This window comes from Salvia splendens, chromosome 1 (genome assembly GCF_004379255.2).
Source record: "Salvia splendens isolate huo1 chromosome 1, SspV2, whole genome shotgun sequence".
Classification (NCBI taxonomy): Eukaryota; Viridiplantae; Streptophyta; class Magnoliopsida; order Lamiales; family Lamiaceae; genus Salvia; species Salvia splendens.
The window spans coordinates 22931044-23003132 of NC_056032.1; the positions used below are offsets into that span (position 1 = coordinate 22931044).

The following is a 72089-nucleotide window of genomic DNA, read 5'->3' on the forward strand; positions in this document are numbered from 1 at the left end:
GAATGGATCTAACAGCAAGACGTGTCTTTATGCTATCTACTGAAAGACGAGGTCTTGATAAATATCTATTTCTTAATCAATGTACGTTAGCATTGAGCATACGATATTGAGTATCTACTACTTTGACTTACCAAAGGTGCGGGTTTTTCGTCACCCAACGATCAAGGTATATTGGGTAGTGGTGATCATTATCTAGCGGTGCTAGGATTGCTATTATGTTGAATCGTGCGCGAGGTGAGTCTCGTTTGATAATGTCCTCAAGAGGAGCTTGAACAAGGTTTTATTATTCGGAAACTGGCCAGTTGGAGTTTTATTACTCTATGAATAATAAATAAGTGTTTCTTGCTAAGTCTACTCTTGGAGTTAATAAGATGTTAATTAATTAAGTCCATAGCAGACTTTAATTAATTAATGGGCATTTATATCTTAAGCGCGGGAAATGAATAATAAATAAAATGGAAACCCGGAATACTTATAATTTCGGATTTGGATGGGGAGTTCAATATTACGTCTGTAGTGGCTGCTCGTAATATTCCAATATAAGCTTGTATTAAATTGTGGGTTTAATTTAATTAGTAAAAAGCTAATTGGGGGAGCCCATATCCAAAACCTTCCATAGATCCCTGACTGGGCCCAATATGAACTATTATAAATAGGAGAATAAAAGAGACAGAAAATGAATTTTTGAGAGTGAAATTTCGTTCCCCTCCTCTCTACAGTAGGGGACGAAAATTTCAAAGGAATTTCTCCTCCGTGAGATTTTCAGCTCCTCCTCCGTGAGAAAGATCTGTCTTCTTTATTCGAGTCCTAGTGTTTCGATAAGATCAGCCCACCCTGATGTCGAGATACAGTTCGGGACACCAGTCAGAAGATCTGTGGTCTAGTATTGAAGATCATCGTGGAGAAGGCGCAAGCAATCGACGATTCTTTGGAGACTCAACGAGGTAAATTGGCTAACTCCGTAGAATTCATGTTTAGGATTTATATTCTATGAGCATGAATTATTTGCGTTCTAGCATGCAATTTCGTATTAACATGTGAATTGATTAATCCCGTAATCTGTTAAATAGATCCTACGTCTGATTTATTTATTTGTACAAGTCTTCCGCTGTGCAAGGGGCTCCAAAACCCCAACAATTGGTATCAGAGCCAATTTTGACTCTGATTATGTGGATTAATTTCATGTGAGTTGCTTGAATGCATGTTGGTTGTTTATATGTTTTGTACATATGAACAAATATTGAATATGTGAAGATATCCTTGTTTTGACCGTTCCCGTTGGCGTGTATTTGAAGGCTTGTGGGTATGCAAACTTATTCCAAATTTGCGATGATTACGTGTCATGATTATAGGATACACATGTTAAGTAATCAATATGTGATTTGATTTTCAATTCGTATTGATTGTTCCGAACAATCAAAACGCGATTCTTTCGCGACGACCGACAGCTGCAGCAATGGCAGGCTTTGCGGCGCTTGTCGCAGTGGCAGCCTGCTGACAGCAGCAGTCCATGTTCGGGGCAGCGATCGGGACATCGACGCAGCAGCGTCGGAGATGTCCAGCAGCAGCTGCAGGCCGGTTATGCTACGAACAGCGGCGGTTCTTGGCTGCCGGAGACGTCGCAGCACCGCGAGACAGCTTTTCGAGTGGGAGCCCTTCTTGGGCAGTTCCCGGGCTCGGAGGAAGCTGTTGTCGCAGCGAACAGCAGCACAGCAGCGACATCGTCGCAGGCTGGCAAAGCTGCGTCAGCAGCCCAGGCTATTGAGCTGGGCAGCTTGCGTGACGCAGAACAGCAGTTGTTCGTGAATCGAGTGGGAGCCCTTCGTGGGCAGATCCCGGACTCGATGGCGACGGAGACGATGCAGAGGCGGGCCGACTCAGTGGCAGTCCAACGCCGTGCTAGATTAGGGTTCGTCCTATGCGCGACGCTCGCGCGGGTCCCACCCGCGCGACGTCGCATTGCCTCGTTCCGTCACTTCGATTTCCAAATTTGATTAGGATTTCTAAATCCTTGGATTCAATTTTGGAAATAATTCAAGATAAATATGAAATTAGATTTGAATATATCTTTTGTGGATTTTATATATTATGTGAGATTTGATTATGAATCAAATCTTGGATTAATTAGATTCTTTCCTTATTTAATGGATTTATATGGATTTTATTCCTAGATTAATCCTAGTTATATTTGGAAAATAATCATCTAATATTTATCTATATCTTATGGATTTATATGGATTTATTCCTAGATGAATCCTAGATGGATTTAGATAATGACAATATTATTTTATTCTTATCCTATGAATTTATATGAATTTATTCATTGATAAATTCTAGATGGATTTGGATAGTGATAATATAATATTTTATTTTATAGATTTATATGGATTTGTTCCTAGATAAATCTTAGATAGATTTGAATAATTATAATATAATATTATCTAATTTTATGGATTTACATGGATTTACTCCAAAATAAATCCTAGATGGATTATGATTAATATTAATATCAATTTATTTTATCCTATGGATTTGAATAGATCTAATTCTATTAAGACAAATCTTAGATGGATTAAAATAAGAATTAATCCAAGTTATCCTTATCTTTTGGATTTATATCCTAGATAGATTAGGATAAAGATAATATATAAGAAAATCCTTATTTAATTGGATTTAGATAAACTTATTTATCTAAGAAATCCTAAGTAATGTATGATATATTCTAGATAACTATTCTAAATAGAATTAAGATTTGTATAAATCTTGGTTGATTGGATTTTATTTATCGTATGGATTATGATGGAAACGTTTCTATCTAGTAATATCCTGATATGATTTAAATAATGATAATCCTAGATCAACGTTATCTTGAATTGAAGGATTTGATTTTATCAAAATAAAATCTAGAATGATCCTAAATGGATTTAGATAGTTAACACTATCTTGATAAATCCTAAATGATTAAGGATAATAATTATCCAAGATAAAACATAATTATTTAATTGATTCTCCCTTGACTAGATTAAATAATTATCATTAATTATCCATTGTGTTTAAATGACATGCATTAAATGGATTTATCTGTTTATTTGGTGTTTATCTTTGTAAGTGGATTATCTGCTTTATCTGCTTATGTGATAATTATGCAAAAACCATATAAAATATCTAAGCGATAATTACAACAAGTGCGTTGTATATGGTCTCCATCAATTGGTCTGCAATTTATTAAGCTTTTTTCTAATATTATCGCCACCTGCTCTGTGGGGACAATAATCCTAAGAAATAGCGAGTTCATGAGGGCGGATTTCGTGAAAATAAATAGTATGAACTAGAATGTGGTTTCCAATATTATCGCCACCTGCTCTGTGGGGACAATAATCCTAAGAAACTGCGAGATTCAGAAGTTCACACAGAATTTATGAGATAGCTTGATCTTGTTAGCAGCACATGAGCATTGTTATGGGAGTGTGTTGTAGAAATGAGACTCTGTAATGCTAAATTCGGTGGTCTTGCTTAGGCAACATTAGGCGGCCATGCCACTCTGTGGTCTCTGTACTATTCGTCGGTGTTGTGACCAGTAAAATTGTAAGATTTTAATGCGTATTGACTTCCTCTGGAGGGTACAAAATTTTAATTTTACAGTTGCAAGATACATAATTGTTTTGTGGTTATTTGCGATTATGTATTGAGCATAAGTATGTGATAATAAGTTTATTTGCCAAATCTTCATTATGTCATTCATATTTTGTCTGCGATCTTAATGGAATGAACTCGAATGCCAAAATTATGTGGACTGGAAATGTAAATGGATAAGATTCTCATCGCTAAAACTGGGAGTTTATACTCAATAATTCATGTCCTCCATTTCCTCGACATAATTCTACGAAGATTGTTTGAGAATGCTTTTTGCATGTACTTGACAAGTTCTTTGAGGAATAAGGTCAAGATATTTTCTTTTAAGTAGCACGACAAGAAGGTTTAACTGAAAAGTAGAAAACCTTCAGAATATTAGTCGTTATATTACTGTTAGAGGAAAGTAACATGATAGATGACGAATTCATGAAGGCTGCATTTTTTTCTTCTAAGTCCTAGTTCATTTGAACAAAAGACTAGATATGGAAATGGGAGAGCCTGAATTGTCATCAAAGTTTGTCTAAAGCGAGTGAAGATGCTTTGTAAGTTGGATTGACCTCTTTTATAGAAGGACAATGACTTACATGACAATGCAACTTCTAAGTAAGAGATCTTGATCCAGTTAGGATTTTGTTGCAGTGGGAGCTCTTAATGCTCAACTATTATTTTATGGTTGATGTTTAAGGCATCATAGTATTGAAACAATATAGATGCAACAAGATTGAGTAATAAACAACACATCGACTTCTTAAACAAGATTGAGTAATAAACAGTTATAGATTCTACTTGATGATGTTTCTGTCTGTGATGATTCTTAATTGATGCAAAGGGTAATGGTCTTACCTCTTGTGGGTGGGTTTCTGCACTGATTAGTACTTGAGATTGCTACTTGTTCCTGTAACTGCTGTGTTGCTGAATTCCTTAAATGGTATGTGGATGGGATTTGGTAAGTATGGAGGGGCTGCCTTTATAGATGAGAGTGTGTACTCGTGAGGTTCTGATTTGGGTTGTTTTTAATCTTGTTTTATCTTGAAGCAACTTTAACTGCATTTGTCTCCTTGTGGTGCTAGTACTTTAGTTAATAATGGCTTGTTTGTTGTGGCAGAAAAGGAGCCCTTGTTTGGTTGTGTAACTGAAAGCTGCAGGGCTGTTGCTTTGTGCCAGGAAAAGAGATCTCTAGTTTGCTTATACATTGGCTGACCTTCTGCAAATTCTGTTGCTTGCTGGTGTTGCAGAGTGTACCGTTAGAGGCTGCAACAATTTGTTAGGGACAGAGGTGCAGGGCTGTTGTGGCCGTGGCCTTTCCTTGGCTCGTAGCCGCTGTACAAGGGCTGGAAATGTAGGTTGCTGCAACCTCTACAGACTGCCCCATTTGGTGAGTCTATCTTACTCTTCCCGAAAGGTCCCGCTGCCTCTTTCCTCTTCCTATGAAGCATGTATTTCTCTTTGACTTTGTTTTGCTAGCTTTCCTACTCATCTTATGCATTCTTTTGGTTATTGTTTCTCCTGAGTTGGTTATCAACAGGTTCGAGGGGCTAACCATCTCCAGCGACCAGCACACTGTCTCGGCCCAACTCCCGTCAGTAGTCGAGCCGACGGCCGGTGCTAAAAGTGCCGGAGCTAGCTCTCTTTCCCCCCTCGTATTGTAATAGAGTAGCTCCATTTGTGAACATTCTTTCTTCCCCATGTAATAGTTAGTTGACGTGTATCTCGCTTGTCTTTATTTTAAATCGTCAAGCATTTTGTAATTCATTAGCTTGAAATTCTTTATACTGTATTTATTTTTATTCAAGAAATAAAAATACTCTTTCATTCTTCATAAATTTCTAGTATTTATTTCTTATTTCTCGAGAATCTAGGTCTCGACTATTACATTCTACCCACCTTAACAAAAATTTCATCCCGAAATTTCGTCTCGGTTGGGTAAAAAGCTCTGGGTATTTCTCTTTCGTCTAGTCCTCAAGCTCTCCCATGTCGCCTCTTCGCGGCCGTGGTGCTTTCATAGGACTTTCACTGTTACAAAGGTTTTATTTCTCAACCCTTTCACTTTTCTGTCCAGAATTGCTTCTAGCTTTTCATCATTGCTCAAATCTGGTTCTAACACCATCTCTTCTTGGTGTACTATGTGTTTGGGGTCAAACACATATTTCCTCAACTGTGATACATGAAACACATTGTGAACATTCCCGAAGCTTGGCGGGAGTGCAAATCTGTACATCACAGGGCCAACTGTTTCTAGGATCTCGTAAGGTCCGATAAAACGCGGTTTTAGCTTGCCCTTGACGCCGAATTTAGTTATCCCTTTCGATGGGGATACTTTCAGAAAGACTTTGTCTCCTGCTTTGAATTGTAGATCGGTTCTGCGAACATCTGCATAGGATTTCTGTCTATCTTGAGCTTCTTTGATTCTCTCTCGGATCTATCGGACAATTTCTATCATTTCCTCAACGGAGTCTGGTCCGAGAATCCTTCTTTCACCAACTTCATCCCAGTAAAGCGGTGATCTACACTTCTTCACATAGAGTGCTTCATATGGGGCCATATTTATAGTTGTCTGGTAACTGTTGTTGTAGGCGAACTCTATAAGTGGAAGTACTGGCTCCCAGCTTACTCCACGGTCGAGCACTACGGCTATCAACATATCTTCTAATGTCCGAATCGTCCTTTCGGACTGTCTGTCCGTTTGTGGATGGAATGTTGTGCTGAAATTCAGCTGAGTGCCTAACTCTCGCTGTAGGCTTATCCACAATCTAGAAGTAAATTTTGAATCTCGATCTGAAGTGATCGTTACTGGTATACCATGTAAGCGTATGATCTCTCGCACATAGATCTGAGCCAACCTGTCGGATCCATATGTGATTCGGATTGGTATAAAATGAGCACTCTTGGTGAGACGATCTATAATCACCCAGATGGCAGTATTTCCTCGCTGGGATTTTGGCAATCCTGTCACAAATTCCATCGCTATATGCTCCCGTTTCCATTCTGGAATCTCGGGAGGTTGCAACTTCCCATAGGGTCGTTGATGTAAAGCCTTCACTTGCTGGCAAGCCAGGCATCTTTCTACAAACGAAGCTATGCTTCTCTTCATGTCATCCCACCAAGATTGCTTCTTTAAGTCCTATCATCTTCGTACTTTCGGGATGGGCAGTGTAGGGCATCTCATGAGCCTCACTCATGATCTCATTCCTAAGTGCCTCATCGTTGGGTACGCATAGTCTTCCTTCGGAAGTGTGAGCATTATTAGGGTTGGGAAAAAATACCAAATTACCGAAATACCGGCCTTATCGTACCGAAAAAATACCAAAAATACCGAATGTTTGGTATACCGTGACTTTCGGTACGGTATGATATCTTACCGAAAGATTTCGGTAAGGTAACGGTATGAAATTTCATATACCGCGGTATACCGTGGCAGACCGATATTCGGTATATACCGTAAATTAAGGTATATACCGTAAAATATAAATATAATTATATATAATATATGTTTTATATATTTTAAAATTATTAAATTATTAAAATCTATTGTGAAATATAGTTATAATTATGAATAAAATATATTTAACATATTTTTAAAATTATAAAATATACATAATATTTTAAAAACTCAAATATTCTATTTTCATTGATGTTGAAAATAAGGTATACCGAACTTCGGTATGGTACACCGAGAATGAGGTATGGTATCGGTATGGAAATTACCTATACCAAAAATAAGGTATACCGAAGTACGGTATACCGAAAATTTTGGTAAGGTAAAGGTATGATTTTTTCATATACCGAATTTACGGTAAGGTATACGGCATGGTGGTTTTGGTAAGGTATACCGTACCTACCCACCCCTAAGCATTATCCGCCTCTTCGCGGTAATTATCTCATGTTCCGGTCCTCACTCTGAGACGAACCTTTTCTAGGGCCTCATCGCGTCTCTGGGTTTCGATGATTTTGGCTCTTAAATCTGGTTCTATGACCAAGGTGGAAATTCCGCTGTCCACTGTCTCAGGGGCTCTTACTATTTCCAGTCGCATCTTGGCGAATTCCAGGATAAGCTCTTCCTCATGTGTGAGGAAAGTAGCCACTGGAGGTGCAGTCTTTCTGCACAAGGCATCTTGTCACGACCGCCCATACCAGGGGTATCACAAACGCGGCGATCGTGACCGACATGCATGGACAACAGTTTAAAAGAACAACTTAAGACTTAAAGAAGAAAAACAACTTAGTTTAAAGAAGTTTAAGGTCATTTATTTTTAAAAGACGTAAAGAAACATACTTTTATAAAGGGCACCGGAAAAATTTGACTTAAGAAATACAACTATATATATAAAAAAACTAAGGTAAAATGAACATTTAACTTAAATCTCGGAAAACACCATTTTCAGAAAGACAACGTAAACACTCGTTTAAACCTAACACCGTCATACATGTTCAAACACAACACGAAAAGATTAAGGTCTTAAGACATAATTTAAAACATATTAGCGGATAAATAAGGTTCAGGGAGAGTCAAGGATCATGCCTATGTATGACGACACAACGTATCCTAGGGTCTTTAGCCAGCTCAACATCCACCGCAACATCCCGCTCAACCTGCACATAAGAAAAAGAATATGCAGGGTTGAGTACTTGTTGTACTCAATGGGCTCATGCCGAAAACATTTTAATAAGTTATGTCATCCATACCAGTGATCTCGAGTTTTATATAGTAAAAAATATCACGAGAACACAAAAAATCCAAGTCTGGCCAGACAATTTATCTTCTCATTTTCCACATTAATCAATCAATCATATCCTCTTACCATAGTGCGACGAAAGTGTGGCCACACTATTCGCCCACGAGACCGGCCGACTAGCAAGGACGGCTCACGATCCCCTCTGTGTACACAGCCTGATAGGGTTTGCGGCCCTACTCAGACCCGAATTCGTTTATCATAGCCCTATAGCCTAATGGAGAGAACTCACAAACTAGACATCAAGCACAATCTCAACATAGCCCTATAGCCTAACGGAGCAAGCTCAAACGAACTAGGCATCAGGCAAAAATCTCAACATCAAAACAATCACGGCATGACATAACACTTTAAACCACCCTTATAACACCACATCATATTTTCGAAAAAATAAAGAGGTTTGAAAAGAAAGCCCACCTCGATCGCTTAACAAATTCACAACCCAACTTATAGCAACTCACGATCCTCGAGTTCACGAGTACACAACACCATTGTCAATGACAACACAAGTCAGCCTTCCACATCAACATTTTACTATGCATGTCCTATCGTTTTCTCTCTCATCGTTTTTCTCACATTCCCCAACCCAATATACGTCAAAAGGGTGTAAAGACACACGTAACACATTCCAACTTATCACAAGTGATTTCAACATTTAAACACGTTCCTTGGACATACATGCATCATATAATACTTTGAAACTTGAAACTAGGTGTCATTTTAACAAGGCAGAAAACTGGCAGAACTGCGCGACCGTTTTGTAAAAATCACTATAAATTCACCCGACCTCATATGAAGCTAAATTTTGGTCACAATACAGAGGGCACATTCAAGTTCATCCATGAAGACTTTCACATCGAAATCACGTCATTTAGTCAGTCATATCACATATTAAACTCTCTGGTCGGAACATATAATTTCTGACAGCACTGCGCAGTTCATTTGAAAAATTTACCATAAATTCATCCAATGCCCAAAAAGGCTGAAAATTTAACACGACTCAGAAGACACTTCATATATTCATTTAGTTCAAGAATCACATCAATCGGAGGTCATTTGGTCAGTCAAACAGAAAACGAAACATTCTTGGCGAGAACACGAGTTTCTGGCAGATTTGCGCAGTCAACTTCAAAAATATATTAAAAATTCATTTTTCGATAAAAAGGGTTGAAATTCACACGAGACACAGGTAACACCTTGAAGTTTACTCAGTAAAATTTTCATATCAAAATTAGGCTGTTTGATAGGTCAATTACTCATCAGAAGCTACTGGTCGAACATCACAGATAACAGATACACAATTTCTAAATTAGGGTTTCCTTCTCAATCATCCAAACACCAATTCTCATGCTTATAACACACAATCATGCTTGATAAGACTCTCTTAATCATGTTTGCACATAAACTTACATCATTCACCAAAGATTCCAATTAAACTTCACACAATTCAATTGAAACGCATATTTATCAAGGTTTTCAAGCAAACTCACTTTCTCTCCCTGATTAAACTTGCGATCTACAATTTCTACACCCACTACATGCATGTAGGATTCAAGAACATGGTTCAAATGAAAAGAATGAGGAAAAGTGAAGCCAATATACCTTCTTTGACAAAACGAATCGGTAGAACCAAGAAACGAGGTGATTCGTCGGAGATTCTTGAAAATAAACTTCAATGGATGCAAGAAACAATGGTGGAAGAAGTTTTTTTGGAGAGAATGTGGAGAGGGAGGAGGGAGGCACGAAAATTGAGGGAGAATGGGGGCTAGGGTTTAGTTTAGGTGTTTTTATAGGATTAGGGTTAGGTTTAAAATCAATTAATTAATTAATTGTGGGGAAAAATACAATTAAATAAATCCCACAATTAAAAGAATAAAATAAGCATGTGGAAAGGGGAGGAAATTTTTTAAAATTCCATGTAGGAATAGCAAGGAATTTATTTGGTATTTACTTGGAGAGAATATATTCACAACTTAGGAAATAAAAGTGAATATTTCATAAACAAGGGAACAAAATAAATTAAATCTCCAAGTATGAAAATAATGGTGGGGGCCGAAAATTTCCATAAGGAATTTGCACAAGGAAATTATTTAAATCCTCAATTAAAAGAATAGGATTTAAATTAGGCAATTTATTTATAGGAAAAAGGCTTCTATAAAATAGGCAACAATTAATTAAATTCCCACAAGGAAAATATTGCATAGGGGGCGTGTGATATGGGAGAAAAGTAGGAGAAAAAAATATTCACATCCCCAATTAATTAGACATAAGAATTTATTTGAATAAAAAGGGATTCCAAAAATTAGGAAACAAATAAAATATCCTCCAAAATTTAGTGGAGGGACCGAAAATTGCTAACCAAGGAATGTCCCAACTCTCTATTTATTTTAGGTGAAGAAATAAATTATAACATGATTTAATTGGATTAAATTCAAAGGAAGAGAGTCAATAAAGCACCAATTAAATCAAATGAAAATAATTCTTTCTCCTATAGGAGATTTTCGAAAACTCCCAATGAAAATAAAAATGGAGTTCGAATTCCATGTAGTACCATTTAGGGTCATTTGGTTTGGATTTAATTTGGATAAGTATCCCAAGACAATTAATTAAATCCAAGAAATGAAATACTATTTCAATAATTAGGAAAGGCCGAAAATTCCAATGAATTGGCTCAAAAAAATGAATGCATGATCCTATTAATTATTTCCCCACATTGGAAAATATAAAACGCCAAGCTCATCATTCCACATTAACCATGAAAATTTATTTCACGCAAAACACTTAATCACATAGAAACGAAAGTTTCATAATTCCAAGAATCCAAAATTCGAATAACATATAAGAAGAGTCACAAAAATTTGGGATGTTACACATCTGCTACCACATTGGCCTTGCCTGGGTGATAATTAATACCACAGTCGTAGTCCTTGACTAATTCTAGCCATCTGCGTTGTCTCATATTCAGATCCTTATGCTCGAAGAAGTATTTGAGGCTCTTATGATCTGTGAAGATCTCACATCGAACTTCATAGAGATGATGCCTCCAGATCTTTAAAGCGTGCACCACTGCTGCCAATTCCAAGTCGTGCGTCGGGTAATTCAACTCGTGCGGTTTGAGCTGGCGTGATGCATATGCAATCACCTTGCCCTTCTGCATCAGCACGCACCTGAATCCGACCTTCGATGCATCTGTATACACCACATAGTCGACTCTCATCTCCGGCACGGCTAGCACTGGTGTTGTGGTCAACTTTTCTTTTAGTAGTTTGAAGCTTGCTTCACATTCTGGGGTCCAATCGACTTTAACTCCTTTGTTGAGCTGTTGAGTCATTGGCCTCGCTATCTTAGAGAATCCTTCAATGAATAGTCGGTAGTATTCTGCCAGTCTTAGGAAACTCCGAATTTCATTGGGCGTCGTTGGTGACTGCCAACGTTGCACGACTTCCACTTTTACAGGGTCCACTCGGATCCCTTCTGCTGTCACTATGTGTTCAAGGAAGTTCACTTCGTTAAGCCAGAACTCACACTTGCTAAACTTAGCATAGAGTTTCTCGACTCTTAACATCTCTAAAGTGGCTCCCAAATTTTCCTCGTGTTCCTTCTCGTTCTTCGAGTAGATGAGCGCGTAATCTATAAAGACTAGGACGAACTTGTCCAAATATGGGCAGAACACGCGGTTCATTAGGTTCATGAACACGGCTGTGGCGTTTGTAAGCCCAAAAGGCATTACAGTAGACTCGTAATGGTCATATCTGGGGCGAAATATAGTCTTAGGTATATCGTCTTGTCGAACTCTCTGTAGATGATAACCCGATCTCAAGTCCATTTTCGAGAAGACCCCAGCTCCTTGCAGCTGGTCGAAGAGGTCGTCAATTCTCGGTAAAGGTACTTGTTCCTGTGGGTTAACTTGTTCGGCTCTCGATAGTCGATACATATTTTCAAAGTTCCACCCTTCTTCTTCACGAAGAGTACTGGTGAGCTCAAAAGCGATACACTGGGTCGGATGAAACCCAAGTCTACTTATTCTCATAACTGGATCTTAGGTTCTTCTTATTTCTTAAGCGCCATTTTGTATGGTGACTGAGATAATATGACTGATTCAAGTCATTCGTTTAGTAATTTATTTCGTCTGGCCGATGAATCCATTTCTAATCTTAGATTTCATCGTCAGATATTTTATTCTCTAACGCTTGCATCGATCGTAATCGTAGTCATTGAGCTGGCATAATGACCTCATAACCTCTCGCTTAGCTGAGGTAGTCTCCTTTCACTACTTTCAAGATGCTTTTGTGCTTACCGCGATTCTTTCGTCATGATTTAGTACAGACTTTGTTCTACTCGCATTAATCCTTGAATACTGGATTAGTGCATGTGGAGGTGTTGGCTTCTTTCTCCCAACGCTACTGTCTCCATGCCCTTTTTGGTTCGACTGAGCGATTCGTGGTGAAATAATCTAGCATGACTTTCCAAAGTGATCTAGATCTCGTGTCTAGATAAACACAAAACTCTATCGACAACTCCTTTCTGGGCCGCTTAATTGGGGTGTGGCATATCGTAGAATACTTCTTTGCGTTTTATTTCCAACGTTTGCCTTTGCTCTATATTATAGGGCTCTAAACCCGTTCTCTTGCGATAACTCTTTAAAGAGGAATTTCGATTCTTCCTTCATAGTAGGGATGGTGAGGGTAACGATGCTATCACGCGTTCCTCCTTCCCGAATGTCTCTCCAGCTTTTGCTTTTCCTAGCCTCCTCTCAGACGAATCCCTCTTGCTGATGGGATTTGTTTCGTCAAACATAAACTACGAACGTACTCGCATTTTCTCCATGGCTTTCATTACATAACCATGATTGAGTCTTTGTTCTTGTGGCTTACTTATACTACTCGGAATAAGCATTTCGATCGATCAAGCAGTTATATAAGTCTTTTACATCATCGGATGTCATTTAATCCACATATATTCCTTGATGTTTCTCTTCTCAAGGCTAGTTACTTCTCTACCTAACATAATATTCGATCTTCTACCAGCTTGTTACAAGCGGTACGTAAACGTGAAATATTTAACGCTTTGTGTCGTCGGTTATGCGACGCTTCTGGCAGGTGCCTTATCCTCTGCACGTGTATCGATAGAGACATATTTGTCATGCGTATCTGAAAGAAACTGAGACCATGCCTTTTCTGATAGTCTCGTATCAATAACTCGATGATTAATCTAATAGTCTTAACTTGGATTATTATTCACACAGGAGAGTATGACTAAAAATTTGAAGGGCTCCTGAATACCCAACTGGACAAGAATAACATCTCTTGTTCAACTCATATGAATTTTCGTCGATAATCGACCTTGAAGGTAAGTACTGAGTTCATTCAAAGAACTACGTAGCTCAACTGGTTTCAGATAAACTCATAGAAGCTGAGGCTTACCCCTGGTGGGAGCTAGAAATAATCATGAGATAGGTCATGAAAACTGGATGGAAATGAATTAACTGTAAATTTCCATAGTGAGCTGCCAAATAGGACAGTACTGTTGTCCAATTAAACTGAAAGGATCTGAGCATCAAGTATAGTGGTTCAAACATGTCACCGCCTAATATGATCAACCGCGGAAATTTAGAAACGTAAGCGATTGCAATGAAGGAACATTGATCATGCTTCAAAGGCATCTTGATATGGAATAACAAAATCACATCAATGATTTCATAGGTTCATTAAGGCAATACACTGAAATGAACTATTCAGAAAATTCAGCTAGGCCAAGCTTGTTAGGGAAAAGTGCAATATGCTTGCCTTAACTTCAAGCTGCAGAAAAATTCCGAGACTAGGAATAATACATGTACTGGAACCGAGATAGAAAAATTTCACCTCTTGTAGGGATAATATTGCTACAACACGGTTTCAAAATAGGGAGGTGAACAAAAGTTCCAACACAATACGAAATTCTCTGAGAAAATATTTAAATGGCGCGACCATTCTGGAGGTCAGAACTGTAAGCATCATAAGAATGAAATTTCATTGCATGAGTCCGAGAAATCAAGATATTGATCTCCTATGTTGTGGTTCAAAGAGACAACAACAATTAACGATGCTTTAAACATAAGAGTATCCCAAATTTAGGAACTGAAACTGAATCACCGCTTTCGTGAAAAAAATGAAAGTGGCGTATTTCTTGTAAAAATTATGAGTCAATCACAAGTCTTAAATAGATGAGAGGACATCGTTGTCCAGGAGGTTCAGAGAATGTCTGAAGAATAAGCTCATTCTGAAGGTCATAGATATAAACAACTTTAGAATTTATGATCGGAGCTTACATAGTTAAAACTTTACTCTTTATGAACGATGAGTCAAAGGACTACAGTCCATAAACTGGAAGTGAGTCAAATCTTGCATAGAAAAAAAGGAATACTGACATGTTACTTGCGAGTCAAACTAAAGTCTGAATAGACGGGGTACTGTCCTTTGGAAGGACACTTAGAAGGAATCTCATGGAAATCCAAGTAAGTACTATTGATTATAATCATCGGTTCTAGTTATGTGTAACACCCGTACTTTATATAGTACTTGGAACAACACCAAGCTACTTCGAGGCAAATAATAATTTGTCTAAACGAAAGAAAACGAACAATAAAATAAATCAAAGTCCAAATGTTTATATAAAATGGTTTTGGGCCACAACAATTAAAAAGTCTAACCAATAAAGAATTATACAAGTGTGGGCCTTACAACTAAATGAGCCCAAAACAAATTTAATTAAATTGTGGGAGCCCAAATTCTTTTCCAAACAAATGGGAGCAAGCCTAAGAATCCTTTATTTTTCTTCCTCTCCCTCATGGCCGACAGTTTCTTCAAGTGGTGACCCTCCATTTCCACCTTCTTCACCTTCCCTCTTCCACCATTAATTCTACCACCCAAGAGTCACACAAGTTAATATATAAGCCCCTTCAATCCTTTTCTCACATTATACTTCACAACAAGAGAGAGAGGAGAGGGAGCCGAGAGAGTTAGGAATGAGAGAAGCGGCGGCGCCGATTGCCGATGAGGTAGGAGGGAGAAGACGAACGACGATGAGCCGGTGGGGAGACTAGCGGCAGCAGCAGCGTGAGCCGCGAAGACTGGGTCACCACCTCTCCAACAGTGATGGCGGGGCAGCGGCGAACAGCAGCCGAAGGCTCTGTGCAGACGGAGCAGCGGCGAACTGCAGCGACGCCTCTTTGCCTGATCACCAGCCTCGCAACCGGCGGCCAGCAGCAGCGCACTGATGAAACTTCGATAGAGCAGCGACGGTGCGATGCTGATCGGGACAGCGATGACACTACTCGTCTGCTCGACGAATTCCGAACAGCAGGGACTGAGCGCACAGCAGCTGCGTGGACGACGGGGCGGCGCTGAAGCCATCGTGTTTCGGGCAGAGGCTGCGGCGGACAGCAGCAGCAGTCACGATTGCTCATGACGGAAGCGGTCGGAGCGAAGGTGGCGACGGGAAGAGCTGTGGAACGATAGAAGAGTGAACAGAGAGAGAAGAAAGACGACATTGTTTTGAATTGAGAAGATGATTTCAATCCCTAGAATTTCAGGTAAGGTAATGAAGATTAAGGATTTGGGCCTTGTTTTATTTAATGTTTTGGGCCAAAGGAATTAATTTAAATTTGTAGGCCCACTATTTTGATAAAGGGGATGGCTTGGAGTTATTTTGGTTTGGTCCAAATTAATTGAATGGAAGATTGAGTCGAAGTGGGTACTTCACGCACGCATTTCGAGAACATAATGGCACACAAGTTAAGGCTTTAAACGAACGAGGTGAGCTCTATTACTTAAACTCTTTTATTTGCAATGATATGTTTATGGAGATATAAGGGTGGTTTGAATGTTATGTCATGCCGTATTTTATGTTTTGAATTGCCTATCTGATTGTCTATTAGGATAATGTCCTACTAGACTTTGATGATTAACGAATTCGGGTCTGATTAGGGAGTGAGTCCCTACTCAGACTAGTGCACTGATGGGGATCGTGAGCCGTCCTTTGGGTCGGCTGGTCCAGTGATCGAGTTTGTGGCCACATTCTCGTTTCACATGATGGTTCAGATATGGTACATGATGGGGGATGACGATTATATTTGCCTGCAGGCACCTTTTTTTTTATTTATGGAAATGATCTTAGTGTTTCTCGGCATTTTAAAATAAAACCCGAGTTTCACTCAATGATGGCTTGACATAACTTTATTGATGAAATGTATTTTGGGCATGAGTTCACTGAGTGCATCAAGTACTCAACTCCTGCATATGTTTTCCCTATGTGCAGGTTGAGCGTGGACGGGAGACGGAGGATGTTGAGCATTGGACCGAGACCATATTCAATAAACGTTCTGGTTGCTATTGTGTCTTCATACATAGTAGTAGCTGACTCTCAAATGCTTCCGCTACGTCAAGTTTTAGAACTCTGATGTTATCTTTATTCTGTTTGACTATTTTTCCTACGAACTTTGTTGCTTCGTTATTTCAGACTATAATTTGGTAATAAAGTTCATTTTTCGATCTACATATCGTACCCCTTGATTGTTTTCCTCTTTCTTCCCCGCTTCTTTATTCCCCCATTAGTCGCGACTCATCGTACTTTCTATCCTTAGGACGTGCGGTCGTGACAGAAGTCTCTTATTCATTCTAGTCTAGACTCATTTCGCTAGACTAAAAGAGTATTCATTGAAGGCTCAACATTCCGTCTCGCCGCGCTCAACAAGAGAGAAGGTAAAATGTTTTGAAATGAGAAATGTTTATGCAATTGATGTTGGACGTGATGATGAATGGAGTATGATTGGGATGTAGACTTCAAAGGCCTTAGATGTAGGCTAGTCATATACGCGCGAACTATGCTTTCTTTTAAGGCAATATATTTATCGATGGAACGAATGAGGCATAAAAAAGAGCGAATTTTCAAGTGGTGATGAGACGACGAGACAATGGCGACCCTGTGAAGCACGACTTGTTCTAGTTCGAAAGATTGACGAGATTGCAAATTACTATGTTTCTTCATTCCAGGGTGAGATGCTTGAACAAAAATAACGCACGAAACATCTATCCTTAGATGATAACTTTAAAAGAAAGGATCATTTGGGGTGAATGCAGAATTGGGACTAATGTATGCTACAAATGTGGTGGAGTTGGACACTTTGCCAAAGAGTGCCCGAGCAACAACAATGCTGGTTATGAGGAGGCTATATGAGAACTCGAGGATAAAAGGAAAAAGAAGTACCCAGAGTTGTTTGTAAGAGATGAGCAAATTTCGGGACGAAATTTCTGTTAAGGTGGGTAGAATGTAACACCCGTACTTTTTATAGTACTTGGAACAACACCAAGCTACTTCGAGGCAAATAATAATTTGTCTAAACGAAAGAAAACGAACAAAAAAATAAATCAAAGTCCAAATGTTTATATAAAATGGCTTTGGGCCACAACATTTAAAAAGTCTAACCAATAAAGAATTATACAAGTGTGGGTCTTACAACTAAATGAGCCCAAAACAAATTTAATTAAATTGTGGGAGCCCAAATTCTTTTCCAAACAAATGGGAGCAAGCCCAAGAATCCTTTCTTCTTCTTCCTCTCCCTCATGGCCGACAGTTTCTTCAAGTAGAGACCCTCCATTTCCACCTTCTTCACCTTCCCTCTTCCACCATTAATTCTACAACCCAAGAGTCAAACAAGTTAATACATTAGCCCCTTTAATCCTTTTCTCACATTATACTTCACAACAAAGAGAGAGAGAGGAGAGAGAGCCGAGTGAGTTAGGAATAAGAGAAGCGGCGGCGCTGATTGTTGATGAGGTAGGAGGGAGAAGGCGAACGACGATGATCCGATGGGGAGACCAGCGGCAGCAGCAGCGTGAGCCGCGACGGCTGGGTCACCACCTCTCCAACAGTGATGGCGGGACAGCGGCGAACAGCAGCCGAAGGCTCTGTGCAGACGGAGCAGCGGCGAACTGCAGGGACGCCTCTTTGCCCGATCAGCAACCTCGCAACCGGCGGCCAGCAGCAGCGCACTGATGAAACTTCGAGAGAGCAGCAGCGGTGCGATGCTGATCGGGACAACGATGACACTATTCGTCTGCTCGACGAATCCCGAACAGTAGGGACTGAGCTGACAGCAGCTGCGTGGACGACGGTGCGGCGCTGAAGCCATCGTGTTTCGGGCAGAGGCTGCGGCGGACATCAGCAGCAGTCTCGGTTGCTCATGACGGAAGCGGCCGGAGCGAAGGTGACGACGGGAAGAGATGTGGAACGGTAGAAGAGTGAACAGAGAGAGAAGAAGACGACAGTGTTTTGAATTGAGAAGAGGATTTCAATCCCTAGAATTTAACGTAAGGTAATGAAGATTAAGGATTTGGGCCGTATTTTATTTAATGTTTTGGGCCAAAGGAATTAATTTAAATTTGTAGGCCTACTGTTTTGATAAAGGGAATGACTTGGAGTTATTTTGGTTTGGTCCAAATTAATTGAATGGAAGATTGAGTCGAAGTGGGTGACTTCACGCACGCTTTTTGAGAACAGAATGGAACACAAGTTAAGGCCTTAAACGAACGAGGTGGGCTCTATTACTTAAACACTTTTATTTGCAATGATATGTTTATGGAGAGATAAGGGTAGTTTGAATGTTATGTCATGCCGTATTTTATGTTTTGAATTGCCTATCTAATTGTCTATTAGGATAATGTCCTACTAGACTTTGATGGTTAACGAATTCGGGTCTGACTAGGGAGTGAGTCCCTACTTAGACTAGTGCACTGATGGGGATCGTGAGCCGTCCTTTGGGTCGGCCGGTCTAGTGATCGAGTTTGTGGCCACATTCTCGTTTCACATGATGGTTCAGATATGGTACATGATGGGGGATGACGATGATATTTGCCTGCAGGCACCTTTTTTTTATTTATGGAAATGATCTTAGTGTTTCTCGGCATTTTAAAGTAAAACCCGAGTTTCACTCAATGATGGCTTGACATAACTTTATTGATGAAATGTATTTTGGGCATGAGTTCACTGAGTGCATCAAGTACTCAGCCCCTGCATATGTTTTCCCTATGTGCAGGTTGAGTGTGGACGGGAGACGGAGGATGTTGAGCATTGGACCGAGATCATATTCAATAAATGTTCCGGTTGCTATTGTGTCTTCATACATAGTAGTAGCTGACTCTCAAATGCTTCCGCTACATCAAGTTTTAGAACTCTGATGTTATCTTTATTCTGTTGGACTATTTTTCCTACGAACTTTGTTGCTTCGTTATTTCAGACTATAATTTGGTAATAAAGTTCATTTTTTGATCTACATATCGTACCCCTTGATTGTTTTCCCCTTTCTTCCCCGCTTCTTTATTCCCCCATTAGTCGCGACTCACCGTACTTTCTATCCTTAGGAAGTGCGGTCGTGACATTATGTGACACTTCTTTGCTGGTTCATTTGGAGCTCGGACATGATAACTATGTTCTAGGAAACCATACATTCCATGTTGGGGTTTCTCGTGCTGTTAAACTGATAATTGTAGCTGGAGGCCATACTTTCATATTGTTCTCGATAACTTAGAACATTGATTCTTTTAAAACATTGCATTCTCCACCGTGCTTCATAGCACGCTATAAGTATCGTTTCTGGGTCACGTAGCCACTTGGACCTGTTAAACTAGCTTAGATCACTTTACTAGATCGCGGGTACGATCTCTTTTCGTGTAGGGATGTATCTCCCGAACAGGATCGAAGGTACACTATTTTCATTATGACTGGGTCTTTTTAAAGACACTGGGAACTTTTTGGTTCATCGTTTAGTATACATGTATATTTATATATACTATCTGTGTGCTCAAAGGAAATGGACTTCCTTTCATTGCTGCCTATAGGTTGTAACGCCCCACTTTTCGAACCCTAATTTTCGAACCCTAAAATTTTCCATTAAATGTTTTAATGTCGTGAAGTATGTGGATTAATTGACGAGTGAATTAATTGCTTGATTTCTATGCGACCTAATTTTGTTTTGGAGTTGAGAGGTGGAATAGTCAATCTTGTCGAATTGATGACGTGGCCTTAATTAATCGATGCGGAATGAAATATAGCCGCAAATTATATTTTTATTTTGGGGAGTGAGATTTTAATAGGATCATCAATAATTGCCTTACCCATTTTATTGGAATTTTTGACCACTATGAATTTATGGAGAGGAAATATTTTCTTGGATTTAATTATTTGCTTGGGATAATTATCCAATTAAATCCAAAGCCTAATTATCCTATTTCTTGATGAAAGAATCGGCCCCTATTATTCCTAAGGGAGATTTCGAAATCTCCTAGCTTGTGGGAGGATTTTTATTAATTTTCTTGCTCCGTATTATTTTATTCTGCTCCGTGAAAATACTAAATTAAATCAATGGCTAATTAAATGGCCATGATTTTCAAAATATTCTCCCTTATTCTCCCTCATTATTCACGCCAATTCCCTTCCCCCAAATCTCTCAAATCTTAATTTAAGTTATTCTCCCAAATCTTCAATTAATTGTGGGATATTCTATTCCTTAAGCCTATAAATAGAGACTAACTAAATCCCTAAACCTAGCACTCAATTTCACACGCCCCCTCTCATCTCACACGCCATTCTCCATTGCTCCACTTCTCCCACACTTGTTCTTCCACTCTACTCAAGATCCTTTCGAATATCCAAGAGATTATTGAAGAATCAAGACTTTTATTCGTTCCTACCGTTTGTTTCGTCCAAGAGAGGTAAAAATCGGACCCTATTCTTCATTCCTCTCCATCTCAACTCTTCTTTTGTTCCCTCATGCATCTAGTGAGTGGAGGGATCTCAAATCTAAGGGATTTAATCGGTGGGAATTTGTGTTTGGATGTGTGATTTGCGTTTTGAATGAATTGTTTGATGATTTAATGAATCTATGGTGAATGATATATGATGTTACGAAAACATGAGTATAAGGACTCTCTCGAGCATGTTTGTGTGTTAAAACCATGAAAAAGTTGATTTTGAATAAATAGGGATAAACCCTAATTCGAATTTTTAAAGGCATGAAAAGCTGTAAGTTCGGACAGTATGTTCCGACATGTATTTGACCGACCAAATGAACTCCGATTTGATCGATTCTTTTTCCTGCGTAAACTTCATGATGTCTTCTGTATTGTGTACGAATTTCAACGTAATTGGACGAAAGATGAATATATGGTGAATTTTTAAAGTTGACTGCGCATTTCAGGCAGAAAGTGTTTTCTCGACCAGTGAGTTACGTTTTCTATTTGACTGACCTAAAAATGTTATTTTAACATAATTTTTAAACTGGAAGTTATTTGATGAGTCCACTACGTTGTGGTAAAATTTTAGCCCCAACGGAAGTCGGGTGAACCTTTAATAATTTTTATAAAATGGTTGCGCAGTGCTGCCAGATTTCTACCTTTACAAAAACACTATGTTGTTATAAGTGATATACATGATTGATATATGTGATGACATGATGTGTTGTTCAAAGATGGGAAAAGGGAAAACGATAGGGACATGCATAATATTAAGTCAATGGTTGTGATTGATAAGATATATACATTATCTAAAGGTGATAACTCGTGTGCGAAGCGTGATAACAAAGGAAAGGCAGTAGTTGGTATCTAAACAGTCGAGGTGGGCTTCTTTTCTACGCTACACTATGTGTGGGCTTTCTTTTACTAAACTCTTTTACGTATGATTGTGGAGCTATAAGGGTGGTTTAAAGTATTTATCATGCCGTGATTTGTTTTAACGTGCCTATCTGATGTGGCTGTTGCCACTGTTATATAAATCGAATTCGGGTCCTCGTAGGGCCGCAAACCCTACTTGGATTAGTGTACACCTATGGTAGATCGTGTGCTAGCGTACGGGCTGGCCGGTCTAGTGACCTGGTTTGCGGCCGCATTCCTTGTCATGTATTGGCAGATATGACTATTGTCTATGGGAAAATGACTGATAGTCGAATTTTACAATGGGAAATGATTTGAGTGCCTCGGGCCTTTCTAAAGCTAAACCCCGATGGTTACTTACGTATGGCATGATAAACTATATCTTTATTAAAAATGTTTTCGGCATAAGTCCACTGAGTATTTTATAAGTACTCAGCCCTGCATATGTTTTCCTTATGTTCAGGTTGAGCGGCGACGAGCGGTTGGCCGTGTTGAGCAAATTAAACGAAATGATAATATTGTCTTGAAACCCCGAGTGTCGTCGTGTCTTCACACATGACTTCACTCTTTCTCTTGGTCATTTTCCGCTGCGATATTTCTTTTACTTATTAGCAATTGGGCTTGAACTTGAATATGTTCCGTTATTGGATATTTTAAATTCTTGCTGGATAATGTCAAACTCTTAATCTTTTCCATTAACATTAATGTCTGGCCCAACTCATTATTTAAACCCGAGCCCTCATCTTGTTTTATACTTAATTGCTCGTTTAATATGTTGGTCAAGCCTTAATGATGAAACCCTAGTCTATTTTTCTTGTTATATTTAAGTCTGTTTAAGTCGCGATCGCCCGCATTTATTATACCCTAGAAGGGCGGTCGTGACAGTTTGGTATCAGAGCCTCAGTTCTTTCCGCTCTGGACCCAAGAGTCTTGTTGAGTCAAAGTCTATTCATGTGTAATTTGACTAAATGATAATTGTCGAAGGCTCAACACCACGACTCGTCTCTGCCCAACCACGAAGAATGAGGTAACAAGTATCTCAATTTATATTGATCCGAACCTGTGAAATGTTGGAAATTTCGATGGGAATATTATTCTTGTGATAATGAAATTATTTCGATGGAAATCGAAGATAATATGACGTCTTCGAAAATGTTGTTTGAAGTGTGGGATGATGAAAATACATGTATATGAAATTGTTTAATACTACTATGCCAAAAAAATGATGAATATTGTTGTGCACACCCCGATGAGGAAATTCTAAATGATTGAAATCACATGAATTGTGAAACGTAAAGTATGCGTGTGATTACTCGATTATACTATGAAACAACACCTATGGAAAATAAGTAAATACCATGGCTTTTGGAAAATGTTGTGAAGATATGAACCGTGAGACACTATGAGATTATACAATTGCTTTTGTTTAACAGTGAGGCATGATGGCTTTGAATATGCTGGATATTGAAGTATGATTGTGAACTTGTATTCATTGATGTTGAGATTTGCTATTACGTCCACGAAACTGCAAATTTTTACTTGAAGAAAATATATGCTGCTTCCATGAACGACAAAACTTTTATGCCTAGGCGGTTACAATTTCATGACTATGAAACTGTGAAATGCAAAGCATGATACACGTGTAGTTGCGAGTTTTTATTGTGATACAGATGAACATGAACTGCATGATTTATGAAATGCGATTCCATAGATGATTGATTGACTGAGTGTTACTATTCACATATATTAATGTACGATGTTTGTTATGCTATGGAACACCAAATGATTTATACGAATAAATGTGTTGATTGTGCAATATATGCATGACGTTTATGTGGTGAAAATTCATGACCGGTGAAGTACGAGGTATCGTATAGAACCACTATTAAAGTGGAATGTGGAACTTTTGAACTTAGCTGCAAACGTAGGAGCCAGATGAAGCTTAAGTTAGGTAATGATCAGATAGACGTTGAAGTACGAGGCTTCAAGCTATGCTTGAAATTATAACTGTAAGTTGACAACTGCAATATCACTTTCCTGAGTGGTAAAACCAACGAAAATATATATTTCGAACTTTGGTGTATCCTCACAATGGCGAGATCATACCTAAGATCTAATAAAACCATGCAGTCTTGCATAGCATGCCAAAGTGGCGATGCGACACAAATACGATGACGTTTACGACACCTTAAGACCATGTGTAAAATGGCAATGCTTTTCGAAAACTACGTGGCATGGCAAGAAGACTTTGAAGATGCGACTAAAAAAATGTTATTAATTTCGACAATACGATGAATCTCAACTTGGAATCCACGATTTCATAGAACGATGTTACCATGTTCGGGCTCGTGAAAAATGTGCGAGGGAGTGCGACCCTTATAGCTTGAATGAACGATTTTTAAATCAACAGTACTTACTTGGATTATAAATTCTTTTCGGGACGTTTTGAATAAACATGAGCCCTTATCTATTTAAACACCTTGGTTGACTCCCAATTTGCAAGTAATGTCCATTATCGAGTCATGACTCGCTTTCAGTTCTTGAAAATTTGTACTTGCCTTCGTGACCTTGGACATCTTGATTAGTCGTCTTCTTTGATTCATCTTTCGTAAGGACAATATCTTGACCTTGTGAACTTCCGTCGTTGAACTTCATTCCTAAGGTTGTTTGCATTTATTACCTTCAGTATAATCACACCTCCATACATGTTGTCTTCAAAGGATGGAATATTCTTCTTGGAACTACTAGCTCACCTCTTTATTCGGTAACCATGTATGTGGCAAGTTCTTTCTTGCAGAAGTGAAATTCTTTTTAACTCGGTTTCACTACATATATTGCTTCATACTCAATGATTTTTCTTTCTGCAACACCTAGTTAAGACTATCTTGTTCTCTTCTTCCTTAATGGTTGATCTTGTTAAATTTCTGAAAAATTCCATTCACTTTGAGTTGTCTTTAACAAACCCGCGAACCCATTGATGTGAGTTCATGTTTTTCCAATACCATGATGTTGTTGAACCATTATTTGTACTACTTCATGACATTTGTCTATGTTTCTAAATCCTGCCGCGACTGATTATTTTAGGCCTTGACCCGTTTGAACGATATCATTCATTGCTGTCCGAAATTTTTGCAAATTGTGATCTAGCAGCCGGCTATGGAATTTGAGAATTTTTGCAGTTTCATCCTGTTTCCATGACCTATCTCATGTTCTTTCGAGCTTTCATCAGAAGTAAATTCTTAAATCTCTATGGGTTTTATTTGATACCTCTAAACCATTTGATTCTCAGAATGGACGGGTTGAGTCCAATGGAACTCAATCATTGCATTGTTGTTCTTGTTTCCTTGATTAATTTTGGAGCCTTCCCGACTAAAAACATCCTTAGCAATGTTGCAACAATTTGAAATCTGTTCATATCCAAGTAAGACTGTTGGGTCAAATTTCGGATCCTTGTTACTAGACAGTAGGGAAATGCAGTAGTCGACTCGGATATATGCAAGGAATAAGTTTCTATGGTCGGACAGGCTAAAAAATGACACACCTACCAGAAGCATCGACATAACCGACGAGATACATATATGAGTGAACGATCGATCGAACGATAAGCGAATAAAGAATATGAGAAGATGTATTTACCGTCACCATCGTGCGAGGAAATTATAGAGGAAGTACCAGCCCCTTCATAGAGTTTATTGCACAAAATAAATATCGTCGGCAAGAAAGAACCTATGAAAGGTGACGAGAAAGAGCCACGGGACGGCGATACGATCGAGAAAAGAAATGTGTGATAATACCATGAATATTAGAAAAAAATCGTGTGGAAGTTAGAAGACAAAACGAGAAGAGTTAATAGAAATTTTCATGGGAGAACTTAAGTTAGTCGCTCACGATTTGCAAGTTATGGCGATGAGGGATATCGACGTAATTCTAGGAATGGTTTGATTAACCATGAATTTTTGCGATGATTCGTTGTAAGGAGAGACAGATATCTCTACAAGCCCAGGGCAAGGAACCCACCTTATGCTATGGAATCTTGATGAACCGGCGAGCATCTATCATCTCCGCGCTCCAAGCTAGTACGATGGTAAGAAAGGGGTGTCCTGCCTATCTTGCCTAACTACAGGGAGAAGAGGTAGGAGAAAGTAAAGTGGGGAATGTTGCCGTTGAATGAGAATTTCCCGACGTTTTCCCCAAAACTTTACCTTGACCTACAACTGGAGTTCACAATCGACCTAGAGCAAGGGTCGGCACCTGTGTCCAAGGCATCATACAGAATGGCGCCTAAGGAGTTAGAGGAACTCAAGATACAGCTCCAAGAGCTTATGGACCTGGGTCTTATTAGACCCAGTGTTTCACCGTGGGGCGCACCGGTGCTTTTTGTGAAAAAGAAGGATGGATCGATGAGAATGTGTATCGATTATAGGGAACAAGATGACCCTCAAGAAAAAATATCCACTGTTGAGGATAGATGACCTATTCGATCAACTTCGAGGAGCCGGTGTATTCTCTAAGATGGACTTGAGGTCCGGGTACCATCAGTTGAGAGTCCGAAGAGAGGATATACCAAAGACGGCTTTTCATACGAGATATGGTCACTATGAGTTTGTCGTAATGCCGTGTGGATTGACGAATGCACCTGCGGTATTCATGGACTTGATGAATCGAGTGTTTCATCCGTACTTGGATAAGTTCATTTTGGTGTTCATCGATAACGTGCTTGTCTACTCGAAGAATGAGAGAGAGCACGAGGGACATCTACGAATCACCTTGGAGACGTTGAGGACCGAGAAGCTATACGCTAAATTCAGCAAGTGTGAGTTTTGGCTGGAAGAAGTCAACTTTCTTGGTTACATCATGTCGGCAGAAGGAATCCGAGTGAATCCTGCCAAAGTTGAGGCTGTACAACAATGGAAGTCACGATCGTCACCGAACGAGACTCGGAGTTTCCTAGGTTTGGCAGGATACTACCGAAGGTTCATAGAAGGATTCACCAAGATAGCGAGACCAATGACCCAACAACTCAAGAAAGGAGTCAAAGTCAATTGGACCCCGGAGTTTGAAGCGAGCTTTCAACCCTTGAAGGAGAAATTGACCACCGCGCCAGTGTTAGCTGTGCCGGAGCCTGGAGTGAACTACGTAGTCTACACCGACGCTTCGAATGTGGGACTAGGATGCGTGTTGATGTAGAACAACAAAGTTATCACATACGCGCCACGACAATTGAGACCGCACAAGTTGAGCTACCCAACCCAAGACTTGGGTCTAGGTGCAGTAGTACATGCCCTAAAGATTTGGGGGCATCATCTCTACGGAGTTCGATGTGAAATCATTACGGACCACAAGAGCCTGAAATATTTCTTCGAGCAAAAGAGATTTAAACATGCGACAACGAAGATGGCTCGAATTGGTGAAGGACTACGATTATGGCATCAACTACCACCCTGGCAAGGCAAATGTAGTGGCAGATGCCTTGAGCCGGAAGGGTCATTCCCAACTAGCCACCTTTCTCACCATAGAAGAAATCCTGGTTCGCGAGTTTAGTAAGATGCGCTTGGAAGTGGTGAGAGCACCGGAAACAGTGGAAGCGCGAATCGCCACTTTAATGGTTGAACCTAATCTAAGAACAAGAATCGTTGCAGCACAACGAATGGATACGAAAGTTGGAAAATTTCGAACTAAAGTGAGAACTGGAAAATCGGGAAGTTTTAGTGAGGAATCCGACAACGCTCTCACTTTTGAAGAGAGACTGTGCGTACCAAACAACGTGGAACTCAAGAACGAGATCATGAGTGAAGCTCATGAGACTCCATACACCGCTCACCTGGGAAGCATGAAGATGTATCAAGACTTGAAAGAGTCATTTCGGTGGAATTGTATGGAGAGTGACATAGCGACATTTATGGAACGCTGCTTAGCCTGCCAGCAAGTGAAGGCTCTACATCAACGACCATATGAAAAGTTACAACCACTAGAAATTCTCGAGTGGAAATGGGAGCACATTGTCATAGACTTTATGACAGCTTTGCCAAAGACGCAAAAAGGGAATACTGCCATATGGGTAAGTATAGACCGACTCACCTACCGATTCCCGCAACGCCTGGATCGAGCAAGCTAGCTCAGATCTACATATAGGAAATAGTGCGACTGCATGGAGTCCCAGTGACGATCACGTCTGACCGTGACTCGAAACTCACATCAAGATTTTGGATGAGTCTGCAACACGAGCTTGGAACTCGATTGAATTTTAGCACGACTTTTCACCCACCGACCGATGGACAATCCGAGAGGGCGATCCAAACTCTCGAGGTCATGTTGAGAACCGTGGTGTTCGACCGCGGAGGAAGTTGGGAATCAATGCTACCGCTGATCGAATTAGCTTACAACAACAGTTTCCAAACAACAATAAACATGGCGCCGTACAAAGCCTTGTATAGGAGAAAGTGTAGATCGCCGCTCTCTTGGGACGAAGTTGGCGAATGAGGAGTACTTGGACCTGATGCAGTTAAAGAAATGATTAAAATTGTTCGACAAGTTCGTGAAAAGATCAAAGAAGCTCAGGACAGACAAAAGTCGTACGCGGATGTCCAACGAACCTACTTGCATTTTCAAACTGGCAACAAAGCTTTCCTCAAAGTATCCTCGTCAAGAGGGATAACGCGTTTTGGTGTCAAGGGAAAGTTGAAGCCACGATTTATCGGGTCTTATGAAATTCTAGAAGGAGTAGGACCCGTTGTGTACCGTTTGGCGCTACCCCCAAGCCTTGGAAACGTGCACAACGTCTTTCACATATCACAATTGCGAAAACACGTTTTTGGCCTAAAGCATGTGATTCACTACGAAGAAGTCGCGTTGAACCCTGACTTGAGCTACGAGGAGAGACCCCAAATGACTTTAGATCGAAAGGGTCCAGAACGTGACAAAATAAACCAGTTGCTTACGTGAAAGTACTTGGGAGAAACCACGGACACGAGGAAGCCACGTGGGAGCTTGAGGACAAGGTGATGGAATTGTACCCAGAACTCTTCCCTTGAGAGTACCAAATTTCGGGACCAAATTTCTTTTAAGAGTGGTAGGATGTAACGCCCTACTTTTCGAACCCTAATTTTCGAACCCTAAAATTTTGCATTAAATGTTTTAATGCCGTGAAGTCTGTGGATTAATTGACGAGTGAATTAATTGCTTGATTTCTATGCGACCTAATTTTGTTTTGGATTTGAGAGGTGGAATAGTCAATCTTGTCGAATTGATGACGTGGCCTTAATTAATCGATGCGGAATGAAATATAGCCGCAAATTATATTTTTATTTTGGGGAGTGAGATTTTAATAGGATCATCAATAATTGCCTTACCCATTTTATTGGAATTTTCGACCACTATGAATTTATGGAGAGGAATTATTTTCTTGGATTTAATTATTTACTTGGGATAATTACCCAATTAAATCCAAGCCTAATTATCCTATTTCTTGATGAAAGAATCGGCCCCTATTATTCCTAGGGGAGATTTCGAAATCTCCTAGCTTGTGGGAGGATTTTTATTAATTTTCTTGCTCCGTATTATATTATTCTGCTCCGTGAAAATACTAAATTAAATCAATGGCTAATTAAATGGCCATGATTTTTGAAATATTCTCCCTTATTCTCCCTCATTATTCACGCCAATTTCCATCCCCCAAATCTCTCAAATCTTAATTTAAGTTATTCTCCCAAATCTTCAATTAATTGTGGGATATTCTATTCCTTAAGCCTATAAATAGAGACTAACTAAATCCCTAAACCTAGCACTCAATTTCACACGCCCCCTCTCATCTCACACGCCATTCTCCATTGCTCCACTTCTCCCACACTTGTTCTTCCACTCTACTCAAGATCCTTTCGAATATCCAAGAGATTATTGAAGAATCAAGACTTTTATTCGTTCCTACCATTTGTTTCGTCCAAGAGAGGTAAAAATCGGACCCTATTCTTCATTCCTCTCCATCTCAACTCTTCTTTTGTTCCCTCATGCGTCTAGTGAGTGGAGGGATCTCAAATCTAAGGGATTTAATCGGTGGTAATTTGTGTTTGGATGTGTGATTTAATCTAAGGGGTTTTGAATGAATTGTTTGATGAAAAGCTGTAAGTTCGGACAGTATGTTCCGACATGTATTTGACCGAACAAATGAACTTCGATTTGATCGATTCTTTTTCCTGAGTAAACTTCATGATGTCTTCTGTATTTTGTGCGAATTTCAACCCATTTGGACGAAAGATGAATTTATGGTGAATTTTTAAAGTTTACTGCGCATTTCAGGCAGAAAGTGTTTTCTCGACCAGTGAGTTACGTTTTCTATTTGACTGACCTAAAAACGTTATTTTAACATGATTTTTAAACTGGAAGTTAGTTGATGAGTCCACTGCGTTGTGGTAAAAATTTAGCCCCAACGAAAGTCGGGTGAATTTTTAACAATTTTTATAAAATGGTTGCGCAGTGCTGCCAGATTTCTACCTTTACAAAAACACTATGTTGTTATAAGTGATATACATGATTGATATATGTGATGACATGATGTGTTGTTCAAAGATGGGAAAAGGGAAAACGATAGGGACATGCATAATATTAAGTCAATGGTTGTGATTGATAAGATATATACATTATCTAAAGGTGATAACTCGTGCGCGAAGCGTGATAACAAAGGAAAGGCAGTAGTTGATATCTAAACGGTCGAGGTGGGCTTCTTTTCTACCCTACACTATGTGTGGGCTTTCTTTGACTAAACTCTTTTACGTATGATTGTGGAGCTATAAGGGTGGTTTAAAGTATTTATCATGCCGTGATTTGTTTTAACGTGCCTATCTGATGTGGCTGTTGCCACTGTTATATAAATCGAATTCGGGTCCTCGTAGGGCCGCAAACCCTACTTGGATTAGTGTACACCTATGGTAGATCGTGTGCTAGCGTACGGGCCGCATTCCTTGTCATGTATTGGCAGATATGGCTATTGTCTATGGGAAAATGACTGATAGTCGAATTTTACAATGGGAAATGATTTGAGTGCCTCGGGCCTTTCTAAAGCTAAACCCCGATGGTTACTTACGTATGGCATGATAAACTATATCTTTATTAAAAATGTTTTCGGCATAAGTCCACTGAGTATTTTATAAGTACTCAGCCCTGCATATGTTTTCCTTATGTGCAGGTTGAGCGGCGACGAGCGGTTGGCCGTGTTGAGCAAATTAAACGAAATGATAATATTGTCTTGAAACCCCGAGTGTCGTCGTGTCTTCACACATGACTTCACTCTTTCTCTTGGTCGTTTTCCGCTGCGATATTTCTTTTACTTATTAGCAATTGGGCTTCAACTTGAATTTGTTCCGTTATTGGATATTTTAAAGTCTTGATGGATAATGTCAAACTCTTAATCTTTTCCATTAATATTAATGTCTGGCCCAACTCATTATTTAAACCCGAGCCCTCATCTTGTTTTATACTCAATTGCTCGTTTAATATGTTGGTCAAGCCTTAATGATGAAACCCTAGTCTATTTTCCTTGTTATATTTAAGTCTGTTTAAGTCGCGATCGCCCGCATTTATTATACCCTAGAAGGGCGGTCGTGACATAGGTCGTACAATGGTACTCCCTGTTTCGTTGTTACTTTCTCCCTAACTGATGGGTTCAGTTAGTCTCGTCGCCCTTGAAGGAGGTACCAAGTTCTCGTTCTACTAGTTCTTGGTCGCATGTGTCTCACCTAAGGTACTTTTCTAAAGCACTCTAGGTTCGCATACATTGTCCACATGACAGCTATACATTTCTGTCAAGCTCTTTGATAAAAATCACAGATACATTAAGCATATCTCATGCAAAGTATCAGCTATCACGTTGCATCACGCAAACATTTTGAATAACATTTTCGACCCCTGTTTCTGGTGCGGTTGATCGTGTCGAGCTGAGGTGTTGGGATCTTGTACTGATCTTTATGTTCACTTCCTAGCCTAGTACTATTGTTCTGGACTGAGACTTAGAAGGAAGATTCTTGGGTCAGAGCGAAAGAAAGGTGCTCTGATACCACTCTGTCATGACCACATCTCCCTAGTCAAAGAAAATGTAGCTATATCGCGACTAAAACTTACTGAAGCTGTCTCAACTCATCATAAGATGCTTAAATCAAAGGAAACATTGTCTGAAATGTGTTGAGGGTACAAATCATACCGAATCAGAGTAGTTATGAAACAATTGTCTTTGCTTAAAGTAAGTTCTAAATTTGCGCAACGGAAGAGTACTAAGACAGATATAATATGTATGAAGAAATACTACACCAGCTATCTTCCTACTTATTTAGCCTTCTGTCCCAACACCTCCTCGGCTTTGACAACGATCAACCTGCACATTAAGGAAAATAATATGCAGGGCTGAGTACTTGATATACTCAGTAGGCTTATGCAGAAAACTGTTTTCTTTTAGTTGTCAGCCAAGCTGAGTGAACGCGGGGTTTTTTTGAAAATAAGTCCCGGTCACTAAAATCTGTTATTTCTTTCTGAAATAGTGTCACGACCGCCCAAACTAGGGGTACTACAAACGAGGCGATTGTGACCACGGGATAACATTAAAGACAACATTTAAGGATAACATTTTATATGAAAACTTAATTAACTTAAAGGAATAATATTTTAGTTCATTAAAAGTTTAGACAACAATTTTTTAGTTTAAAGAAACTTAATGTTATAAATCTATTATTAATTAGCAACGACTTATGGCAAAGGATTTTTCAAAAGAAGCAGTGGAGAAAATTAATATTAAAAAACCAATTAACTTCCAAAAGAAAACATTTGGTTTAGTTCACGAAAAACCATTTCAGAGTAACAGGGTAAACATCAGATTAACGCCTAACACAATCAAACATGCTCAAACACAGAATCATGCTTGACAAGATTCTCGTACCCAAGTTTGCACATAAACTCACATCATTCACCAAGGATTCAAATCAAACTTCACATAAACTCAACCAAAATCGCATAATTATCAAAGTTCTCATGCAAACTCAAATTCCCACCGATAAATTTTGCAATCTATGATTCCTACACCCACTACATGCATGTAGGATTCAAGAACATGGTTCAAACGAAAAGAATGAGGGAAAGTGAAGCAAATATACCTTCTTTGACAAAAATGAATCGGTAGAAACAAGAAACGATGCGATTCGTCGGAGACTCTTGAAAATAAACTTCAACGGATGCAAGAACAAGAATTGAATGGAAGATTTTTGGAGAGATTGTAGAGAGGGAGGGGGAAAAAACGTGTGGAGTGAGGGAGAGAGGGAGGTGGACGATTTTTTTGTGAGGGAGAATGGGGGCCAGGGTTTGTTTAGATGGTATTTATAGTCTAGGGTTAAGTTCATAGGTGAAATAATTAATTAATTGTGGAGGAATAAAATATAGGCTAATAAATCAATATCCCACAATTAAAGAAGCCAAATTTTTGAAAATTATGGCTGGAAATTCAACAAGGAATTATTTGATATTTACTTGGAGAGAAATAAATCCACAATTTAGGAAACAAAATAATGGATATTCCATAAACAAGGGAACAAAATAAATTGAATCTCCAAGTAGGAAAGAATGGTGCAAGGGACGAAAATTTGAGAGATAATGCACAAGGAAATTATTTAAATCCTCAATTAAGTAGAATAGGATTTAAATTTGGTAATTTCTTTATAGGAAAAAGGTTCCCATAAAATAGGTAACGATTAAATAAATTCCCACATGGAAAAATAAGGTATAGGGGCGTGTGGCATAGATGAGGAACAAAAGGAAATATTCACATCTCTAATTAATTAGACATAGGTATTAGGATGGTATTTAATTGAATAAAAGGGATTCCACAAAATAGGAAACAAATAAATTATCCTCCAAAATTTAGTGAAGGGGCCGAAAATTATTAGGCTTAAATAGCCAAGGAAATATTTCAACTCTCAATTTATTTTGGGTGAAGAAATAAAATGTGGCATGACTTAATTGGATTTAATTCAAAAGAAAGGAGTCAACAAGGCACCAATTAAATAGGGGATTTTCGAAACTCCCAAGGATAATAGGCTAGAGTTCGAATTTCATGTAGTACAAATTTAGGGATTATTTGGTTTGGATTTAATGTGGATAAATATCCCAAAACAATTAATTAAATCCAAGTAATGGAATTCTATTTCAATAATTAGAAAGGGGCGAAAATTCCAATAGCTTGGCTCGAAAAAATATAGATGCATGATCCTAATGATTATTTCCCCACGTTGGAAAATATCAAATATCAAACACTTCATTCCACATTACCACGACAATTATTTCACAAAATACACTTAGTCACATAGAAACAAAAAGTTTCATAATCGAAATTTCAAATAAATATATATATGGAAAGGGTCACAAAAGTTTGGGATGTTACAAATAGACTGCAGTCTTTTAAACTTCTGATGATATGCCATATCAAACTGTGTGAATCGGGAATGTGGCCACATTCCAAGATCACTGGGCCGGCCAACCTGGCCCTAGCTCACGACCCCTGGACCGGCCAACCTGGCGCTAGCTCACGGTCCCTATGTGTACACTAGTCCGAGTAGGATTTACTGACCTACTGGGACCCGAATTCGATTTAATTGGTTGGCATAGCCAACAGATAGGCAATCATAAAACAAAACATGACATGACAACTCATTCAAATAATCATGTTTTCACATAAAACACGCTTTAAAAGAAAGAAGAGAAAGCCCACCTCGTCTGCTTAATTCTTTCAAACGGGCGCTTCCTGACTTGGGATAACTCGTCGTGCGACGACGTTCCTTTATAAAAATAATATACTTAAATTAGGCTTTAAGTAATTTTTTATCTTGCATGTATGCATGCCTAAGCGTGTGCTTACTATTTTACTTCTCGTCTTCTATAATTTAGGAGTCTTAAATCTTTAATTAAATCAACGATTTAATTTACTTGGAGTCTTGCCGAACTGCTCAGGTATAATATTCCTGGATTATTTCCTTAAGTATTTTGAAATACTTACTTGGCTAATAAAATTCTCGTCTAGTCATTTACTGAATACTATTTCAACACGGCTTAATAAATTTCTTTTCTTCTGTGGCTTAGGGAAATTTCTCTTCTAATTTCCTGAATTTATTTAGAGTAGTGGCTCAATATAATTCGAAGAATTATGGCCCAGATTCAAAGCAGTGGCCCAATTCCTTTATTCTCTTCTTTTCTTTTTCTCTCTTTTTTTTTAAAAAAAGCCCGATTAATATTTTGGCCCAATTAATAGAATAGGCTCAATTAATCATTAATTTAGGGAGGCCATAAATTCAATTAATTTGTGACCCAAAAGGAATTTATTTGCATTGGCCCAAAAAAATATTGGCCCAAAGACTACACTCCCAGTCTGTCAGCTAGACATCACCAAACCGAACCGGCCCGGCTGAACCGGCCCGGAACCGTCACCGGCGGTTCCGAACCGGAACCGGAACCGTCGGCGGCGGTTCCGAACCGTGACCGGAACCGGCGGTTCCGACGGGCCGGTTCAGGTTCATGAAATTTGCGAACCGTAACCGGCGGTTCCGAACCGCCGGTTTTCACCGGAACCGGCGGTTCCGAACCGGCGGTTCACCGGTTCCGACACCTTTTCAGGCTACCACCGGCCTAGATGTAGCCTTTTCAGAAACCGGGTCAGAAACCGCCGGTTTTTGTCAGAAAACCGTTGACGAAACCGGCGGTTTCTGACCAAAAACCGGCGGTTCAACGAGTAAACCGGCGGTTCCGGCGGTAAACCGGCGGTTCCGCCGGATTTCAAAAATTTGAAATTTTTTCTTTTTTTTTTCTTTTTTTAATCACATTTTTCCCCTATAAATAACCCCCTCATCTTCATTTTCTACTTACCCCATTCTTGTGTTGATAAGAATTTCTCTCTCAATCTCAATTTCTCTATTCTCCATCCTCTTTCTCTCAAGTTGTTTACGTTATTTGCGCTCATAATTTACTCACGTTGTTCTTGTTTACGTTAATATCACATAAACACTACTCTCTATTCTCTACTTCCAATTTCCATAATATCATGTCTTCATCTCGTCGTGGTGGTGATCGGGGCAAGGGAATTGCCCAAGATCAAAGTGACTCTCGTCGTCGTCGTGCCCCTTCTAGAGCACAAGTTGCGGAGGAGGTGGGAAGGCGAGCCGCTCTTCGATTACAAGTAAGTTCTAAACTTCTAAATTAAATGTTTTACTATGTTAATATGTTATAATAAGTTTTAATATGTTAGTAGTTTTTTAATATGTTTTATTATGTTATATGATATAAGTTTTAATATGTTAGTAAGTTTTAATATGTTTTAATATGTTATATGATAAGTCTTTAATTTGAGAGCACCATTTGGTATACTTGCTCGGAAAAAGATTATGTGCGGACTACCGCCTTTTCTTATATCCTTGTGCAAGATGGCCTATTGTGGAATGCCTCAGCGTCGTCCTTCCTTTGATTTATATGTTATAAGTTTTAATATGTTTTAGTAAGTTTTAATATGTTAATATGTTTTAATATGTTTTAATATCCGATTTAATTGCGGCTTGCTCCCCGGTGATAAGTGGTAAGTATTTTCATCAACGATGTATTTGTCATATTTTAAACTTATGTGTACAAGATGCTTTGTCTTTATGGCAAAGACATATTCAACCTATTACTACAGCTGTATCCTTGATCCACTGGAAGCCTCAAATTGGCAAGGCGTGGAAGAAGTATTGCCACTCGAAGAAAATAAGGTACACAAAGTTTACTTTGGACGTTTCTACTAGATGGAACTCTACATATGACATGTTGCAATCTACAATGGAGCATATAGACTATTTAGTTGATTTTTATAGAACTTACCCTGTTGATGATTTATATCTAACATCTTCTTGTTGGGAACAAAGCCTGAGTTTATTTAAATTATTCAAAAATTTTCGAAGTGCAACTATGGAGTTATCGGGTGTGTATTATTGCACATCCGTTCGTGTTTTAGAACATTGCATGATCATATCACTTGGTTTTAAAACTGCAATGAAAAATTCCGCAAACAATCTTGAGCTTATGTGTGTTTTATATTACATGGTTGAAAAATGGCTCAAGTATTTCAATGAGATCCCAACAGTTTTTTTGCTTGCCAAAGTTTTGGATCCAAAGTGGAAACTAGTTGGTACTTTCAAAATTTTAGAATTTTATTACAACAGTTTAGCTTCTATTGATCTTGAACCACTCCGAGCTTTGCAAACTGACGACGACGACAACTACATAAACCTTGCCCAAACATTCCAAATAAACCTCCCCCACCTCCCAAGCCTCCAAAGAAATTTTGAGTTCGACTTGCGGTCTCTCTTTCACGATTACGAAGTCAAGTACAACACTACCCACCAAGTTCGACCTAGACCCCCCCGTCAAACACAGAACTTTGGCTTCTTCCAAGTTGATGACCCCGACACCCAATCCCAATTGGCGGACCTATACGCCTTCAGCAGCGGAGGAAGGACGGCACATTCGGTAAGTGAGTTAGATTTATATTTAGACTCACACTTTTCATTCAATGAGGAAGAAGGAGGTCCCGTTCCCCAACAAATCGACGTCCTAGATTGGTGGTCTTCACACGAGAAAGATTTTCCCATCCTTGCATCAATGGCCAAGGAGATCTTTTCGGTTCCGGCTTCCACTGTCGCCGTCGAGTCCGCCTTTAGTGTTGGAGGCAACGTCTTGGACGACCGAAGAAGTAGGCTCACCGGACAAAACATGGAAGCCACCATGTTACTTGATGATTGGTGCTCCGCCGAAATTAGAGACCAAGAACCGGATTGGGACAAACTAGTAGTACAACCCGACCAAGACTACTTCCCCGACGAAGAAGAGTAGGCGCCAATACTTCCGATCAAGCCAAATAGGTAAGCAAGGTAAGAGAACTACGTGGACTTTGATTCCAAAATGCAATTGAGCATTGAGGATACGTAGGCATCTCAACTTATATTTCAACTTAAATTTTAAATTTAAGTTTAAATTTAAGTTGAGCTCAAGTCCTTTTCCTTTATTTCTTTTTTCTCCCCTTTATTTCGAATATGTAATTTTGTAAATTGTAATGAAGACTTTAAGTCTTTTGTAATTTATAATTTTGAAGTTGTAATTTCTAATTTTTATGTTGTAATTTGTAAATTTTAACTTGTAATTTGTAATTTTAAAGTTGTAATTTGTAATTTTGAAGTTGTAATTTGTATCAATAAAATTACATTTGTACATCGCTTCATTCTAATGTTATTTACGCAAGTTTTTTTACATTTTAAACTTGAATTACAATTTACAAAATGCAAAAAAAAAAAAAAAAAAAATCAAAACGAACCGCCGAACCGGCCGAACCGGCCCGGAACCGGCCCGGAACCGGCCAATCACCGGCGGTTCCACGGTTCACTTGAACCGGCGGTTCCACGGTTCACGAACCGGAACCGCCACACCTTGGCCGGGCCGGTTCAGGTTCATCAATTTATTGAACCGGAACCGGCGGTTCCGAACCGTGAACCGCCGGTTCCGGAACCGTGGTGACGTCTACACTGTCAGCTGCCTCTCTCTCATCTCTTCACCAAATTGAATTTTTTTCTCCCCAAATTAAATCTCAAACCCTAACTTCTCCATCTCTCTCCCTCCTCTCGATGACATTGCAGGCTGCCGCCCCTGCCGCGCCTCACAGAGGCGTCCGCCGTCTCCGACGCCACCTTCTTCCTCAGTGAAACGACCGCTGGCCGTCGTTCACCGCCGTACCCAGCCGGCGCCGCGGCTGTGTAACTGTCTGCCTCGCCGTCCCGGTGCCATCGGAGCAGAGAAGAGGGGCGTCGCCTCTCGGGGAAAACGCCGTCGGGTTGGACTCGGGCTGCTGTCCGGCGTGATTCGAGGCGCATGCTTCGAAAGCGGCTTCGCCGCCTCTCCTTCGCGACGCAGCAGCTAAGTCCTTAACTTAGCTCGTTTATGTTTTCCTTAGACGAAACCGGTTCTTATAACACGATTTAGAAATGGGCAGATTATTGTGTTTCTCTTATGAGCTTCAAACTAGAGACTGAACTGCAAAATCTTAAGCATATCGCCCAGTTATATTATGCTTGTTTCAGTATATGCCTATAAGGCATTTGAAAAGAACTTTAGTCGATTCTGGAGCTACTGGTTGTTGCTACTATTTCTAGTGTTCCTAAAGTTATAGATTCTACTTGATGATGTTTCTGTCTGTGATGATTCTTAATTGATGCAAAGGGTAATGGTCTTACCTCTTGTGGGTGGGTTTCTGCACTGATAAGCACTTGAGATTGCTACTTGTTCCTGTAATTGCTGTGTTGCTGAATTCCTTTAATGGTATGTGGATGGGATTTGGTAAGTATGGAGGGGCTGCCTTTATAGATGAGAGTGTGTACTCGTGAGGTTCTGATTTGGGTTGTTTTTAATCTTGTTTTATCTTGCAGCAACTTTAACTGCATTTGTCTCCTTGTGGTGCTAGTACTTTAGTTAATAATGGCTTGTTTGTTGTGGCAGAAAAGGAGCCCTTGTTTGGTTGTGTAACTCAGTGTTGTTAAAATCGCGCCCCGAGCGCGCTTGGGTCGCGGGTCGCAAGGGTCGAGACCGACGTCGCCCCATTGTGGGTGGGTGGGACGAGATTCAGGGGTCGCCGTTGGGGCGGCTGAGGCGGCTGGGTCGAGCGGCTGAGGCGGCTGGGTCGAGCGACTGGGGCGAGCAGCTGGGGCGAGGAAGAAGAAGAAGATCGTCGTTGTTTCGACGGAACCAGCGTAGAGAGAGAATGGGGAAGGGAAAGTGAAAGAGGAAAGTGAAAGAGAGAGAGTGAATGGGCTTTTGCATATGAGGTGGGGACCACTTCTGTTTGCTAGTTGGTCTTGACAAGTTGTATATTACTATTTCTTTACATATTAATGAATATTTTTTCGTATGATGCAGTATGTTTTAATACATTTAGTAACACTTAGTTTTTTGTTAATTACACCTATTCCATGGAGTATTATTGCAATATACAAATTATATTATTATAAAAGAAGTATTATTATAAAGAAATATTATTCAACATAAAAATCAATACTTAATTTTCATAATATAATTTTGAATACTAAAAAAGTATTTAGACAATGATTTCAATTATTTATTTTGTGTTATACTTATGACTTATGAATTGTTTTGATATTTTGATAATTTCTATTTTCCACTTTATCTCTATTCACATGAATTACGTCGACATTTATTTTATTTGATATATTATAAACATTAGAGTAATATATTTATTTGATTTAATATTAAAAGACAAAAAAATTAGCCTAGATTAGTGGGTCTCTCGACCCAGTCGACTCGTCGACCCGCGACCCGAATTTTCACCTTATCGACCCGGTGCGACCCTCGACCCTAACAACACTGGTGTAACTGAAAGCTGCAGGGCTGTTGCTTTGTGCCAGGAAAAGAGATCTCTAGTTTGCTTATACATTGGCTGACCTCCTGCAAATTCTGTTGCTTGCTGGTGTTGCAGAGTGTACCGTTAGAGGCTGCAACAATTTGTTAGGGACAGAGGTGCAGGGCTGTTGTGGTCGTGGCCTTTCCTTGGCTCGTAGCCGCTGTACAAGGGCTGGAAATGTAGGTTGCTGCAACCTCTACAGACTGCCCCATTTGGTGAGTCTATCTTACTCTTCCCGAAAGGTCCCGCTGCCTCTTTCCTCTTCCTATGAAGCATGTATTTCTCTTTGACTTTGTTTTGCTAGCTTTCTTACTCATCTTATGCATTCTCTTGGTTATTGTTTCTCCTGAGTTGGCTAACCATCTCAAGCGACCAGCACACCGTCTCGGCCCAACTCCCGTCAGTAGTCGAGCCGACGGCCGGTGCTAAAAGTGCCGGAGCTAGCTCTCTTTCCCCCCTCGTAGTGTAATAGAGTAGCTCCATTTGTGAACATTCTTTCTTCCTCATGTAATAGTTTGTTGACGTGTATCTCGCTTGTCTTTATTTTAAATCGTCAAGCATTTTGTAATTCATTAGCTTGAAATTCTTTATACAGTATTTATTTTTATTCAAGAAATAAAAATACTCTTTCATTCTTCATAAATTTCTAGTATTTATTTCTTATTTCTCGAGAATTTAGGTCTCGACTATTACAAATTTATTCTTTGACCTCTATACTTTTCTACCACAAATTTTAATTATTTTATTTAAGTGTGGAATTAATCCTAAAATATAAAAAGGGAAAAACCCTAACCCTAGCCACTGTTCACACGTTTTTCCTCCCTCTCCTCCCACATGCCTCCCTCTCCTTCTCCACCAATCATTAACAAACTCTTCGATCTTGGTTCGTTTTGGAGTTGAAAACTCAAGATTCGTTGGAGAATCGAGCCATTCGTTGTGTCTACCGATTGTTTTTCAAGAGAAAGGTATACTTGATTCATCCTTCTCATCTTTTTACCATTGAATCCATCATTCTCGAGCCCTCATGCTTATAGTTGAGTGGAGAAATCGTAAATCTAAGGATTAATTGGTTGGAAAGGATGGTTGCACAAGAAAGTTTATATGTGTGTGCGTGTATGTTGTGTGTGTGCAAGTGGGTGGTTAAATATTTGGTGGATGTTATATGTGGTTATGAAAGCATGATTGTAATCTTGTTTTTGAAGTGTGAATATGTGTTGGAAGCATGGATATGTACGTGAGAATGTATGATAGACGAACTAGGGTTTGTGAATGTTAAGCATGAATTCTGTAGTGTTCGGACAGTAGGTTCCGACGAGTTTTTGACTGATCAAACGATCTTATCTTGACACAAAATTTTAACAGGATGAATTTTTTGATGTCTTCTGTGTTGTGTCAACCTTTCAGCTTAATTAGATGACGGACGAATTTATAATGAATTTTTCAATCGAACTGCGCAGTACTGCCAGAATTGTGTGTTCCGTCCAGTGAGTTTCCTTTTTGTTTTGACCGATCAAAAGACATGATTTTGGTGTGACATTTTAACTGAGTAAACCTTTATGTGTCTGCTATATGGTGACCAAAGTTTAGGGTCATATGAGGTCGCATGGAATTTTAACGATTTTTACAAAAAGACTGCGCTATTCTGCCAGATTCTGGTTTTGTTGAAATAAGCTTTGTTGTCAAATTTTGAATGAATACATGATACATGTGGGAATAAGGAACGAATCCTATGATGTAATTATGTGTTTCACGTTGATGTATGCTTGAGTGTTCGTTTCGTTTATATTGATGAACGTTTGGGATGGGCAATATAAGAAAACAATGAAAGGAATGATAGCACATGCATGATAAGTGTATTGATGGTAAAACTGATTGTGTTATGGTATTGACAAGGATTGTGGTGCGTACGTGGGTACAAAGAGCAAGGGTTGAAATAAAGTTGTGAATTGTGGGTATAAGTAAGCGAGGTTGGCTTTCTTTTACTAAACTTTTACGTTTCAAAATTATGATGTTGGAGTTATAAGGGTGGTTTAAAGTGTTATGTCACGTCATGATTGTTTTGATGTTGAGATTGTTGCTTGATGCCTAGTTCGTTTGAGCTTGCTCCGTTAGGTTGTATGTCTATGTGTGAAACGAATTAGGGTCCGTTAAGTTATCGAGAACCCTATCAGGCTGTGTACATTGGTGGGATCGGGAGCCGTCCTTACTAGTCGGCCGATCTCGTGGGCGAATAGTGTGGCCACACTTTCGTCGCACTGTGGAAAGATGATGTGATTGTTGAGAACGTGAGGGAGATTGTTTGTCTGGCCAGCCAGACTATGAAACACTATTTTTGTGATACTCGATGATATTTATTTTCTAAATGTAAAACTCGAGTTCACTATGGTATGAATGACATAACTTTTATAAAATGTTTTCGGCATGAGCCCACTGAGTATATTAAGTACTCAGCCCTGCATTTCTTTTAAAAATGTGCAGGTTGAGCGGTGATGTTGCGGCGGATGTTGAGTTTTTTTTTTTTTTTTTTTTTTTTTTAAATTAACTTCATATATTTATATCATATATATGAAGGAGGAAATTACAAATCAACTCCTATAACAAGGAAGAAGACAAATTACGCCACCCAGGGTTCGAACTCGAGACCTCCAGGATGGACGCGGTATCCAGCACCCTTTACCGCTAGGCCAAGGGGCTTGGATTGCGGCGGATGTTGAGTTGAGCCTTAAGAATTTCCGGATGCGTCGTGTCTTCATACATGGGCGTCATCCTATGACTCACTTTAGATACTTGATTTCCGCTGCCTTGTTTTAAATTGTCTTCTTTCTGAAAGTCTTCTGTTTTTCTTCATACTGTTTTATGACATTAATTACCTTGAGACATTAATCTGTTGCTTAACTTTTGATAAATTAAAATAATTCTTTTGGAAGTTAATTGAGTTTCTTATTAAATGTCGTCCTTTATTGTTCCCTCATAGTCACGATTTCTCCGTATTTACTATCCTTAGTAAGGGCGGTCGTGACAGAGTAGTATCAGAGCTTCGTTCTTTCGCTCTGGTCCGAGAGTCTTCTTTCAGCTTAAGTCTAGATTAGTACTCCTAGACTAGAAGTGTTACGAAGGCTCAACATCCAAAGCATCATGCTCAACCAAAAGAAAGTGAGGTATGTTTTAAATTGTTGAAAGAATGTGAAATCGATGATGTGATGATAAGGATGTTCTGGCAAGAGTATGCATGTGTATGAATGTTATATGTGAATATGATAATGTGATGGTATGATTATGTGGAATATGAGCATTAATGACATGATGTCCTAAGTATGTGTTATGTGTGAAAGTACTACGATATAAGCATGTGAACATAGGAAGCCTTAAGATGATATCAAACTTGATGATATGTGACGAGCTTTAGATCTATCACAAACAACGAGATAAAAGATATTTTGAGGAAGTTGGTATAGGAAAGGAAGAATTATTTTGTTGTGTGGAGAAAAGAACAAGTTATGAGTTTTGAAAGATTTGCATGGTGTTTGATATGTAGTAATGGAAAAGGATTTTGAGGTTGATGTTTTTCAATGGTAATGACTAGTTGTGTCAGTGGAGTTTGATTGAGGTAAAATATTTATGTTGTGGAAAGTTGTTGGAAATTTAAAAAAAAAAACTTTGAACTTTAAATGAAAGCATGTTAGTTCTTTTCTTTTGGGAAATTGAGATCTTGAAGTGAACGAGAAGTATGATGTGGTTATGTATAGCGATATACATTTATGCATGTTTAATTATGTAGTATGTCAATAATGATTCAAGTGATGGTTTGTGAATGTTGAAGTGTGAGGTATTGTATGAAAGTGCTAATAGAAGAAATTATGATGCTATGAACTTTGTATGCAAACATAGATGTTTGTTCGATCGAACGATATCGAACTTAGTAGTTACAACTGCAATATTACTTTTCCGAGTGATAAGACAAATGGAAATATGTGGTGCGAATTCGAACTTCATTGAAATATTACAAATTCACTATTGTCTTCATGAACGATAAGAATAAGGAGAATGCGAAGAGACAGTACATACGATAATGAGCTCAAGAGGAGAAGGTGTGCAAATTGAAAAGAATTTCCGAATGAGAAAAAGTACGAGACAAGAGGAGATGCCAAATGATGTAATCATACAACGGGGAGAGAGATCATACCTGTGATCTGATAAGCTAAACCTATTCTTACGTGGCGATGCGACGCAAACGACTATTATTGCGTGTAGAGAGCGCGAGTACAATTACAATGTTTTTAATAGAATGATTGCTATGACATGCAAGGAATATTATGAAGATATGGATTCCGACTATCATTATTAGTGGCAATGACACGATGAATCTCAGCGTGGAATCCACAGTTTCTTAGAGCGATGTTACCAGTTTCGGCTTGCGAAAGACGAACGAGGGAGTGCGACTTTAATAGCTACAACAAACTATTTTAATCAACAGTTCTTACTTGGATTCTAAGATGTTATTTTTCAGGACCCTTCAAATAACCGTGAGCCCTTGTCTATTTATCAGCTTGTTTCACTCACTCTTTGCAAGTAATGCATATTATTTCTTTTCCTCCATTGAGCCATAACTCACTTTCAGTTCTTGGGAAGTGGTGTTGCCTTCATAACTTTGGAAACTTGGAATGAATGTAGTCTTCTTTGACTTATTATTTATATGAACAATATTTTGACTTTGTGAGCCTTTGCTATTGAACTTCATTCCTAAGGCTGCTTGCAGTTATGTCCTTCAATATATTCTTCTTTGAACTTTTGTTCAGCTTTTCATTTTGTAACCATGTCCGTGTCAAGTTCTTTATTACAGAGTGAAATTCTTTTTGGTTCAGTCCCACTATATATATCATTTCCATATTAGAACTTTTCTTTCTACAAGACGAAGTTAAGGCCTACATTTTGTACCTTGCCTTAACAAATTTAATCCACTTGGTTTTTTTTCAAAAGTTCCTTTGACCTTGGTTGCCTTTCACCAACTTATGAACCCATTGATGTGATTTTATTGTTCCATATTATGATTTTCGTTGAACCATGATCAGTGCTGCTTTGTGACAACTGCCTACATTTCTAAATCCTCATGCAACTGATCATTTTTTTGTCGTGACATGTTTAAGTCCTTATCCATTGATGTGTGGACCTTTCAAATTTAGTCTAACAACTGAATTATCTTGTTTGGTAGCCTACCATGAGAATTGAGATTTAATTCGATTCTATCCTATGTTCATGACCTATCTTATGTTCTTTCAAGCTCCGTGGGGATGATCCTATCCAATTGTTGCAAGTTAGTGAGATTCAAAACAAAAGTCGAGCTGAAATTGTAATTCTAGTTTCCATGAGCGATTTTGGAACTCTTCAAATTTAAAGCATTTTTTATAGTGTTTGTACAATTCAAAATTGGTTCATATCCAAGTTAAGATTGTTTGATTAAATTTTGAGTTCTTGATTCATATTCTGAGTTCTTGATGCAACACTTTAAGGAAAGGCAAAAGTTTTGTCTTTTAACATACAAAAGGAGTTTACCGTTGACTTGGAACCTGGGTGTGCGCCACTATCGAAAGCACCATACCGAATGGCCCCTAAGGAGTTGGCAGAATTGAAGATTCAGTTGCAAGAACTACTAGATTTGGGATTCATTCGACCTAGTGTGTCACGTGGGGAGCGCCTGTTTTATTCGTGAAGAAGAAGGATGAGACGATGAGGATGTGCATTTACTATCGTGAGCTCAACAAGTTGACCTTGAAGAATAAGTACCCTCTGCCAAGAATGGATTACTTGTTTGACCAACTTCGAGGAACTGGAAAATTTTCGAAAATGGACTTGAGGTCGGGATATCATCAACTAAAGGTCCGACGAGAGGATGTGCCTAAGACTGCTTTTCGCACTTGTTATGGCCATTATGAGTTTGTCGTGATGCCTTTTGGACTGACTAATGCCCCGACAGTTTCCATGGACGATGAACCGAGTTTTCCACTAGTATCTCGACAAATTTGTGCTAGTCTTCACTGATGATGTATTGGTGTATTCGAAGAACGAGGAGGAGCATGAATGACATATGCGAACCGTGTTGGAAACCTTGCGAAAGGAAAAGCTTTATGCCAAGTTTAGTAAATGTGAGTTTTGGTTGAATAGTGTAACGCTCGTACTTTTTAAGTACTAATGTTACAATAGCTATCTTAATCTTTGTTGGAAATGGGAACGATGAAATTAATTAATGTTTTCCGTGAACTTTGAATAAATAAAGAGTTATGCGAAAAGTAAAAGTTGGGCTTCTCAATTAAATAAAGTCCAATGTTTTATTTTACTATATGGCTTTGGAGCTATTAAATTAAAAGGGATATCTTTGGGCCCAATTCATTCATAGGAATTGTTGGTGCAAGCCCAAATTCTTCTTTCTTCTTTCTTCCCCTGCGCCGGTTCCTTCTTCATGGAGACCCTCCATCATTCAAACCTTCCACCTTCCTCATTCAATCCTACATCTAAAGGTCACACATTTAATACATTAGTTCCTTCATTTATCTCCTCCCTAACATCACAATAACAATCATTCACAATCTGAAATTGTTAGCAAAACAATTGAAAAAAAAGACGGCAGAGAAAGAGCATTTGGTTTCCAAATTCCTATCACCACAACTCTCGATAGATCGAGGAACTGCCAAAGTTTTAGTTCAACACTCTTTCCAATCGGTTGAGGTATAATTCCTTCCCATCCAATCTCTTTTTCTTCTTGAATGGCATGGTATGCAATCAACAAACTATAGAATAAATCTAGAAAGAATAAAACTAAAATACACGAACCTATCTTCGGGGCTGTCGGGGGGCTGTTCGGCGCTTTCGGGGTGAATCTGGGTTGTTTCGGAGCGGTTCGGGGACTGCTTGGGGCGTCTAGGGGTGAGTTCGGACAGCTGCGGGCGTGTTCGAACGTTTGCGGGGCTGTTTCGTGCGTCGACAGCAATCTCCGGCGAGGAGACTGCACTGCAGCGGCAGGAATTACTGCAGGGAGGACCAAGGACGACGGCGCTGCGTCTTCTCCCGGCGAGCAGCGGCCGGCGACGGTGGCTGGGAAGTTAGAGAAGCCGACGGCGGCGGATTCGCGATGGCGGATTCGTGGCAGCAGCGGCAGCAGCGGTGACCTCCGATTTGGGGAGAGGCGACGGAATTAGAGGAAGAAGAAGATTGGGGGAATTTTGGAAGAAGAGAACAGAGGGAGAAGAATATGGGGTTGTTCACAATTTGAGGATTTGGTGAAGGAGATGAAATAAGGGAGAAAGAGTTTGACCGATGATGGAAGGGAGTAATGGAGTTTGATTTTTTTTTTGGGCATCCTTCTTATTTTTGTTGATGGGCTCACTTTTTTTAAATGGAGGAATAAGGTGGGTTGGGTTTTTAAATTACTTTGGGCTCAAAAATTGAATAACTTGGGTTGTGTTAAATGAAATAATCGTTGGTCCGGTGAATAACTTAATTGTGGAAAATTATTTAATATATTCTCGGATTAATTCAATGTACAAATAAATTACCCCAAGTTTCGAAATGAATATAATTGCGAAGAGAAATAGTTGCGATAATTTAATTATGCGCTTAAATAATTTTTGGAAATTTATTCCGACACCATGGAAAATACGAGGAGCTAACGGAGGAAGTATAGGTGTAAGCGGCCGACCGGGGTCGCCCGCGACGCCTTGGGCGGCCATCGAATAATTAAGAATGCACGAAAACCGAGAAAACGAGATAAACGACTTTAATTAGAGTGCATGCATTCTAAATGTTGTCGTTATTGAGATTGATGTGTACTTTAATTGTTTTTCGAAAAGGTGGTTCGCACGCTCGTTAAAGTCGGATCGAGAAGTTATAAAAAGAGATTTCTAAGCTATTGAGGTGGGCTTTATTACTTAAACTCCTTTATTTGCAATGATATGTAAATGGTGAGATAAGGGTGGTTTAAATGTTATGTCATGCCATATTTTATGTTTTGAATTTCCTATCTGATTGTCTACTAGGATAATGTCCTACTAGACTTTGATGGTTAACGAATTCGGGTCCCACTAGGGAGTGAGTCCCTACTCGGACTAGTGCACTGATGGGGATCGTGAGCCGTCCTTTGTGGTCGGCCGGTCCAGAGATCGAGTTTGTGGCCACATTCTCGTTTCACATGATGGTTCAAATATGGTACATGATGGGGGATGATGATGATGGGCTGCGCAACCATGTTTTACGATGGAAATGATTTTAGTGTTTCTCGGCATTGTTTTTAAAGTAAAACCCGAGTTTCACTCAATGATGGCTTGACATAACTTTATGGATAAAATGTATTTTGGGCATGAGTTCACTGAGTGCATCAAGTACTCAGCCCCTGCATATGTTTTCCCAATTGCAGGTTGAGCGTTGACGAGGACGGAGGATGTTGAGCATTTGGACAAGTATCGTATTCAATAAATGTTTCGGTTGCTATTGTGTCTTCATACATAGTAGTAGCTAACTCTCAAATGCTTCTGCTATGCCAAGTTTTAAAACCCTTATGTTTCCTTAATCTGTTGAGCTATTTCCATTCAAACTATGTTGCTTCGTGATCTCAGACTATAATTTTGTAATAAAGTTTCGTCTTTTGATCTACATGTCGTACTTCCTTGATTGCTACCCCGTCTTCCCCGCTTCTTAACTCCCCCACTAGTCGCGATCCACCGTGCTTTCTATCCATAGGAAGTGCGGTCGTGACAGAATGGTATCAGAGCAACTTTTCCTTTCGCTCTGGACCGAGAGTCTTTTATTCAATCTAGTCTAGACTCATTTCGCTAGACTAAAAGAGTATTCATTGAAGGCTCAACATTCCGTCTCGCCGCACTCAACAAAAGAGAAGGTAAAATGTTTTGAAATGAGAAATGTTTACGCAATTGATGTTGGACGTGTTAATGAATGGAGTATGATTGATAATATTATGAGATGTAGACTTCAAAGGCCTTAGATGTAGGGTAATTGTAAACGCGCGGACTATACTTTCTATTAAGGCAATGTATTTATCGATGGAACGAATGAGGCTTAGAAAAGAGCGAAGTCAAAGGGGTGATGAGATGACGAGACAATGACAACCCTGTGAAGCACGACTTATTCTAGTTTGAAAGATTGACGAGATTGCAAATTACTACGTTCCTTCATACCAGGGCGAAATGCTTGAAAAAAAAATAACGCACGAAACATCTATCCTTAGATGATAACTTTAAAAGAAAGAATCATTTTAGTGAATGCAGAATTGGGACTAGTATGTGCTACAAATGTGGTGGAGTTGGACACCTTGCCAAAGAGTGCCCGAGCAACAACAATGTTGGTTATGAGGAGACTACATGGGAACTCGATGATAAAATGAAAGAGAAGTATCCGGAGTTGTTTGTTAGAGATGAGCAAATTTCGGGACGAAATTTCTGTTAAGGTGGGTAGAATGTAACGCTCGTACTTTTTAAGTACTAATGTTACAATAGCTATCTTAATCTTTGTTGGAAATGGGAACGATGAAATTAATTAATGTTTTCCGTGAACTTTGAATAAATAAAGAGTTATGCGAAAAGTAAAAGTTGGGCTTCTCAATTAAATAAAGTCCAATGTTTTATTTTACTATATGGCTTTGGAGCTATTAAATTAAAAGGGATATCTTTGGGCCCAATTCATTCATAGGAATTGTTGGTGCAAGCCCAAATTCTTCTTTCTTCTTTCTTCCCCTGCGCCGGTTCCTTCTTCATGGAGACTGAAGAGGTAACGTGGTGCGTAGGTGTCGTTCAAGTGAGGATATATCCTACTGGCAGGATAAAGATCCTTACTAAGCCTAGACCTCGTCTTCAAAGATTCCTCAACCCACTTCTACTGATCAGTATAGTGGAGGTAAGGGTCGAATCCCACAGAGATGGTGCGTTTAAACTACTGCGGTGATGTTTTGGAGGGTTGGTTAGCTACCACGCTCGGGTTGAGTTTCTACCTAGGCGAGTAATTAAAGGGTGGCGTCCTACTGACTAGGATGGGGGAGCAGATCATGGAATGCAACTGTGTACGTGGAAATGAGGGGACATGGTGTAACAGAAATTGTTTGGAAAGGACGGTATTTCTATTTTTGGCTAAACAGAATATTCAGAGTGTAGTGGAGGTAGTGGTGACTAGGCTGACAGATCTGCAGGTACAACCAGAGGTGAAGGACAAAAGAAAGCAAAAGTAAATAAAAGTAAGGTGGTCCCCAATCTGGATGTAGACATCATCTTCTCCAACAACACAAATTAAACTCAGATAACAATTCCAGATCCAACCCGGCAAACGCAGATTAACAACTCGCGAACACAGATCTAAAACTAAGAAATCAAATCTGAAATCAAACGCTGAAACTGGACTTCTGCATGCTGGTCAACATGAAAGATCGATTCAGAAAATAAAACGAAGCCTTGCATGCAACGATCTACTTCCAGATCAAATAGTACTTGTTTACCTATCCTAAAGAAATTTGTTACGTAACAGAATTTAGAGATTTAGCACTTAAAACACCGAGAAATCTTAGATCTAAGCTAACTAGACAAGGAAAGAAAAGAACACTACAATGAACGAAACGGAAATCAACTTCATAGCATTAACACGTTCGGATATCCAAAGCAAGCATTTCAAAACAACAAAATCCCAAAATGTAACAGAAATCCAACGTAAAGACGGAGAACTAATTAAACTACGAAAGCAATTTAAAGATTGTTTGCCACTCCGGGCGATAAAATCTCTGACTGGAACTACGATCTAGCTAACTGGAACGGACGATGACTGGAACTCGGGAACATTCTGAACGTCAGGTGATCATGGCTCGGCGAAGCAAGAAGTGGGACACGGCTGAAAGACTGAAATTACCGAGAGAACTCTCTACCTAAAGATGATGGTGAATTGAAGTCTCTCCAAGGTTTCTTCTCTCTCCAACTTGGCTACCTTTTATAGGGAGGCTACCCTTGATTTTAGGGTAAATCCTCGCTGCAATTTGACTTCTTTGCCCTTAATTGTGGGTAATCCGTCCCAGCTATCCGTCTTCTTCATCTCAAGCCGTTTTAGCACGTATACGGATCAGTATGAGACCATGCTGGCGCTTTTTTTCTACCCGAACACTCCGGAACTTCCCTACTGGCCAGAACACTTATCCTGCACACTTTGAGCAACTGCTTTGCAAATATAATCATTTAAACCTGTCATACTGACCAGTAACCGAGGCCTAGAATACGACTTATCAAACTGCTCACACTTACCACATGCTTGCCCTCAAGCGTGAAGAACAAACAAAAAGCAATAAGTCGCATTCTAGCCTGGTTACTTCCCTGCCCGACTCTACCTAAAACTGGACTCTAGACTACAACGACGAAGAAGAAAGAAAACACAAACACAAACACAGAAACACATAAAACACTAACAGATTGGGCTACATTTTCAACCATCCCTCCCCTCGGGATCAGGTGCAATCCGGCCTTAGACAGCCTTGAACTTCTGCCGCCCCCCCCCTTTCTCTCCCAGTCAGTACATCTGCTTGTCAAGATCGCCCACACTCTCGGTCAACCACTAGGTTCACTCAGTCACTCGCACCTCACCAGGAACGTTAGGACTGAATTCTCTCATCATGCTCAACCACAATTGCTTTGGACTTAGATCTCACGTGCAGCTACTGAAGGACTTTAAGGCTTGTAACGGGGCTGTTGGGTTGTAGTGTTTTGGGTAGATGTTCCTAAGGCTCTAAGGTTCAAACACTTCTATTTAATTTATGAAGGGGGATTGTGTGCATCAGGCTTCTGATCAGTTGCTTTTCTTAGCTGGTGCTTCTGGCTTGAGTTTCCAACTGGTTAGTAGTCTTCTTGTGGCTTCGCCACCCTTATTCCTTCATTTTTTTTGTGTGGTCAAATCTCTGACCATTTTCTTCTTTTCTTTCTTTCTTCCTCTTTTTTTTTTTTCGTGGCTTCGCCACCCTTATCCCTTCTTTTTTTTGGACCTGGAATGTCTCCCTGGTCGATTTTCTTCTAACTTTCCTGCCCAGCTGGTTTCTGCTTTTTTCACACTTCTTCCTGGCCAGTAAGCTCCATTTGTTTCATGCCTTACACACAGTCCCAGGGGCTAGGGGTGTTTATCTGGGTATAAAAGGTTAAGAAAAAAGGGTTCTAAAAGTGGTGGTTTTCTTTTTTTTTTTTTTTTTTTTTTTTTTTTTTTTTTTATGGAGGGGGTTCCTACTGCCTTCAGTATTTGCTACCCGTGATCACTTCACCCTAGGCAAATTGTGGCAGCCTCTCTTTTCTTTAAGTGTATGTGGAAAGTGGTTCCACTTTAAGGCTTATAACTCACATTTTAGAGGGCTTTCGTGTTTGGCTCTAAGTGTGGGCTTTTCTCTCATACTCACATCATATATACTGGTCAGGAGGTACTAAGGAGAGTGGTTTCGGTTTTCCAGCTTGTCTTATCTCCCTCAATTCCCCTCACCTCCAGCTCAGGACGGTTGAGTTTTAAGCCCAAATCAGCACACAACATAAAAAAAACTAGACCTAAAAAACACAAAACGAGCACAAACACAGAACACACATATATACATCATACTGGCCATTACGTCCCCCCTCCTACTTCACAAGTGTCTGCCCCAGATAAGGCTGTGAAGTGGAAAAAAAAAAAAAAAAAAAAAAGTACTGGCCAGTATGGTAGACACACAGACAACAAAATAACAAACAAAAATAACAACTCAAACAGAAACTTCTCACACTTAGGCTATGGAATAGGCTAAGTGGGAGAGGTTTGAACACCGGACAAAATCCACTAAACAAAGAAACACGTATATACAAAAGAAACACAGAAAACATGCTACCAAGAAACAAACCCTAACTTCTCACACTTAGACTATGGAATAGGCTAAGTGTTATGAAGTGGGGTTTGCTCGCAAACACAGATTATACTACCTAACCGAATACCACAACATAACAAAAATACGAAAAGTTAAAAAAGCTTAAAAAAAAACTAACTTGGTCAGTAGGGGGGGGGTCTATCGAAGTCGCCTGCTCCTTCGTGGGGCAGGTGGTTCCTTCGGGTTGTCCTCTTCCGTTCCAGTTTCATTTTCCTTCGCCGGCTCCTCGGCTCTTGCCGGCACCTCGGCGTCCGCTGTCTCTTGCTCATCTGCTACTCCGGTTTCTTGGATATGTGGTTCATCAGTCCGGCCACCATGGCCACTCGGTCCTGCAGCTTGCTCCTTCCTCAGGTAGGTCATTTCTTCTAAGATGTTATCCATACTGGCTAACATTCTGTTCATTGCTTTTTGCATCTTGGAGTTTTCCTCCCCGAGATCTGATACGATAGCTTCCATGGCCGCCTGCCTCTGAGTCAGTATTCTCTGCTCCGCAGACTCCTTCAATACCTGTTCCATCGCTGACGCTAAACGAATCATCTCTTCCCTCATCTGTCTATTTTCCTCAGCCATCTTTTCCACAGATTGTTCAATTCTGTCTCGCCTCTGGTCATGTCCTGGTGCTTCCTGAGCTGTTGCTATCCGAGCAGTGGGTATTGCCTCTTCTCCCATCGCATAAAAGTGGGGCACGCCCTGCCTCATGTACACCGTGTTCGTTCGGACGAACAGAGGGGTGTCGAACAATCCTGGGGCGCTCACCATCGTTAGTGGGGTTAGGTCTTCGTCCTCCGAAACGGTGATGTTGTTCCTCATGAAGATTCCCAATATATGGCAGAGGGAAATATTCCGTGCTGGGTGAGTTGCGACGAGGTGACATGTGTATGCAGTCCAGAACCCTAAGTGCAGCTTCTTGCCCTTTTTTGCACACCATATAAGGTACAACTCCGTCATTGATGTCCGGACTGCCGAATTAGACTGCCCCAAAAGATTGTAGTCTAAAAAAAGTTGAACCAGGCGTAAAACGGGGTCGCTAAGGTGGATCGATCGGGAGATCGTGGATTGGAACTGCCCTGCTCCGGGGTGAGTAAGTTCCTCCCAAGCCGACTGGGGCTCAAATTCCACATGCCGGCGGGGAATCCCCCGCTCCCTGTTTCTCCATTCAAGTCCTATTGCCTCCTCCAAACTGCATATATCCAACCTCACAGTCCACTCAATCAGATTCATCCTAATTTCTCCTCCAAATACCCTGAAGCTAACACACTCTATATCCAAATCAGTTGTGACTTCGAATCGAAAAGTTGCGAAAAACTCCTTGGCCAAATCGACCAGGACACTTAACTTCTCATTCCTCAACAACCATTCAAAACCCAACTCATGCAAAAGGGCTAGAAACGATTCACTAATTTGCAATTCATCTAAGGATGGGAGATGAATTACCTTTCCACACTTAACCTTCTTGCCTTTTGCGTTCTTTGTGCGGTAAACTGACTGGAGCTTCTTGTCGTCAAACAACTTCATCTCTTCCACAACGTCATCCGTGAGTTCCACCGTCCAACGCTTATACCGGAGTGGTTCGGCAGGTGGATGCAACGGTTCTCGATGATCGTTGGGGAGTTCCCGCTCCTTGTATTCCTCCTCTTCCATGGTTGTGTCGCTATCTGATTCAGATTCTTCACTGGCCTCGTACTCACTATCGCTCTGTGTCTGCCGGTTTGATGGGGTCCTCCGGGTAGTCTCAGTGATCACTATGCCTGTGTTCGGGGTACGCATTCTTTTGGTTTTTGATTTTTCCTCCACAACGGTCTTGCCCTTTCTTTTCCTTTCTACTTGGTATCTAGCTTCCTCTTCCGCCTCGGTTGGTGGCGTCTCCTGGGTAGTGGAGCTACACTCTTTCTTGGCATCTTCCTTCTCCAATTGTTCGGGGCTCACTGACTCGGGTGCGAGGTCCAGTCCCTCAGCCACCCGCTCGGCTTCCACACCCTGATCCTCTTTCTGAGACTACGTGTCCTAGGACTATCCCTTCGGTGACCATAAAATGGCACTTCTCGAAGTTCAAAACCAGACTCTTTGCTTGACACCTTTCCAAAACTATGTCCAAATGATGAAGGCAAGAGTCGAACGAGTCTCCGTAAACCGTGAAGTCATCCATAAATATTTCTATGCACTCCTCAATCAAATCGGAAAATATGCTCATCATGCATCGTTGAAACGTACCTGGAGCGTTGCATAAACCGAAAGGCATGCGACGGTATGCATAGGTTCCAAACGGGCAAGTAAAAGTGGTTTTGTCCTGGTCCTCAGGATCCACGTGAATTTGGAAGTACCCGCTGTACCCATCTAGGAAGCAGAAAAATTGTTTCCCAGCTAATCTCTCTAATATCTGGTCGATGAAAGGCAAAGGAAAATGGTCCTTCCTTGTTGCGTTGTTCAGCTTCCGGTAGTCGATGCACATTCGCCAACCCGTGACCAGCCTTGTTGGAATCAGCTCGTTCCTCTCATTCTTGACAACTTGGATCCCGGATTTCTTTGGAACCATGTGGATCAGGCTGACCCACTCACTGTCCGGCACTGAATAGATAATCCCTAGCGACAACAACTTCAAGATTTCCTTTAAAATTTCCTCTCGCATGTTAGGGTTTACCTTCCTTTGAGCATCTCGATGAGCCTTCGCTCCCTCTTCTAGCCTGATGTGGTGCATGCAAACGTCGGGGCTTATCCCTACTAGATCTGTAAGGCTCCATCCGATTGCCTTCTTATTCCTATTCAACACAGCCAGTAGCCGCGCTTCTTGTTCTTTTGTGAGACTGCTGTTGATGATTACGGGATATGAGTTCTCCTCCCCGAGGTAGGCATACTTCAAGTTCGATGGTAACTTTTTTAGCTCGACTTGGGGTGGAAGTGTGTCTTCGGGTAGAGGGTTTTTCTGGGCCTCCCCGTCTTTCTTTAAGTCTTCCCCTGAAGGTTCTTCCGTACTGACTGGAAGCTTGGCCCCTGCGGCTCCAATGAACGCCGACTTTTGACAGAATTCCTTGATCGCTCCTTCTATTTCTTCGTCGGTCAACCCCTGGCTACTGATCAAATCACACCACGCAGCAGCTTCTTCGTCGGCCTGATCACAAGCATCTAAAGCCTGAAGTTTTTCCTGTAATAGTTCGGTCTCAAGAAAATCTTGGACTAGAGGGTCAATCACATCAACAAAGCATAGATTTTCAGAATCAATGGGTTTCTTCATGGCATCATTTATATCAAAAGTAAACTTCTCACCATTAAAATCAATGCAAATAGTCCCCTCGGCCATGTCCACTATTGTCTTAGCCGTTCTCAAAAAAGGTCTCCCTAACAAGACTCCACTAGACTCTCTCGCTTCATGCTCACTCATTTTGATCACATAAAAATCAGCAGGGTATGTGAACTCCTGTACTCTAACCAACACGTTCTCTAAAACTCCCTCAGGGCTTATGCACGACCTATCAGCCAGCTGGATCAACACCCTAGTGTTTGACAGCCTCACTCCTTTCAGTCGGTTATAGATTGATAATGGCATGACATTAATGGAAGCTCCAAGATCACACATCGCATGTTCAACTTTCACATCCCCTATAGTTATGGGTAAAGTGAACATACCTGGATCGGCCCTCTTGGGCGGCAGTTTCTCTTGCACAATTGCGGATGCGATCCCTTCCACCATGATTTGTCCATCTTTTTGAGCTTTCCCGGCTATGAAATCCTTAATGAATTTTCCGAGCGGGGGTAGTTTCACGGCTTGGAGGAATGGTATGGTGACGTCCAACCTTCCAAAAATCGACAAGTAGTCGACCGGGTTCTCTTTCTTCCTCTTTGTAACAAATCGGAATGGGAATGGTTTCTCCCCTTTTTTCTCTTCTACGGGTTCCTCAGCAACTTTCTTTGGTAGCTCTTGGGTCCGAGCCTCCATTCTGGGATTTTTCTCTTGAGGAGGTTCCTTCCTGGTCAGTAAGGCATCGGGTTCACCTCTTATACTTGGTGTATCATCCAGGAAGAATGGATCCTGCATTCGAGGCATGAAATTCCCTATTTCCTCAGCTGAAATTGTCTCGCCTCCTATCTTCGTTCCATTCGATCCTTCACTCGGCTGTTTCGGTTGAGGTGCATCATAAGTAGTTCCTGACCTCAACGTGACCTTACTCACATTTGCCTTCTCGGGCATTTGGACTGTAGATGGGAGTTTTCCTGCATTTCCCTTCAAATCACCCATCGAACTGGCCAGTTGAGCTAACTGCCTATTCATCATATCCATGTTCGCCTTATGTTCTTTCTGGGCATTTTGCATCCCCTGCACGACCTCATTATGGGCTTGCAATTCTCCTTTGATGTTCTGTTGTGATGCTAGCATTTCACTCATCATGTCCTCAACGGATCTCCTCGGCCTGTTTGAGTTTTGGAAATGACCCGGCCCTTGGTGTTGATAGTTCTGGAAGGTTTGCTGTCCTTGATTAGGCGGGTATTGGTTATATTGGGCAGGAGGAGTGTACTGATCTTGAGGATATTGATTCTGGTGCTGGGCTTGGAATTGATTCTGGTTCTGATGGTGTTGGGATGCTTGGTTTGGTTGATTTTGGTAGTTTTGGAAATTTCTCTGATGGGGTGGCACGTAAACAGGGTTCGAGTTTGAGCTTTGTGGGTTATGGTTTTGGGCTTGTTGGTTTCTTCCTGACCAGTTGGGCTGGAAGTCTGGGTTTGCTGGTCCACGGTTAGGGTTTTGGTTCGGGTAAGGGTTATATTGGTTCTGGCCTTGACCTTGGTTCTGGTTTTGGTTCCCTTCTCCCCATCGAAAATTCGGGTGGTCCCTCCATGGTGCGTCCCGTTGTCTCCCCTGGATCCAATTCCCATTCTGGTTAAAATACCCAGCAGCGTTAGCTTGCTCCGTACTGATCAAGTCATTCGGATGCTCGTATTGGGCCCCTTGATTCCCCTGCTCTGCACCCTTGTAGTTTCCAGTTGGGAGAGGTGGTGGAGTGCTCTTCTCGATGGCACTCAAAAGTGACTTCTTCAGCTCATCCATCTTCAAGTCCATTTTCTGCTCCAGCTTGTTCTCCTGATCAGTAGTCGATGCAACAGCAGCCCGCTCTCGGTTGTATCCTTCCCTTGAATGGTCATACTCTTTCTTTGCATTCAGTAGCTTCCTTAGGACTCTCTTTGCTTCGCTGACCCGTAATTGCGTGAAGCTTCCTCCCGAAGATGAATTGGCCAGGTCTTTGGTTACCGCGTTCATGCCCTCGTAGAAAGTATGATGTACTTCAATGTCCGCCATGCGATGGTTGGGACACGATTCCAAAAGACCCATGTATCTTGCCCAATAGTCGCTCAAGGGCTCGTCATATCCTTGCTTCACATTCGTTATTTCTCTCTTCAGTGCGCTTGTCTTAGATGACGGAAAAAACTCGCCCAGGAATGCTGACTTGAAGTCGGCCCAAGTCTCAATAGAGTCAGGGGGCAAGCGCATGAACCAGGTGTTCGCTTCCCCCTTGAGCACAAATGGCAGAGCTTTCAGCCTATAATCATCTTCAGTCGCTCCTGCTGGTCTTCTCTGCGCTCTACAAATCTTACAAAATTCGTGAAGGAACTCATACGGCCCTTCATAGCTTTTCCCGCAGTATGTAGGTAGAATCGCTATGACATGAGGCTTCACGTCACAAGCAGTCTGTCCCGGGGTGACCACGATAGCTTGCGGTGGTTCTCCTTCGGTATGCGCATTCAGCGTACCGATCTCTGGATCTTTGTCCATGTTGGCAGCCATTCCTGGATTGCCTTCCAACAGTGGCAACTCCACGGGAATTGGTCCTTCTATGGTGTACTGTTCTTCGTCGCTACTCGTGTCTAGGTCAGACAGAGTTGTTGACAGGCCAGAACGAGTGGTCACAAGTATGGATCCTCGCTGAAGTATCTTCGGTTTCCACGGATTAGGATCCGAACTGCTTCTCATAAACTGAAACAAAAGAAAAAGAGAAAAAATTATACACAATATTTACGCCAAAGTATCACACACAATAGTATCTAAAACGCCATCCATCCCCGGCAACGGCGCCATTTGAAGAGGTAACGTGGTGCGTAGGTGTCGTTCAAGTGAGGATATATCCTACTGGCAGGATAAAGATCCTAACTAAGCCTAGACCTCGTCTTCAAAGATTCCTCAACCCACTTCTACTGATCAGTATAGTGGAGGTAAGGGTCGAATCCCACAGAGATGGTGCGTTTAAACTACTGCGGTGATGTTTTGGAGGGTTGGTTAGCTACCACGCTCGGGTTGAGTTTCTACCTAGGCGAGTAATTAAAGGGTGGCGTCCTACTGACTAGGATGGGGGAGCAGATCATGGAATGCAACTGTGTACGTGGAAATGAGGGGACATGGTGTAACAGAAATTGTTTGGAAAGGACGGTATTTCTATTTTTGGCTAAACAGAATATTCAGAGTGTAGTGGAGGTAGTGGTGACTAGGCTGACAGATCTGCAGGTACAACCAGAGGTGAAGGACAAAAGAAAGCAAAAGTAAATAAAAGTAAGGTGGTCCCCAATCTGGATGTAGACATCATCTTCTCCAACAACACAAATTAAACTCAGATAACAATTCCAGATCCAACCCGGCAAACGCAGATTAACAACTCGCGAACACAGATCTAAAACTAAGAAATCAAATCTGAAATCAAACGCTGAAACTGGACTTCTGCATGCTGGTCAACATGAAAGATCGATTCAGAAAATAAAACGAAGCCTTGCATGCAACGATCTACTTCCAGATCAAATAGTACTTGTTTACCTATCCTAAAGAAATTTGTTACGTAACAGAATTTAGAGATTTAGCACTTAAAACACCGAGAAATCTTAGATCTAAGCTAACTAGACAAGGAAAGAAAAGAACACTACAATGAACGAAACGGAAATCAACTTCATAGCATTAACACGTTCGGATATCCAAAGCAAGCATTTCAAAACAACAAAATCCCAAAATGTAACAGAAATCCAACGTAAAGACGGAGAACTAATTAAACTACGAAAGCAATTTAAAGATTGTTTGCCACTCCGGGCGATAAAATCTCTGACTGGAACTACGATCTAGCTAACTGGAACGGACGATGACTGGAACTCGGGAACATTCTGAACGTCAGGTGATCATGGCTCGGCGAAGCAAGGAGTGGGAAACGGCTGAAAGACTGAAATTACCGAGAGAACTCTCTACCTAAAGATGATGGTGAATTGAAGTCTCTCCAAGGTTTCTTCTCTCTCCAACTTGGCTACCTTTTATAGGGAGGCTACCCTTGATTTTAGGGTAAATCCTCGCTGCAATTTTACTTCTTTGCCCTTAATTGTGGGTAATCCGTCCCAGCTATCCGTCTTCTTCATCTCAAGCCGTTTTAGCACGTATACGGATCAGTATGAGACCATGCTGGCGCTTTTTTTCTACCCGAACACTCCGGAACTTCCCTACTGGCCAGAACACTTATCCTGCACACTTTGAGCAACTGCTTTGCAAATATAATCATTTAAACCTGTCATACTGACCAGTAACCGAGGCCTAGAATACGACTTATCAGAGACCCTCCATCATTCAAACCTTCCACCTTCCTCATTCAATCCTACATCTAAAGGTCACACATTTAATACATTAGTTCCTTCATTTATCTCCTCCCTAACATCACAATAACAATCATTCACAATCTGAAATTGTTAGCAAAGCAATTGAAAAAAAGACGGCAGAGAAAGAGCATTTGGTTTCCAAATTCCTATCACCACAACTCTCGATAGATCGAGGAACTGCCAAAGTTTTAGTTCAACACTCTTTCCAATCGGTTGAGGTATAATTCCTTCCCATCAAATCTCTTTTTCTTCTTGAATGGCATGGTATGCAATCAACAAACTATAGAATAAATCTAGAAAGAATAAAACTAAAATACACGAACCTATCTTCGGGGCTGTCGGGGGGCTGTTCGGCACTTTCGGGGTGAATTTGGGTTGTTTCGGAGTGGTTCGGGGACTGCTTGGGGCGTCTCGGGATGAGTTCGGACAGCTGAGGGCCTGTTCGAACGTTTGCGGGGCTGTTTCGTGCGTCAACAGCAATCTCCGTCGAGGAGACTGCACTGCAGCGGCAGGAATTACTGCAGGGAGGACCGAGGACGACGGCGCTGCGTCTTCTCCCGGCGAGCAGCGGCCGGCGACGGTGGCTGGGAAGTTAGAGAAGCCGACGGCGGCGGATTCGCGATGGCGGATTTGTGGCAGCAGCAGTGACCTCCGATTTGGGGAGAGGCGACGGAATTAGAGGAAGAAGAAGATTAGGGGAATTTTGGAAGAAGAGAATAGAGGAAGAAGAATATGGGGTTGTTCTCAATTTTAGGATTTGGTGAAGGAGATGAAATGAGGGAGAAAGAGTTTGACCGATGATGGAAGGGAGTAATGGAGTTTGATTTTTTTTTGGGCCTCCTTCTTATTTTTGTTGATGGGCTCACTTTTTTTAAATGGAGGAATAAGGTTGGTTTGGTTTTTAAATTACTTTGGGCTCAAAAATTGAATAACTTGGGTTGTGTTAAATTAAATAATCGTTGGTCCGGTGAATAACTTAATTGTGGGAAATTATTTAATTTATTCTCGGAATAATTCGATGTACAAATAAATTACCCCAAGTTTCGAAATGAATATAATTGCGAAGAGAAATAGTTGCGATAATTTAATTATGCGCTTAAATAATTTTTGGAAATTTATTCCGACACCATGGAAAATACGAGGAGCTAACGGAGGAAGTATAGGTGTAAGCGGCCGACCGGCGTCGCCCGCGACGCCTTAGGCGGCCGTCGAATAATCAAGAATGCATGAAAACCGAGAAAACGAGATAAAAGACTTTAATTAGAGTGCATGCATTCTAAATTTTGTCGTTATTGAGATTGATGTGTACTTTAATTGTTTTTCGAAAAGGTGGTTCGCACGCTCGTTAAAGTCGGATCGAGAAGTTATAAGAAGAGATTTCTAAGCTATTGAGGTGGGCTTTATTACTTAAACTCTTTTATTTGCAATGATATGTAAATGGTGAGATAAGGGTGGTTTAAATGTTATGTCATGCCGTATTTTATGTTTTGAATTTCCTATCTGATTGTATACTAGGATAATGTCCTACTAGTCTTTGATGGTTAACGAATCCGGGTCTGACTAGGGAGTGAGTCCCTACTCGGACTAGTACACTGATGGGGATCGTGAGCCGTCCTTTGTGGTCGGCCGGTCCAGTGATCGAGTTTGTGGCCACATTCTCGTTTCACATGATGGTTCAAATATGGTACATGATGGGGGATTATGATGATGGGCTGCGCAGCCATGTTTTACGATGGAAATGATTTTAGTGTTTCTCGGCATTGTTTTTAAAGTAAAACCCGAGTTTCACTCAATGATGGCTTGACATAACTTTATGGATAAAATGTATTTTGGGCATGAGTTCACTGAGTGCATCAAGTACTCAGCCCCTGCATATGTTTTCCCTATGTGCAGGTTGAGCGTTGACGAGGATGGAGGATGTTGAGCATTTGGACAAGGATCGTATTCAATAAATATTTCGGTTGCTATTGTGTCTTCATACATAGTAGTAGCTAACTCTCAAATGCTTCTGCTATGCCAAGTTTTAAAACCCTTATGTTTCCTTAATCTGTTGAGCTATTTCCATTCAAACTATGTTGCTTCGTGATCTCAGACTATAATTTGGTAATAAAGTTTCGTCTTTTGATCTACATGTCGTACTTCCTTGATTGCTACCCCTTCTTCCCCGCTTCTTAACTCCCCCACTAGTCGCGATCCACCGTGCTTTCTATCCATAGGAAGTGCGGTCGTGACAGAATGGTATCAGAGCAACTTTTCCTTTCGCTCTGGATCGAGAGTCTTTTATTCAATCTAGTCTAGACTCATTTCGCTAGACTAAAAGAGTATTCATTGAAGGCTCAACATTCCGTCTCGCCGCACTCAACAAAAGAGAAGGTAAAATGTTTTGAAATGAGAAATGTTTATGCAATTGATGTTGGACGTGTTAATGAATGGAGTATGATTGATAATATTATGAGATGTAGACTTCAAAGGTCTTAGATGTAGGCTAATTGTAAACGCGCGGACTATACTTTCTATTAAGGCAATGTATTTATCGATGGAACGAATGAGGCTTAGAAAAGAGCGAAGTCAAAGGGGTGATGAGATGACGAGACAATGACAACCCAGTGAAGCACGACTTGTTCTAGTTTGAAAGATTGACGAGATTGCAAATTACTACGTTTCTTCATACCAGGGCGAAATGCTCGAAAAAAAAATAACGCACGAAACATCTATCCTTAGATGATAACTTTAAAAGAAAGAATCATTTTGGTGAATGCAGAATTGGGACTAGTATGTGCTACAAATGTGGTGGAGTTGGACACCTTGCCAAAGAGTGCCCGAGCAACAACAATGTTGGTTATGAGGAGACTACATGGGAACTCGATGATAAAATGAAAGAGAAGTACCCGGAGCTGTTTGTTAGTGATGAGCAAATTTCGGGACGAAATTTCTGTTAAGGTGGGTAGAATGTAACGCCCGTACTTTTTAAGTACTAATGTTACAATAGCTATCTTAATCTTTGTTGGAAATGGGAACGATGAAATTAATTAATGTTTTCCGTGAACTTTGAATAAATAAAGTGTTATGCGAAAAGTAAAAGTTGGGCTTCTCAATTAAATAAAGTCCAATGTTTTATTTTACTATATGGCTTTGGAGCTATTAAATTAAAAGGGATATCTTTGGGCCCAATTCATTCATAGGAATTGTTGGTGCAAGCCCAAATTCTTTTTTCTTCTTTCTTCCCCTGCGCCGGTTCCTTCTTCATGGAGACCCTCCATCATTCAAACCTTCCACCTTCCTCATTCAATCCTACATCTAAAGGTCACACATTTAATACATTAGTTCCTTCATTTATCTCCTCCCTAACATCACAATAACAATCATTCACAATCTGAAATTGTTAGCAAAGCAATTGAAAAAAAAGACGGCAGAGAAAGAGCATTTGGTTTCCAAATTCCTATCACCACAACTCTCGATAGATCGAGGAACTGCCAAAGTTTTCGTTCAACACTCTTTCCAATCGGTTGAGGTATAATTCCTTCCCATCCAATCTCTTTTTCTTCTTGAATGGCATGGTATGCAATCAACAAACTATAGAATAAATCTAGAAAGAATAAAACTAAAATACACGAACCTATCTTCGGGGCTGTCGGGGGGCTGTTCGGCGCTTTCGGGGTGAATCTGGGTTGTTTCAGAGCGGTTCGGGGACTGCTTAGGGCGTCTCGAGATGAGTTCGGACAGCTGAGGGCCTGTTCGAACGTTTGCGGGGCTGTTTCGTGCGTCAACAGCAATCTCCGGCGAGGAGACTGCACTGCAGCGGCAGGAATTACTGCAGGGAGGACCGAGGACGACGGCGCTGCGTCTTCTCCCGGCGAGCAGCGGCCGGCGACGATGGCTGGGAAGTTAGAGAAGCCGACGGCGACGGATTCGTGGCAGCAGCAGCAGCAGCAGTGACCTCCGATTTGGGGAGAGGCGACGGAATTAGAGGAAGAAGAAGATTGGGGGAATTTAGGAAGAAGAGAATAGAGGAAGAAGAATATGGGGTTGTTCTCAATTTGAGGATTTGGTGAAGGAGATGAAATGAGGGAGAAAGAGTTTGACCGATGATGGAAGGGAGTAATGGAGTTTGATTTTTATTTGGGCCTCCTTCTTATTTTTGTTGATGGGCTCACTTTTTTTAAATGGAGGAATAAGGTTGGTTTGGTTTTTAAATTACTTTGGGCTCAAAAATTGAATAACTTGGGTTGTGTTAAATTAAATAATCGTTGGTCCGGTGAATAACTTAATTGTGGGAAATTATTTAATTTATTCTCGGAATAATTCGATGTACAAATAAATTACCCCAAGTTTCGAAATGAATATAATTGCGAAGAGAAATAGTTGCGATAATTTAATTATGCGCTTAAATAATTTTTGGAAATTTATTCCGACACCATGGAAAATACGAGGAGCTAACGGAGGAAGTATAGGTGTAAGCGGCCGACCGGCGTCGCCCGCGACGCCTTAGGCGGCCGTCGAATAATCAGGAATGCATGAAAACCGAGAAAACGAGATAAAAGACTTTAATTAGAGTGCATGCATTCTAAATTTTGTCGTTATTGAGATTGATGTGTACTTTAATTATTTTTCGAAAAGGTGGTTCGAACGCTCGTTAAGGTCGGATCGAGAAGTTATAAAAAGAGATTTCTAAGCTATTGAGGTGGGCTTTATTACTTAAACTCTTTTATTTGCAATGATATGTAAATGGTGAGATAAGGGTGGTTTAAATGTTATGTCATGCCGTATTTTATTTTTTGAATTTCCTATCTGATTGTCTACTAGGATAATGTCCTACTAGTCTTTGATGGTTAACGAATCCGGGTCTGACTAGGGAGTGAGTCCCTACTCGGACTAGTACACTGATGGGGATCGTGAGCCGTCCTTTGTGGTCGGCCGGTCCAGTGATCGAGTTTGTGGCCACATTCTCGTTTCACATGATGGTTCAGATATGGTACAAGATGGGGGTTTATGATGATGGGCTGCGCAGCCATGTTTTACGATGGAAATGATTTTAGTGTTTCTCGGCATTGTTTTTAAAGTAAAACCCGAGTTTCACTCAATGATGGCTTGACATAACTTTATGGATAAAATGTATTTTAGGCATGAGTTCACTGAGTGCATCAAGTACTCAGCCCCTGCATATGTTTTCCCTATGTGCAGGTTGAGCGTTGACGAGGACGGAGGATGTTGAGCATTTGCACAAGGATCGTATTCAATAAATGTTTCGGTTGCTATTGTGTCTTCATACATAGTAGTAGCTAACTCTCAAATGCTTCTGCTATGCCATGTTTTAAAACCCTTATGTTTCCTTAATCTGTTGAGCTATTTCCATTCAAACTATGTTGCTTCGTGATCTCAGACTATAATTTGGTAATAAAGTTTCGTCTTTTGATCTACATGTCGTACTTCCTTGATTGCTACCCCTTCTTCCCCGCTTCTTAACTCCCCCACTAGTCGCGATCCACCGTTCTTTCTATCCTTAGGAAGTGCGGTCGTGACAAATAGAGTAAACTTTCTTGGTCATATCGTGACGGCTAATGGAATTCAAGTGGATCCTGTGAAGGTCGAGGCTGTGTAAAACTGGAAATCGCCGAAAACGCCAAGTGAAATCCGCAGTTTCTTGGGATTGGCAGGAAGTGTCGATCCCCACTCTACTGGGATGAGGTTGGTGAAAGGAAGATGTTAGGACCCGACGCTATCAAGGAGATGACCGAAATTGTGCATCAAATCCGTGCAAGGATCAAAGAAGCTCAAGATAGGCAGAAGTTGTATGCCAACGTGCACCGAACGGAGATCAAATTCGATGTTGGTGACAAAGTGTTTTTGAAAGTATCCCCGACAAGAGGAGTCGTGAGGTTTGGAGTGAAGGGCAAATTGAAACCAAGTTTTGTAGGGCCGTACGAGATCGTTGATGAAGTAGGTCTTGTAGCGTATCGCTTGGCGTTACCGCCTAGCTTTGGGAATGTGCACAACATGTTCCATGTGTCGCAGTTGCGCAAGTACGTGTTCGACGTAATTCATCAAGAAGAAGTTGTCTTGACCCCCGATACGAGCTACGAGGAGAGACCCGAGGCAATCCTAGATCGAAAGGTGCAAGAGTTGCAAAACAAGTCCATAGCATCTGTGAAAGTGTTGTGGGAACACCATGGTCCCGAGGAAGCCACGTGGGAGTTAGAAGACAGGATGAAGAAAAAGTACCCCGAGTTGTTTTTGTGAGACGACCAAATTTCGGGATGAAATTTCTGTTAAGAGGGGAAGGATGTAGCACCCCGAAAAACTTTGACTTTTTATTCTTCTTAATGTGGATGTTGATTGAGAATTTCTTTTATGGAAATTTATTTCTCTATGTGATTGAGTTAATTACGTGAATTTAATTGTTGCGAGTGAAGTGGGATAATGTGATATAATTTCCAGTGTGAGAATTTAATTAATTGGGATCATGCATATTTTTCTAGCCACTTTATTTGAGAATTTCTGCCCCTTCAATTTAATTGAAATAATACTATCTTTCTTGGATTTAATTAATTGCCTTGGGATATTTATCCAAATTAAATCCAAACCAAAATATCCCTAATTCATTCTACATAATTTTCGACCCCTAACCATTTCTTGAGAATTTCAAAAATCCCCTATTACTTAGGAGGATGAATTATTATTTTTTATTTAATTGGTACGTTGTTTAATTCCCTTCTTGAATTTAGAATCCAATTAAATCTTGCCATACCTTTCCTCACCCTATTTAAATTAGGATTTTAATTAATTCCTTGTGGAAATACTCCCCAAAATTTTGGCCCCTCCTATATTTTAAAGGAATTAATATTTATTTCCTATTTTGTGGAATCCCTTCTATCCAAATATATATTAAATTTATTCCTATGCCTAATTCATTGGGGATTTGAATATTTTCCTTTTATTTTTCCCATATTACACGCCTCTTTTTCTTTTCCTACTTGGGATTTTTAAATTTCCTTGTTACCTTATTTATGGGATACTCACTATCTTTTTACCTATTTTGTGAGTATATTTCTCTCCAAGTAAATACCAAATCAATTTCTATGCTAATTAATAGCATAATTTTTGAAATTCCTCTCCCTCAAATACACGCCTACTTTAGTTTAATTGTGGAATTTATTCTTTGACATCTATATTTTTCTTCCACAAATTTTAATTATTTTATTTAAGTGTGGAATTAATCCTAAAATATATAAAGGGAGAAACCCTAACCCTAGCCCCCATTCACACGTTTTTCCTCCCTCTCCCTCTCCTCCCACATGCCTCCCTCTCCTTCTCGACCAATCCTTAACAAACTCTTCGATCTTGGTTCGTTTTGGAGTTGGAAACTCAAGATTCGTTGGAGAATCGAGCCATTCGTTGTGTCTACCGATTGTTTTTCAAGAGAAAGGTATACTTGATTCATCATTCTCATCTTTTTACCATTGAATCCATCATTCTTGAGCCCTCATGCATATAGTTGAGTGGATAAATCGTAAATCTAAGGATTAATTGGTTGGGAAGGATGGTTCCACAAGAAAGTTTATATGTGTGTGCGTGTATGTTGTGTGTGTGCAAGTGGGTGGTTAAATATTTGGTGGATGTTATGTGTGATTATGAAAGCATGATTGTAATCTTGTTTTTGAAGCGTGAATATGTGTTGGAAGCATGGATATGTACGTGAGAATGTATGATAGGCGAACTAGGGTTTGTGAATGTTAAGCATGAATTCTGTGGTGTTCGGACAGTAGGTTCTGACGAGTTTTTGACTGATCAAACGATCTTATTTTGACACGATATTTTAACAGGATGAATTGTTTGATGTCTTCTGTGTTGTGTCAAAATTTCAGCTTAATTAAATGACGGAAGAATTTATAATGAATTTTTTAATCGAACTGCGCACTACTGCCAGAATTGTGTGTTCCTTCCAGTGAGTTTCGTTTTTGTTTTGACAGATCAAAAGACATGACTTTCGTGTGACATTTTAACTGAGTAAACCTTTATGTGTCTACTGTGTGGTGACCAAAGTTTAGGGTCATATGACGTCGGATGGAATTTTAACGATTTTTACAAAAGACTGCGCTATTTTGCCAGATTCTGGTTTTGTTGAGATAAGCTTTGTTGGCAAATTTTGAATGAATACATGATACATGTGTGAATAAGGAATGAATCCTATGATACAATTATGTGTTTCACGTTGATGTATGCTTAAGTGTTCATTTCGTTTATATTGATGAACGTTGGGGATGGGCAATATAAGAAAACGATGAAAGGAACGATAGGACATGCATGGTAAGTGTATTGATGGTAAAACTGATTGTATTATGGTGTTGACAAGGATTGTGGTGCGTACGTGGGTACAAAGAGCAAGGGTTGAAATAAAGTTGTGAATTGTGGGTATAAGTAAGCGAGGTGGGCTTTCTTTTACTAAACTCTTTTACGTTTCAAAATTATGATGTTGGAGTTAAAAGGGTGGTTTAAAGTGTTATGTCATGTCATGATTGTTTTGATGTTGAGATTGTTGTCTGATGCCTAGTTGGTTTGAGCTTTTGCTCCGTTAGGCTATATGGTTATGTGTGAAATGAATTCGGGTCTGAGTAGGGCCGCAAACCCTATCAGGCTGTGTACACTGGTGGGATCAGGAGTCGTCCTTGCTAGTCGGTCGGTCTCGTGGGCGAATAGTGTGGCCACACTTTCGTCGCACTATGGAAAGATGATGATGTGAATCTAGATATTCAACATCATAAATAACCAAGACATCGCGGGCCATGGGTTGATTGGGGTCCGAGAATAAGGTGGAGACATGGTAAGGAGCTAAGCCGGATTCAGAGGTATGATTCAAACTTGAATTTCACTATGAAGATAAAATCCAAATCCACTCCTCAGACCATCATTGTCTTCATCGTTGAAATAGCTTCGCGTGGGTATCTTGCATGCCTCAATCGGAACCCGGATGAAGAAGTTATGATCGCTTTAAGAAAGCCGCGCAATGCAGAATGAAACGCGCGGGCGGGCGTTTTGACAGTTTTTGGTCGGTCGCGAACTCTAAGGAGTTCGCCCGACCGGGCTTTTTGCATGAGGAAAACCGCCCGACCTGGCTTTTTGCGCGACTTGCATTTTTGGACTCTTTTTGTCTTTTTTAGCACTTTTAGTCTCTTGTATAAATACACATGTCTAGGGTTTTTGTGGGCATACATTGAATGATATTGTAAGATCAAAGACTCCATTTGTGAGCACCCGTCTTCATTTTTGAAGATTTATCAAAATCCCTTGTGGTTGCATTCCAATCTAATGCCGGGCTTAGGTTGAATGTTAAGGTATGCTTTACTAGTTCTTGTGTTGCTAGTTTTGTGGAGCCATTAGGTTTTTATTTGTGAAAGTAGCCATTGAGTTTTCTTTCTTGAGCTTGAATCTAAATCATAACACTTATCATCTTCTTCTTCTTCTTTTCCATCTTTTTATTATCTTATTTCTTATTTGGGTTATTGGATATTATTGCAAGAACAAATCTGAGTAACGTATGTTTCTTGAATCCTTAAGATTCACATTATTTGGTATCAAGAGCCATTGGTTCTTGTTCTTGTAATTGTTAGAAAATTATCAAAAAAAAAGAAAAAAAAATAGATATTTCAAAATATATCCACGGGCTTTAGCTATAAATCGGTATATATATTGTTGGGTATGACAAATTGATTATTCCAAAGTTGTAGACCAAAATTGTATCAATTGTTGGGTCTATTGTTGCTGGGTGAAATTGTGTACACAAAGTGTTTGTTGATTTATCCCATTGGCCTAGCACCTTACTTTCACTTATCTTTTGGCTTCTAGAACTAGTAATTACTTGCCTAGTTGCATATTTTGTTTGTGAATTGTGCTACCCTTGTGGATTATCATCATTGAGAGCAAGTGAGGGAGAGTATCCTAGCCACCAAAACTTCTAAGCCTTTCGAGCGACATTGGGTGTGAGTTTTGGGGAAAGGGGTACATATTTTGGGGAGTGAGCTCCTCACTAAATTCTCCATTCTCGGGTGTGTGTGTTGTTTGTGTTACTAACAAAAAGGAACTTGTCCCTAGTTTTGTGCAATTTGTTTTGTAGGTACTTGAAATGGAGAACTATAAGCATAACTCGCCTACAAGGCAAGTCGCCTCATCATCCGATGAAACTATTGAAGAGATGTTTTCCTCAATCATGAAAGAGTTGCACGAGGTACGAGGAGGAATGAATACTATGAAAAGAGGCTTTACGGTGTTCCGAAATGATGTAGTCCTCTTAAGAGACCGAGTTGCACATAATCATTCCACACCACCTAGTGACCGAATGGGAAGTAGAGGGGGACGAAACAATATGAAGTGGAGTGAAGCCGCATACTCCAATCACAGAAGCAAACATGATTATAACCATGTAGAGGATTGGCTAGACGATGCATGTCGGCATCTCACTAGAAGGGAACGAGTTCTGAAGTTCCATGGAGAGCTACTTGAGGATGAAAAGGAGTCCACAGCCACACATGAAGAAGACGCACACCCAACTTTCAATGATGGTGTGTCTAGCATAGTGGAAGCCGAGGACGAATGTGAGTCATTAAATGCCCTTCAAATCTTGAACACCGAACCAAAGCTACATAAGGTTGCTAATGGAAACAAGCACTTGAGAGAGAATCGAGATAAAGAGAAAAAGCTAGAGAGTGAGAGCATGCTTCAAAAGCCAATAGAGTGCGAGAAAAGGCGAAAATGTGAGACGCAAAAGCCAAGAGAGAGTGGTGGGGGTGAGTGTGAATCAAAGAAACCTAGAGAGAAAAACTACAAGCATGTGAGGAAAAAAGGTTGCTTGTTAGATTCTAAGATCAACCTTGGGAGGGCTCTAAATCACCCTATCCTTTTTGCCCTTGGTGAGGATAATGACCTTTATTTCACTAACTCTTATGACTTGTCTTGTCTCTTTGATGACTTTATGAGACAAGAATTGGGAGGATTAGAATGTGAACCCCGAGTCGTGGATGTACCGAGTAACTTCTTACCGGTAATAAGATCATGGAAGCAATATCAAGATGAATCACTCATAGCCC

General features: G+C 40.3%; 3 long non-coding RNA genes across 3 annotated transcripts; all 3 read right to left on the reverse strand.

Annotated features, from left to right (window-relative positions):
- Positions 1 to 17811: 17811 nt before the first annotated feature.
- Positions 17812 to 39588, reverse strand: LOC121797327. Its single transcript, XR_006049821.1, has 3 exons — positions 39319 to 39588; positions 34785 to 34851; positions 17812 to 18034 (listed from the first exon to the last, which is right to left on the reverse strand). It is a non-coding gene; the product is annotated as an uncharacterized LOC121797327 (long non-coding RNA).
- A 7337-nt stretch (positions 39589 to 46925) lies between these two features.
- Positions 46926 to 47793, reverse strand: LOC121803493. Its single transcript, XR_006051027.1, has 2 exons — positions 47325 to 47793; positions 46926 to 47005 (listed from the first exon to the last, which is right to left on the reverse strand). It is a non-coding gene; the product is annotated as an uncharacterized LOC121803493 (long non-coding RNA).
- Positions 47794 to 64225: 16432 nt separating this feature from the next.
- On the reverse strand, positions 64226 to 64696 carry LOC121803501. Its single transcript, XR_006051033.1, has 2 exons — positions 64628 to 64696; positions 64226 to 64308 (listed from the first exon to the last, which is right to left on the reverse strand). It is a non-coding gene; the product is annotated as an uncharacterized LOC121803501 (long non-coding RNA).
- Between the last annotated feature and the right edge of the window lie 7393 nt (positions 64697 to 72089).